At 31.9% G+C, this 72,089-nt stretch overlaps 3 protein-coding genes across 3 annotated transcripts; 1 reads left to right on the top strand and 2 right to left on the bottom strand.

Moving 5' to 3' along the window:
- Window positions 1-34,479: 34,479 nt before the first annotated feature.
- On the bottom strand, window positions 34,480-35,859 carry LOC123670446 (the record flags this gene model as incomplete). Its single annotated transcript, XM_045603940.1, has 2 exons — window positions 35,838-35,859; window positions 34,480-35,615 (listed from the first exon to the last, which is right to left on the bottom strand). Coding segments are annotated over exons 1-2 (1,158 nt in total), but the record flags the coding sequence as incomplete, so codon positions are not given.
- A 4,175-nt stretch (window positions 35,860-40,034) lies between these two features.
- Window positions 40,035-53,962, top strand: LOC123669965 (MORN repeat-containing protein 4 homolog). The gene is made up of 4 exons (XM_045603474.1): window positions 40,035-40,067; window positions 42,793-42,988; window positions 47,898-48,007; window positions 53,747-53,962. Exons 1-4 carry the CDS (start codon window positions 40,058-40,060, stop codon window positions 53,899-53,901), a joined length of 471 nt encoding a protein of 156 aa, XP_045459430.1. The 5' UTR covers window positions 40,035-40,057; the 3' UTR covers window positions 53,902-53,962.
- A 2,221-nt stretch (window positions 53,963-56,183) lies between these two features.
- LOC123670444 (elongation of very long chain fatty acids protein 4-like) lies at window positions 56,184-64,598 on the bottom strand. The gene is made up of 6 exons (XM_045603939.1): window positions 64,520-64,598; window positions 63,142-63,410; window positions 59,439-59,610; window positions 58,844-58,971; window positions 58,310-58,459; window positions 56,184-56,380 (listed from the first exon to the last, which is right to left on the bottom strand). The coding sequence occupies exons 1-6, from the start codon at window positions 64,596-64,598 to the stop codon at window positions 56,297-56,299; spliced, it is 882 nt and encodes a 293-aa protein (XP_045459895.1). The 3' UTR covers window positions 56,184-56,296.
- Window positions 64,599-72,089: the final 7,491 nt, after the last annotated feature.

Below are 72,089 nucleotides of genomic sequence, written 5' to 3'. Positions count from 1 at the left end.
GGTTCCTTTTTATCAAGATTACCGAATAAATGCCGATTTTTGAAACTAAGCCGTAAAGGTTAGCGTCCGCTCACCCTAAATAGTAAAGGTTATTTATCTAGACATTAAAGAAACAAAATATCGTCGCCTATAATTCTTTTAACTAAAATAGGATGTCTAAAGTATTGGCTTATCTTTTATCATGGTGATTCTTTGGCAGTTGTTCACCTTTACCCTTGCATGTCACTCTTTTAAAACTTAAAAGAAAGTAATTGCTTAGTCTGTTTACAGTCAAAGACAAAACAATTTGATTCAAATTGTCATATAAATGTTGTGGAATTTATATTAATTTAAATAATAAATCATTAATTTCTTTCACTCTAATAAAGTGAAAAAAATAATATACTAAATAAAAAAGTTACTTTGAATTTAATTAGATTAAATAATTAAATTTAATTATTACTATTTTTTTCATTTTTATTTTTGCTTTCGATATTTTTTAATAATTATTGTTTAAAATTGTTATTTAATTTTATGTTTGAATCGTTTGACAAAATAGGTCTTTGTAACTAGAAATAAATGTATTTAATATATTTATTAATTTTGTCCAGCTATTTAATAATAATCATTTCAACTTTACAATTTTTATCTCTATAATCGTTTTCTATATTGAAAAGGTATAAAACAAACATTGGAAGTAAAAGAAGAAAAAAATTCTTTTACATGTCATAGAGTATTAGTAATGTTTACTCCAGAATAAGGCAAGGATTTTTACCAAGGATTAGTGTGGCAGAGTGAACATAATACATTACAGCATAGTACACTTTCTCTGGTGCCTTTCATGAGTATGTAATAGTACAGACGATACTAGGTAAAACCAATTAAGTACCTGACACCTGTAAACTGCTTTAATCCTACGTGAAATTTCCAAGCTCTGATTTCCACAGCATTTCAAGATCACATTCCTTTCTCCTTACAGAAAATCACAGCTAAATAATGTTGTTCTCAAGTAGAGTTGTTTTCCTTTGGTAAGTTTGGGAATCAAAACTGCTATGAAGTGTCGGGGATAAGGTTTATAACAAACTTGAAATTCCTTTGATATTGTAGTGATCCATAAGCTATACTATCTGATTATAACGAAGCGGATTACACGCTTGTTTGTTGTCCACTCAAGTTTAATAAAACAATTAAACCTACTTTTTACAGGCTGGCCGACGAAATACATAGATCTTCAAATGTTTAACTAGATGCGGCCGGACAAAATTCTAAATAAGAATCAATATTTATGTATGTAATTTTAAAATTGCATAATAAAGGTTTTTATTTATTAATTAATTAATTTTTTATTGAGATTTTGTAACCTGAAATAAGTTACAAAATCTCAATAAAAAATAAATAGTATTGTACGTTTACTTATTATTTTAACGTTATTACTTTGGTTTATTATTTTATAGGTGTAAATCTTTCAATTATATATTTATAAGTAATATTAAACTGACGTGTTTTTTTATACATATTTTTTGCAGAGTAAGCATTTTATTTTGGTGTTTTGTAGATATATATTTTTAATGTATAAATTTCTTATTTTATTTCTTATTTCCTACTTATTGTTTTGTTTTTACATACATACATGCATACATATAATCACGCCTTTTTCCGACAGGGGTAGACAGAGACCACTTCTTTCCACTTGCTACGATCTTTACATACTTTTTTCCACTTTCATTATTCCCTTCATACATGCTCAGTTTAGGGTAATCTTGATCTGGCCTTTTTTCAAGACGTCCCTTATTTGGTCTCGGAACGTCCGCCTAGGTCTACCCCTTCCAACCCTTCCATTCACACTTGCCTTATATACACTTTTTTAGTCAATCGTTCTTCACTCATTCTCTCGACATGACCAAACCATCTGAGCATACTTTTCTCAATTTTTGTCACTACATCTTCTTTCAGACCACAACGTTTCCTTATCTCACTATTTCTTATCCTGTTACTCAGTTTAACTCCTATCATACTTCTTAACGCTCTCATCTCACCTGCATTTATTCTGCTTTCATGTTTCTTTTGCCATACGCAACTTTCACTTCTGTACATGAGTGTCGGAACCAACACCCCCTCATGCATAGCCAAACGAGCCTTGTTAGACACCTTACGACTGCTCATAAAGGAGTGCAAAGCTCCATTCACCCTGTTTCTGCATTCACTCTTCTTTCAATATCGCTCTCACACTTTCCATCTCTTGTAAACTTTGAACCCAGATACACAAACTCATTCACCTGTTCAATTTGTTCATCTCCAATCACGATATTGCAGTCTGTCACTGCCTCATCTCTTTCAAACACCACCACTTTCGTCTTCTTTACATTCATCTTCATTCCCTTTCTTACAAAACCTCCACTCATATCAGTTACCATCTCCTGTAACTTCTCGGGCGAAGACGCAAGTAATACTTGATCATCAGCATAGAGAAGACTTTTGACGAGTAACTCATTCATTCTCAACCCATTTTCACTTTCTTTTAAATCTGTCAAACAATTGTCGATGAATAGATTAAACAGCCACGGTGACGCTACACATCCCTGTCTTACACCTTTTTCGATATTAAACCATTCAGTGTATGGCCCATTTATCCTAACATAAGCACTAGAATCCCTATAGATTACAATGTTCGTATGAGGACACTACTCACACCATTCACGGACAATGCTGACCACAATTCATTCCTCATCACTCTAGAGAGTTTTGTTTTTATTCATTAAATAAACTAAATATACACATACAATCTTACTGTACATTAATGTTACAACAAAATATTATACGGATATAGAAAATATAGAAAGAAATACGCATTCTATTTTTTAGCTTAGCCATATTTTTCCATAATAAAGTATACAATACATTAAACATTTTTATAAAATTAATTAATAAAACGTTACCATCGAGTAATTAAGTAATTAGTTACAAAGTAATTAAGACAAAATTAAATGTAGATTGTAGATTAAACGTACGATAAATTAAATGACTTACCTATATAATATATAATGATATTATCATGTTATAGTCTAGTTAAAACGCCATTGTCTTTACTTTCGTAGTCCGTTAACTTTTTGACAAGGAATCTCGGAATTTTTTTACTAGTTCTTTCCTTCCTAATCCTTTACAATAGAATTGTTGAGAATTTTTTTCAATATACTAATCTGATTGCTTAAGGGATTGTTATTGTTACATTGTCGCAAACATGACAAAATTGGCTAGAACTCATTATGTTTCCAATAAGGATACATCTTTAAGACCCTTTTCTCTATTTTTCTAATAATTCTGGCTACTATCTATTGAATGGAATTCTTTGAAAGATTTTGTTGTTTATTATTTGTAATTGAGTCCATTCGTTATATATATTATTGGAGTTTTCAGGGAAGTTGGTTATATTTTATTTTGTTGCTCATTTTTGACTTAATTCTCTTCCATTCTAAATCCTATATCTATAAACGTTTAATCAGTTTCCAGTTGTAATTATTTAACATATTTAATATGCAGTGTAATGCTTTTTTCTTCTTTATATTCAATTTTTTGTTTAACATTATTATAGTATTATATTAAAAGTAGCCTAAGTTACTCCTTATTAAATCAGCAACCTGCCAGTAAAAGTGCTGTCAAAATAGGTCTAGCAGTTTCAGAGTTTTGCCGGAACAAACAGACTGACAGACAGACAGACAAAAATTGTAAAAAAATATCATTTTTGACATATGTACCATGTTTACATCTATATGCATTTAGTAAAAGGCGGTTATTTTAATATTACACACAGACACGGCAATTTTATTTATTTGTATCGGTAAAATACCTTTAGATTTATTATAATATTGTCTCTGAAGATAACTTCGTCTTTATTCTATTATTGGTATCATTTATTAATTAATGAAAATTAATTAATAAATTTAGTTGTCACTTGAACTGTATTTATCATAACTACCAAAATTTCTCTATTCAAAAATAAATGCAGAGAATTTTGATAATCCTAAGAACTGTAAATTATATCTAGAACAAGTGTTATGAAAATATCTTTTATTTTTATGAGTCTAAACTAAAAAAAACGTGACAAATATAAAAATAAGCAATAGCTTATAAAAATATGGATCTGAATATGCTAAAGTAAAATAACAACAAATAAATTCAGTTACATAGTATCTAAGAAAAGCTGCTTATATCAAAGTGGCCATGAATCATCTCTTTCAGTTTCAGCGTGATTGTCTTTTCCTTGAAAAATATGTTTTTCATTTTTATATTTTCATAAAATACGAGGTTTTCATCTTTAAAAAGTATATTTTACTTTTTACTAAATAGTATTTGAAACATCGTTTATTTGCAAAATATTTTCCTTAAATATTGTACTTCATTTTTTTTACGAAAACGTAAGTAACCTCTTTGCTTCCATTATCAAAAAAAAAAGTCACAATTTAATTGAAATTTGACGAATATGTTGAAATAAGACGAAATATCGTTAAATTTCAACCAAACTTTTCCGATTGGTTCGATTATTTTTTTTACGTTCGCCGATTCGAATAAAACCTTGTTTTCAAATACTTCTCAAGTCTTTTTTTATTACTATATAAACCAAAACTTTACAAGACTTATTCAAATTTTCTTTATATAAAAAATAAAATAAAAACATACTTTCAATAGAGATAATATGGTGGTGGTCTGATGAAATATCTCAATCCGTTCTTTTTCATTTCCTGTAGCTTTGTTTGATAAAACTTGAAAGGTACTTGTTATCACTCGACATTTATTAACAAGCTACTGTCTTAATTAGCGGAGATCTTATTTGTTTTTTTTTAAACTGAGGCGACTTAGTTTAATATATATATATATATATATATATAAACTTATTTTTCTTTCTTACACGTGCAATATCGCAAGCGCGTTGCCGACCTTACTCACCACAGGGACACAACACTGCTTGAAAACAGTATTGGTTATGTTCTGTAAGATTGAGGTACTCCACCGGTCGGACTACTCCATATTTTGAGCAGGAAAGGGGACTGTCCACTTTGTATGGGGGTTCGGCCCCGAATGGACAGTCACTGAGAATAATAATTATATAATAAGTTGCTAGTACTAACAAGTAGGAATTAGAAAAATAATATAGTTTTGTGTCCAGGAGTTTTATTTTTTGTGGATAGTTACGAGAAGGTTTCTGAAATAAAAATCATCGTTTTTGTTATTTTTGTTTTATTAATTGGATTCGTACGTCAACAGAATGCTATCTTAAAACTGGGCAGGTGGATTTATAATTTTTTTTTATGAAATGGACACAACAACTTACTGTCCGTCGACCAACCATGCAGTTGCAATAATATTTTTTTATGGCTTCTCTACCTGACCTATTGTTTACATATAAAACATACACAAAACATATTTTCCTACTTATGTGCCTACTGTGTATTTTATCTCGCAGTAGTGATGAATTCTCGGTTGACGAAAAACCTTCTAGTTGGTCGCTATTTCACTATGAAAGCAACATGAAAGTCAAATGAATATATGAGACAAAAGTCATGTCATAAAAAATATTTTCAATAAACAAATAAATCGATTCAATCGGTAATCGAATTTAATATAATTAACTCCTTGCTTTTTATTTAGTCCATAACAATGTTTCTAAGATAGTTTTTTTTTCACTAAAAGTTAAATATTTTTTTTTACTAAATACACTTTTATAGATAATTTTTTTCTTATTAATTCGATTTAACAATATTTTTAATCGATATTAACAAATAAGTGATTAAAAATATTTTAAAATCGATTGTTCGTTAATAATTACTGGCAACGTGGTGTAATCAAATCACCAACCGAAAATAAACTAAAAGTATATAATTAATGAATTACTTATTAAATAACTTTTTATCAGTTTATATTGATACAACTGAAAATCACGAATAATCATAATTTAATATATGAACATTTTTGGTATTGTTGTTGTTTTGTATGAATTCTGTTCACGCTGGGCCGAAAATGGACAGTCCCCTTTTCTCCTGTGCCCTACCTCAGTCGAAATAAATCAGTTAAAAATATACATTTAACCTAGCTAAGAACCGAATTTAAAATCATTATAATATCAATTATTTCGACCTAGTGACTACATCGTTCCATAGCTTAATTGGCTAAGGCACCGACATGGTGAAGCGGAGACGCAGGTTTCATTTCCGCTGGAACAGATTTTTGATATGATATTAAAAATGTTTAGAATTTCCTTATGTGTAAGAAACACAAAAATAAATAATACAAATACATGTTTTTATATTATATTTTACATTTTTATTACATTTATTTTTTATTTTTCATCACATCAATGTGTTTTTAAGCACGGTTTAATGGGCTTTAATCTGTTTGTAAAGAATAAATTAAGAATAATGAACGTCTGTTGGGTAGCAAATCCATATACTACATATTATATCATTTGAATACTACAGAAATGTATGTATTTCATTGTCTCAAATAAACGTATTATTATTATTAAGAATTGTGTGGCAAAAAACCATAAGGCGATCATTATTCCTGTATTCTAATATACTATTTAAATCTCATTTTATAAATTATAATTTTATTAGTTTTAGATAAATGAGTTATGGTTATTGTGGAGCGATCACCTACTTGGAATTTAAATTCAGCTGCCAAGAATCAGCTAGAAATTCTTGAGTTACACAACGATGTTTGTTGGAAGATAATGATTGGCACTTTTGAACAACTGCCAATCATTATCTTCAAACCAACATTTGGACGCGCAAGAGCGGGCATTTGTAGGTATGCAAAGTCGGAAACTGAGCAAATTCTTTTTTATTACTGTTTAATTTTGCTTTATTATTGCAAATGTATTGGTGGATCTATTATTGTACACATTCTATCCCTATTATTCCAATTAAATAAAACTTTAATTATTAGGCTTCAAAAGCCCCTTCGAATCATCATCTTACAAATTAAAAATTTCAGTATCGCTATAATCCTACCTATTATAGTATGTACACTTAGTTCTAAGTTATACATAAACAAATTAAATATACAAGCAATAAAAATGTACGTAAGTAACAATGTGTCTAACATATTTAGGATGTAAATATAGTATTAGCGAGCCTTTAGATTATTTCAAAGTTCAAGGCCGAGATATCGTTCCATCTTACAGACGATTACAGTAACTGGCGCTCGTGGGTTAATAAATGACTGACGATCACTATCTAATGTATGCATGGCCGACCTTTAGACGGATACTTATTTACCTATTATGTGTTTTAAGCGATCCCTTGTATCGAGCTCATGATTGCTTTGTTGTTATCGCGAAAATTGATCTGTATGTTTTTTGATAAGAATTTTGTTATTTCAGTAAGTTTTATGTGTTGTTTTACGTAAAATAAAATAGCTAGTCTACTTGTTACGTTATTTATATAAAAAATAAATATATATCTATATACACGTAGTCGTCTGTTCCTAAGGTAAGCACTTAATGCTTGTGTTAAGTCGGCTGATATAGCTATTCACATTTTTTGTTTCAGATTTGTGACAGGAATCGAACCGAGAACCTCCGGAGCAAATGTGGGGTCGCTGCAAACTGCGCCAACGGTCTATTCGCCAATTTTTAAAATTCCAATAACTATTTTGAAGTAAGCACATTTATTATTCAGCCGTTGTGTGTTCCTGACTCGTGTTACGTCATCATTTCATGGTTGGAAAAGATTGAAAAATTTAATAGGAAAATATATATATTCATTACTTAAAAAGCACTATTAAATAAATAATTATATAATTTCTCAACGTGATATATAAGAGTAGGAAACGGGTTGGAGGTTATCTAATACATTGTTCAACTGCGGTTTGAAATTTATAGTTAAATCTCAATATCATTCTTTACATAATATAGATATTTTTAATTCGTTCGACATTGTTTTAAAGTTATAACAGCTTTTGAAGTAAAACTTGTTTACGCACGCTTGACTTGGGGAGTAAGCTGGTGAATACGTGACGAGAGCGTTACGAAAAGTGAGATCGGGCGCGGCGAACGGAAGTTAAGAGGGAGATATAAGTTAATCACAACTAAACACAACAACTAAATAAGTATTACATCAGTCGTGTGGTCTAAGGCACACTCGTTTTTTGTCAATTTTAAACATAAAAATGAAACAAAATACAAACATTTGCTTTTGCATTGGGGTGAAAAATTAGGCGTGTATCATTGTAGTGTATTGTTGGTTCAGGAGAATAAATGAAAAGTTAATTTTGCCAATGAATACAATGGTTTGATAGCAAATACGTGTTACAAATTTAATTTAAAAAATCGATCAAAGTATTAAGTATTGATCCGTACAGGTTGGGTGACATAACCTTGGAAAAAGTAGACAGTATAAAGACTTATACTACTCAATACTCAGTTGCATTTGGATGGACACATAGACAGAGTTATTAACAAAGCATTTAAAATGTTAGGCTTTGTAGTCCATGCAAATGAACATTTTAAATTGGAACAATTTAGAACCTATGTAGTATACAAAATATATAGATGCTTTAGAAAAGGTTCAGACTTCTTTTCGACGTGTTAATAACAGATGTTCTCGTGGTCGCTTAAAATATGATCATCTTTTGCAAAAGTATAAAGTACCGAAGCTTGTTAATAGACGGGAAATATTGGATATGGTTGTATTGTATGATCTTTGTCATAATAAGGATGACCGTCGCGAACTCACAAACAAATTGCAATTCTCGGTACCAACTAAAGCCCGTATCCGTTCCTGCAGGCAGTTTAAAACCTTTGTGCTTATAAATGCAGTACCAATGCGGGTAAACCTTCACCTTTCAATAAGCTATTTAATCATTCAATAAAAAAATGTAATAATATAGATCTTTTCAATATAAAAATACGTAAATTTTAAAGTTAAATAATAATTATGTAACTTTGATGAAATCATTTGAAATCTGTGTCTTTGCCCTCTCTGTTCGGTGGTTTAACTGGATCCCAAGACTTTAGTCACAGGGCTGGCAGAGGCAACACGCGCATACAACAAATACATACACACACACACAGCTTACTTCAAGATAAAATTCATAAAATGAATAAAAAAAACACTATACGTTAACATATAATTATTATACCTGTGCTATAATCACTAGAGGAATCGATGCCTGCCTAAGATACAGGACTTCCTTAGGCGGCAGGGGTTTAAGATAGAGTGTACGGATATATACATTATTGAATAATTAATAGGAGTATTTACACATACATGAACACACATGCAGCATTAAAAAAAATTATAAAAATTAAAACTAATGTACCTATTGTCAGAATCACCAGTTAGTGAAAGTATTCACATATCCGCTTATAGATACAATTATCCGCTTTTTACAAAATTTGTTTATAATGACGATTGCAAAAACTCTGCTTATGAACTGTCTTCTTTGAATCCCTTGAACTGTTATGAGGACGAACAAAAACGACGAAGGACGAAAAAAAGTAAAAATATAATTAGTAATTTACACGTTTTTTTTTTTTCAAAATTAAATCGTAAATGTTTTTTTTTAGAATCATTTAAAGTATTATACTCGCGTATTAATTTCGTATTCTCCAAAAATTACGTAGGAATAATAGCCGTTTTAGGCCTGTCTTTAAAAGCAAATAAACAAAATTGAATTTTTTTGACAGTTAAAGTTCAATAACTTCAGTAAATTTTTTTGACAGTTATTAAAACTTTTTAATTATTAAAAGTAAGCTTACCATATTAAGAAGATAAGCGTTGTCCGCCAGATGGAAGGAATCATTTTCTATGGCGGCAGGCTATGAAACGAAGCGTAGCAGGTCATTCCAACGACGATGGTGTCTCTGTAAATAATTAATACAATTTTTATCGTACTGTATTTTTAGGGTTCTGTACCTCAAAAGGAAAAAACGGAACCCTTATAGTATCACTCTGTTGTTCACCTGTCTGTCTAGACCCTTTTTTCTCGAATGCTTGGAGCTATCGACCTGAAATTCATATCAAATACTCAGGTTTACTATCCCTTGGAACTGTTACAAAATTAAGTTTCTAAGCCAACGAAATCAAAACCTACATGGATTTTGTTATGAAGCAACGTCTTATAATTATATATAATAAAGATAAAGGAAAAATTGCGAAAAGCATACATTTTTAGTTACAACATATAATAACAATATTTTTAACAATTTCGTTTGCACGGAACCCACGGTGCGCGAGTTCGACTCACACTTGGACGGTTTTTTTATAAGATAGGTTATTATTGGCTCCTTTTCTCTTATTGAAGAAGAAGAGTAAGAGAAGAAAAAGCAAGCAATTTATTACGCTATTCCAATACGGGATAAAAGTGTTTCAAGATTTTTAGAAGAAAGATGGAATAATTTGCTGTGAAATCCAACGTATGCCTTAAAATTCCATCTAAAACAAGCATGTTTAGTTATCATATTTGCCTAATAAAACTTTTGGGTGTTAAATTTAGATTTGAAACTTTTCGATTGAGGTCCACGTGCTTATTGAACTTAATAAGATCGGTGTGTAGTGATATAACTATTTGGTAGGGAATCTCTAACACAAAAACATAATAAAATTTATAGAATAAAGTCTTACGGTAAACCTGTAACTCATCTAGTCAATTGTTCTTCTTTGCAGCTTCTACTTCTTACTTTCTAGCAAAAATCATTCAAGAATTATCATACAGATAGACATACGAATATATGCGACAAACACTATATAAAAATTTAGATATGAAATAAAATAAGCCAAATCAAAAAGAGATCAAAAATGAAAAAAGCAAAAAGTATCTACTATTGTAATTAAAAAAGCGTCATGTGTTTATTGTATCGACATTAGAGTAAAACATGTTAGTTTTTAAACACCATTTGACAATGGATATGCAACGTTGTCTAAATATAGGGAGTAAAATGAAAATTATTCATTAACCAAAGAACATGACAAACATTTGTATTGGCCATACAGGTGTTTGCCGTGGTCTGGGTGTTTGTGCAGTCCTTGTGGGCCTTCGAACCGTGCCTCGGAGAGCACGTTAAGCCGTCGGTCCCGGTTGTTATCATGTACACCAGATAGCGATAGTTACTCATAGTAGGAAATATATCCGCTAGCCCGCATTGGAGCAGCGTGGTGGATTAAGGTCTGATCCTTCTCCTACATGGGGAAAGAGGCCTATGCCCAGTAGTGGGATATTACAGGCTGAAACGTAGTAAGAATAGAACTGAAAATGAAAATTATGGTAGTCTCGTCACGCATTCACCAGCTTACTACCCAAGTTAAGCGTGCGTAAAAAGGTTTTACTTTACAATAAATGAAATATTATTATTACTTAATTGCACATTTAAAATTAAATAAGGAAAATACTAATATTCTAATTTAAAAATAGTGCAAACGCGATCTTATCACTAATGATGATCTCTTTACAGAGAACTAAAATAGAGAAAATGTTGAGTATATTGAAATATACGAGGTTATGTTATATGCAAGTGATAGTTCACATCATTATACTCGATACGGTCAGCAGGGCATCGATTTAAACGAATCGATTCTCGTATATATTATTCACTAACACCATATCGTTTCCACGAAGAAAATTGTGCATCGACTATAAATAATGAGTTTATAAAGCTCTATTTTTCTATAATAAAGAAAATATGTTTGATAATGTTGTATCTTTTATCTGCTGTATGGTTACGTTAGCAAAGAATACAGCTATCTTCTCTCTTCCCGTGGGTGTCGTAAGAGGCGACTAATGGATAAAACAGTTCCACTACCACCTTCGAACTTAAAAAGTCAACCAATGACGGGATAACCATCCAACTGCTGGCTTTGAAAAATACAGGCCGAAAACGGGCAGCAGCGTTTTCGGTGCGACAAAGCCAGCCCTGCGGTCACCAAGCCGCCTGCCCAGCGTGGTGACTATGGGCAACATACATGGGTTCACGCCATTTTTGGCGCCTACTTGGGGAGACCTTTGTTCAGCAGTGGACTAAGACAGGTTAAAGTGATGATGTTTAATAATAATAGTAATAAAATATTCAGCTCAAATCTGGAGTAGCTCAATTGAGGAAATACCTCAATGTTGTAGAAATTGATATCAAATCATTACAGCCTATACAGTCCACTGCTGGACATAGGCCTCCACAAGTTCACGCCAAAAATAACGTGAACTCATGTGTGACAAAGCCAGTACTGCGGTCACCAACCCGCCTGCCCAGCGTGGTGACTATGGGCAAAACACATGATATCAAATAATTACTAATTATTTCTCTATTATTAGGTTATAAGCAAAAAAAAAACTTAAAGTATATATATGTAGCTTTCTAGACAATAATGGTATATATATATATATACACATGACACAAGAGAAAGACAAAAGGAAGTGTTATTGCAAATTGCACCAATGCGAACGGACTGGTTAAGTATACAGTCGCATTTACGATGCAACACTTAGAAACTAATTATCTGCGGATAAATGTGATCTCAATCAAATGAATTGGAATAGTATCAAAATTTAATTGACTATTTTACTTAATGTAATTTAACCGACTTGTACATCAGTACAAGTCGGTTAAATACACATACACGCAGCTATAAGACGGTCTCAATTAGACGCGATCAAGCGCTCCACGTCCCCTAAGGACGTCGTTTGATACCGTATCATGTTCACTGTTATGCAATATAGTTCATATTTATGACGTTACTTATGTAAGAAAATTATTATATACTATTATTTATTTATTTGATTTACACACTTTTATAAACCTGTATGCGTTTTTTGTATTTTGATATGAATATTGTATTATATATGTTCTCAAAAAAAAAAAAAAAAAAAAATGCAAACGACTTCATTTATTAGGTCAATTATTAAAATCGGTACACCTAGTAAAAAATTATGAGGAAAGAGAGTTGGGTACATGTAAAAAATAAAAATTGAATTGAGAACCTCGAGAGAAAGGAAAGATGCACAAAGGCGGTCGTACTAAACGGTTAAAACAAATAATGGTACCAGTACTTTTAAAACAAATAACGTTGTTCCGTGTAACATTCTGTATTATACGTTCTTCTAGTTACATAAATAATTAGATCTAAAAGTCTAGTATACATTGTAATACATACATACATATACTCACGCCTCTTTCCCGTAGGGGTAGGCAGAGACCACTTCTTTCCACTTGCTACGATCCTTACATACTTGTTTCGCTTCATCCACTTTCATTATTCCCTTCATACATGCTCGTCGGTTTAGGGTACTCCTGACCTGGCCTTTTTTCAAGACGTCCCCGATTTGGTCTTGAAATGTCCGCCTAGGTCTACCCCTTCCAACACTTCCACTCACACTCGCCTTATACACTTTTTTCGTCAGTCGTTCTTCATTCATTCTCTCGACATGACCAAACCATCTCAGCATACCTTTCTCAATTTTTGTCACTACATCTTCTTTCAGACCACACCGTTTCTTTATCTCAGTATTTCTCATCCTATCACTCAGTTTAACTCCTATCATACTTCTTAACGCTCTCATCTCAACTGCATTTATTCTGCTTTCATGTCTCTTCTGCCATACCCAACTTTCACTTCCGTACATGAGTGTCGGAAGCAACACCCCCTCATGCACAGCCAATCGAGCCTTTTTAGACACCTTCCGACTGCTCATAAAGGAGTTCAAAGCTCCGTTCACCATGTTTCCTGCATTCACTCTTCTTTCAATATCACTCTCACACTTTCCATCTCTTGTAAACTTCGAACCCAGATACACAAACTCATTCACCTGTTCAATTTGTTCATCTCCAATCACGATATTACAGTCTGTCACTACCTCATCTCTTTCAAACACCATCACTTTCGTCTTCTTTACATTCATCTTCATTCCCTTTCTAACAAAAGCTCCACTCATAGCAGTTACCATCTCCTGCAACTCCTCGGCCGAGGGCGCAAGTAATACTTGGTCATCAGCATAGAGAAGACATTTGACGAGTAACTCACCCATTCTCAACCCACTTTCATTCTCTTTTAACTCTGTCAAGCAATTGTCCATGAACAAGTTAAACAGCCACGGTGACGCTACACATCCCTGTCTAACACCTTTTTCGATATTAAACCATTCAGTGTATGCCCCGTTTATCCTCACACAAGCACTAGAATCCCTATAAAGAGATTGTAGTGCTCGCATGAGTGCGCCGCTCACACCGTACACGGACAATGCTGACCACAATTCATTCCTCACCACTCTATCATAGGCCTTTTCCAGATCCACGAACGCGCAATAAACCTTTTTGTTTTTTGCTAAAAACTTTTCGGCTATGCACCGCAAGGAAAAGACCTGATCCGTACATCCCATTCCCTTTCTAAATCCCGCTTGTGCATCCCATACTTTTTCATCTGTTTCATTCATAACCCTTTCAATCAACACTTTCGCATACAATTTACCGACGACGCTGAGAAGGCTTATACCGCGGTAATTTATGCAGTCCTGCCGTGACCCTTTTCCCTTATACAACGGCACGATTACGGCTTTGCACCAGTCTTCCGGTACTTGCCCATTTCGCCAGCACAAATTGAAAAGGCAGTACAGCTGGCTAGCCACTATACCCTGTCCAGCCCTCAGCATCTCGACGGTGATCCTGTCATACCCTGCAGCCTTACCTAATCTCATACTTTTCAGCGCTTTCACTATTTCATCCATGCTTATCTCACTTTCATCGACATTTATACTACTCTCAATGGAAGGTGCCGGATGTTGTACCTGCACTTCCTCTCTTTCAAACACACTTTCAAAATACTCTTTCCATCTCTTTAACACACATGCTTCTCCATTTATAACGCTCCCATCTTGACTCCTGATTGTGCTCAGCTCCGAGGGAGAAATTTTTCCTCTGGCTGTTTTGATGGATCTCCAGAAAAACTTAATGTTTGACTGGAAATCTTCAGTGAGCCTCCTATCAAAATCATCCTTTCGTTCTTCTTTCTTTCTAGACACAACTTCTTTCGCTACTGATTTCAATCTTTTATACTTCGTTCTTGCTTCCTTTACCTCGTCATCCGTTGCCTTTTGAACCTTTTGGTTAGCTTTTGTTGCTAACCAATCCAACCACGCTTTCTTCTTTTCTTGCACAGCCTTTTGTACATCTTTATCCATCCACACATTATAGTTCTTTCTTCCTTTCCTTCTTTTAGCTACCCCGCACACCTCAATAGCACTATTCACGACCCCTTTCTTAAAAGTCTCCCACAAATTCTCAATCACCCCTATCTCTTCTATGCCTTTAAAACTTTCTTTCAGTTTCTCTACATACTCATCTTTCTTTTCTTTTCCTTGTAGATTTTCCACTTTTATTCTGGCTAAAACACTCGTAGGCTCGGCCCCTCGGTGGCGCCATCGTTTAAAGAGGCCACGTATTCGGGCTATGTAATTGTTGTAAATACATTGTAATTGACGTCACAATTTTATTACATTTCATTATAGAACATAGAATAAGCATCGACTTTTTGAATATTGTTCTAATGGTTACTTGATAATTCGTGAGATATTCCGTTTTTTCTATTTTGTTAATTTTATATAGGTATCAATTTGTAATACCTACACAAATGACGTATTGATATTTCTAGATGATGTTGCTTACCAACGGTTAAATAGTTGACCTTTTTAGTTGCTGAGGGGTTTATCGATTTGATTGTCGGACAATAGATAAATGATTTCTTGTTGGATGAATTGTGTCATTTGATTGTAATTTACCGTTTGAGTTTTGAAAAGTCAGATGAGAATGCAAAAACGACGCGTCTTGGCTGATTCGATTGTAGGTTGATAGTTTAAAAAAAAAAGCATTCGAAAATTGAACTCTCTCTATTTTTCTGTAAATTCTCATATTTTTGTAAATATTACGATTACCTCTCACGGTCAAGGCAAAATGACGGATGAGTTTGATCATTCGGTTACATAATCTGCACAATTATTGACCCGAGTTTTGGACCAACAAAATTCTGATGTATTCGAAGGAACAACAATTGTGTAAATAACAAACACATACCAGGTATAATCTGCAAACCTAAAAGCAAATGTCTCATCTTGTGCAAATCTTAGCTATCAAATTAAATAAATAAAAAATATTTGGTAAAATATATGACGTAACTCGTCGAACATCGTTAAAACGACGGCATCTAATTTGTATAATTTTTTGCGCTCGTTATTATCAGGAAAAAGTTGCCATTAAAATCTAAAAATAAAAAATACTGGTAAGAAAATTCGTCAAATCACCTAGTTTAATTAAATAAATAAAAATTAACTACACAATTTCACCCAAATTTATTAAGTGGTATATTTAGCACAGAAGTCAACGATAACTTCTTTTCATAATCCAAATAAAATAGACATCTTTATAGATTTAAAGAATTTTTAGAGTCACAAGATACAGAATGATGGTAGTAATTTGTTTAATACGTCCAGACACCTCAGGCGTCTCCACATCCCACCGCGTGACCGTTGCCCACGCACCAGGAACTACGGACGAAAGAATAACGCCCAATTATGTAATAACTCATGCTTCAGTAATTTACGTGCCTCGTTAGGACGTCCGGAAATTTATTCCTCAGTTTTTCAGATTATACTTATACGTAAATTGTCAATTTGTATGAAAATTATCATGTAGTGATATCTAAATTTTCAGCTAGAAACGCTTTAAAAGTGTTCATATAAAATGAATCGTTTAATCGTAATGCGCTGTTAGCTGCTCATTTTAAATTGAACTCTGAATAATGTTTGAAGTATTGGCTCTAATACATAGTCGGATATAATTGACATGGTGTTGTTATAACAAAATTTTACAATTAACAGTATAGTTGCTTAGCGGTTTAACGAATAATATGTCTTCCATATAATAAAAAAAAAAGAACATGTCCGGAAGCGAGATGCTTAAAATTTGTTAGATAATGAAAAACATATTTTTGAAGTAAAACATCTATACGAACGCTTGACTACGGGAGTAATCAGGTGTATGCGTGACGAGAACGTTACGAAAAGTGTGATCTTGCAAGGCGAACAAAGCAATAGTGAGAGGAACGAAGCAATAGTTAGAGGTGCAAACACACATTTTTTTTCTCTCATTCTCTCATAGCCAGTTACGTTTCATATATCAAATAATTGTGTTTGCTCGCAAACGAAAAAAAAACCGACTTCAATTACATCGACCAGTAATACAACGTAGATCGACGAAAAAATAGTCAAGCAACTACGCCTTATTAAAGATTACTCAAAAAGTAGTTATCAGATCTCAATAAAATTTATATGTGACCACATGATAAACATCAGCTTTCGATTAAATTAAAAATTATCAAAATTGGTACACCCAGTAAAAAGTTATTACGGATTTTCGAGAGTTTCCCTCGATTCCTCTGGGATTCCATCATCAGATCCTAGTTTCCTTATCACGGTACCAAACTAGGGATATCCCCTTTCTAACAAAAAAAGAATTATCAAAATCGGTACATCCAGTAGAAAGTTATGCGGTATAATACAACGTAGGTCGACGAAAAAAGCGTCAAGTAAAAACACATTATTAGATATAACTCGAAAAGTAGTTGTTAGATCTCAAATAAATTTCAATGGGACCAATTGGCACACACCACCTTTCGATTAAAACAAAATTTGTCGAAATCGGTCCACACGGGCAAAAGTTCTGATGTAACATACATTAAAAAAAAAAAAAAAAAAAAAAAAAAAAAAAAAATACAGTCGAATTGAGAACCTCCTCCTTTTTTGGAAGTCGGTTAAAAAGCAGTGCTAGACCATTGTGCAGGCCTATTGCTAAAGAAGTCTTACCACTAGAACCCACGAAATATTTAATATGGATTTTACTTCAAATTAAAAAAGAAAACAGTCAAATAAAATATTACAGAATTATCTTTCTTAATTTTATTTATCACTAATTAACGTGTGGTCTATTTTCCAACTGTATGTATCTATAGTAAAGGTCGGAAAATGTTTTGCTTGAAAAGTATTATATATAGTACATATTTTGCTTATGTATCTGTACTTAAAACTTAAAAATTATATATACTTAAAATACTAGCTATGTAAATTTATGTATGTACACCTCCATGCCGTCTAATTCTTTTGTCATGTACTTTCCATGCTAGAGGTTGTCTGGAAGAGATCGCTCTTTTAGCGATAAGACCGCCTTTTGTAGATGTCTATATTTTCTTTTTCAGTGCAAATTGTTTTTTTCTCTGATAGTGTACAATAAAGAGTATTTGTATTGTATTGTATTGTATTGTAATTTTAGAAAAAGCCCTCCTCCGTAAATGGGCTATCCACCACAAAAATAATTTTTCAATTATAACCAGTATTTCCTGAGTACAAACTTTTCAGCTTTATAATATTAGTATAGATATCTGAAATACTAGCGATCAATATATACCGATATTTACGTAAGGAAACAGTAATTCCTTTTGTATTTATTTTTATCCATAACCATTTATATTATTCAAATCAGTCAGTCAGTCAGTTAGACTATAATATTCAATGGTTAAAATATTCAAATGGTTGAAACAAATAACGAAAAAATAACGATAAAAATCTATCCTCCATATTGGAGACTTCTATATGCTACAATAAATTTTATTAATAAGCGAATCTGTAAGCTACACAAGGTGTCTAGTTATACCATTGCGCCATTAGGTGTTTAAAGTAGCGATAAGTAGATTAATTAATACAGTTTTTTTATTATTATAATACAATAGCTTTTATTTATCTTCTTATATATGACTTTCATATTTAGTCACTATCAAAGTATTTATTTTATACACTAAATCACAGAAAATCAGCCATAAACAATTTTTTTAAACACAACAAAAAAAAAAAACAAAGAAAAAACACAACACATTGTATTGTAATCTACTTCGAATCTATGTATAAACGATGAATGGACTTAGTTAATGTTAGCACATTACAAAATTCACAAAAAATTGTATAAGCATATCAAAATTTATATACAAACTTTTTAATCGCATTAAAAAAATAGAATTTACCATCAAATCATGTCTGTAATCCTAGGACACAACACTGCACTGCCACACACTTTAATAAAAAAGTTTTCTTTCCTCTATAAAAACATTACAGTAAAAAGCGGCCAGGACGGTTCCCGCGGTAGTTTTAACTGTAAAGCCGTTGTAGAAGTCGGTTTGCGTGCTGGCTTGTAGACACCCACCGCCGTTCCAGTTGCGCTAAACAGTTTACCAAATCTTAAACCATAAACTCGTTGTACTAAATGAAACAATTTTTATATTCTATGTTGGATTTTAGGGTTGAACGTTACTTAGATGAAGGATTGTCGATATTAATATAAAGTTTTGATAGCGATATTTGAATTTCTTAAATAGACAGTTTGAACAGTTTATTTAAGCAGCATAACATTGCGAACAAAAAATATGCTAAATAAAACAATTTCGGCTTTTAAAATTTAATTGTCAATTTTCAAAATAGGAACACAACGTAAATAAAACATAAAACTCTAGTTACTATTTATGGATATCAATCTGAAAAAACTGCACGCGTTTAATATAAACCAATTGAACAGCGCTGTTTGCTGAATATGTGAAGTTAATTAATTTAATTTTTTTTTATGATTTTACCCTCTTTTTAATCTGGAGTTTTGTTAATTATTTCTCTCTTATTCACGTCATTTAATAAATGGTATTGACATTTCAATATAAATTTAGTTAATTAATTAATATTGAGAATAGAATTATTGTATGCCCAGTAAATCTGTTTACTAACTAACTGTTAACTAACTAACAGTAAATCTGAATTATTTAATTATTGAGATGCTCTTAAAAGCCAATTAGCTCGTTAGAGCAAAGAAATTTTAAATTCTTTGACAGGCTTGTTATGTTTTCGTATTTATAACTGACTTCAAAACATAAGAGGTTTTTATTTTGTTATTATTATTTTTTATGTATGTTACCTTAGAATTTTTTACTGGGTTTACCGATTTTGATGATTCTTGTTTTAATTGTCGTGACGTCATCTATCGGAATCCAGTAAAACTACTTCGGTTTGGACTATCGATCTAATGATGTTACATGGTCAGATCTACTATAACGTAGTAAGCTATATTATCCATTAGAGGGCAGTAGCAGTTTATACTTTACTAGCTACCCGGACAGATTTCGTTCTGTCAAAAGTTAATAGTAAAAAAATAATTAATTAATAGGTCTTAAATAACATACAAAAAAATAAATTAGCCGGATTAGTCGAGCCATTCTCGACTTATGCGTTTAGGAACATTCATTTTTATTTATATAGATAAATAATTTTGATGATTCTTGTTTTAATCGAAAGCTAATGGATGTTTAGTAGTCCTATACAAATTTGATCGAGATGTGATGACTACTGTTTGAGTGATCTTTAAGAACTTAGATTTACTTGACCATTTTGCGTCTTACTTGTCGATGTAATTAAAGTCGTTTTTTTTTTTCATTTGCGAGCAAACACAATAATGTCGTATATTCACTAATATTTCCTAAGTTGTAAAGTGATTATATATTTTTTAATTTGTTAAAAAGTCTCATTAATTATCTCAAAATCTCCAAATTAATCATTAAATAAATAAATAGGTACATGAACTAGATTATCTAAAAAAGAAACTTGTTATTAACTTGTCTGTTACAATCTTGATTATTATTAACATTTAAGTTTTATTTAAAAAACGATGTTCGATGTCACTATTCTGAAAAAGGATTTACAGTTCTTCTTCTTTAGGGTTAATGGCTTTCAATAGTGCCAAATGAGTACAGATGATTTCGCCAATGTCACGTAGAATGCAGAAAATACGAAGGAGGATTTAAAGTTAAAGTTATTAAATCAAAATGAATATGAAAAAATATTTACAATCAAAAATTATGTTAACAAACACAAAGAATAAAAAAAAAGAAATTAAATAAAGGAAAGTTATAGAATTAAAACTCAGAAAGATTTATATTATGAGACATTTATAACGATTCATAAACTTAACAAAATGTTGACGAACAACGTATAACGTTTTGATACCAATGTGACATACGCTGCGGCACTCGTGGTGCGGTTACGTGACGTTACGGTGACGACATTGACCGCCGACCTTGGGACACGGGCATGGGGTATGGTGTTTATTTATTTTAAATGTTTTCTAAGCTTGACAGTGCATAGACAAAATTCTATGACATGACATTCTGACATCCAATTATTATTATAACATTATTCCGTTTTCGGCAAACAATCTCTACTCAAATAATAGTCAATATTACTGACTAATGCCTAGACTAATTGTCATACAAATTACGGTAGTTTTAAAATGATATTCATAATTAGTTTTGTCAGTTTTATAGATATTTTATTAGTAATATCAGTTTTAGCATTAAATTTAATTGCTTAGTCGGGGATAGATTGGCGAGTTTGAAGGACGTATTTGATCCCTTGAGTTATGCTCTTAGTTAAGATTTAATACGTTACAAGGATACGAAATGGTATTAATATGCAATCTAAGGAGCATCGATCGCTTTTTACTTTTATTCTACTTTGAATTAGGGATCAATTATCACGTATTAAATTATTACACATCCAAGATATTAAACATAATATACAAATAATACATATTTTTTGTAACACTCGTATATTATTCTAATTCTGTAACTAAAATTGTAGTTTTTTAAACATTTACTTCTCTGATGGAAAATGTTTTGTAATATGAAATATAATAGTCGTATTAATCCATTCTTTTAAGAAAATAACAAATACAGTAATTCTACGAAGCGATGAAAAATTGACATCATCATCACATCAGCCTTTCGCAGTCCACTACTGGACATAGGCCTCCAAAAGTTCACGCCAGGGCTGGCTTTGTCGCACCGAAAACGCTGCTGCCCGTCTTCGGTATGTGTATTTCAAAGCCAGCAGTTAAATGATTATCCCATCATCGGTCGGTTTTTTAAGTTCCAAGGTAGTAGTGGAACTGTGTTATCCCTTAGTCGCATCTTACAATACCCACGGGAAGAGAGGGGGTAGCTATATTCTTTAATGCCGTAACCGCACAGCGATGAAAAATTATCTAACAGTAATTACACCTTAGTCTACTCTATATACTAAAGTTCATGTCGGTTGAAGTCTCATTACCATTAAATTGCATCATGTCGCATCATGTATCTAGTATTACCTCTCACAAGAGCAAACCTACGGCGAGGTCATCATCGTCCAGACAAAGACCGAGAGGCTAAAAATCCACGACAGCGTGCCTCATGCGGTAGTAGCCTTAACAAGACACACGAACACCTGTGTCTACTACACTGACGACGGTGATAAAGCAATCGACAGGTTCGTTAGCCGAGCGCAGGGTGCCTCGACGAAGACCATCTTGGAGCACAACCTAAAAAGAACCATTTACAAGCGTGATATTTATGTCGCTGGCAAGGGCTCTGGTCAAGATGCTGGGGGCAGGCGTAGGGTCCGGGTCTATGAATTAGTGACACAGTGCGGCGTTTGATATACAAATAAATTAGATATAGATATAAAATTATAAAGGTCATCATTACAGCCTATACAGTCCACTGCTGGATATAGGCCTCCACAAGTTTACGCCAAAAATAACGTGAACTCGTGTGTTTTGCCCATAGTCACCACGCTGGGCGTGCGGGTTAGTGACCGCAGTACTGGCTTTGTCGCACCGAAAACGCTGCTGCCCGTCTTCGGCCTGTGTATTTCAAAGCCAGCAGTTGGATGGTTATCCCGCCATCGGTCAGCTTTTTAAGTTCCAAGGTGTTAGTGGAACTATGTTATCCCTTAGTCGCCTCTTACGACATCCATGGGAAGAGAGGAGGTGGCTATATTCTTTACTACCGTAGCCACACAGTAAAATTATAAAGGTGTATTTATGTAAATATGCAATGTAGAGAAACGTAAGTAAATAACAGAAATAAATAGATAGGAAATAGATAAATATTAATAATAACTATATATATAAAGAAATATATTAAAAAAACTCCTTACTGACTGTATATTTGTAATTGTCATAAAAATCGCCTGTGATATTATAATAATGCATGCATATTTAACAAAAGGCATGGGCATTTTGAGCCCGTGGATGTTAATTTTTAAATTAAAAAAAAAAAAAACAAAGAATTTAATAAAATTATGTATCTCTGTGTTTCATTACATTTACAATTGATATTTGTGATTTTCGTTCAATATTCTATATTTAACCAAATCTGTCTTATGTAATCAAGGATGAAATAAAACGGTTGTGTAACTGACATCTGGCGCAGTGGAGGGTAGCTAATGTAAGAAAAGGTTTAAGTACGATGATCCCATATCTCATAACTAAGGATATTTTGTATTTTGTTAGAACAGACTCGGTGATTTTTAAGTTATACGGATTAATAAGAGTTCACCAATCTTTACGCTTTTTGATTTTTTATCTTTCCTACTTTTTTATTTTATTTTTAATTTTGTATTATCTTATGTGGTAGCTGATATTTATTTGTGTTTAAGAGTTAATAGGTATTATCTATACAATACACAGACTGGAGATGGGCAGCACCGTCTTCGGTCTGACAAAGCCAACTCTGCGATCACCAAGCCTCTTGTCCAGCGCGGGGACTATGAGCATTACCAGAAGAAGAAGAAGAAGAAGAAATATACTTTATTGTGCATATTACATAACATACACCTTTCGCTTTTCGCTAGGTAAGCGATTTCTTCCAGACAACCTTGGGGTAGAGGAGATTTTAAAATAAAAAGAGTAGGGTTATCAAAAGGCAAAACAGAAAATTAAAAACAAAGTAGATCCTACATTCTAATAATAATACAATAATATATATATATATATACCAGTGATGATTTCGAAACACTTCGGGCATCATTTCTCGGCCTTCCCACTATTTCTGGCTATCGCCGGTGAAGGCTGGATTAGGATTGCGGAGAACCGGGATGTTTGGCGCGAATCTGGGGAGGCTTATGTCAGCAGGCCAGCAGTAGACTGCGATGGGCTAAAATGCTGAGGATGGTGGGGATGACGACTATACAATAACTAACTCTAAGAAATCGTCTGTTCTTTTTATTAAGCTAAATTGTGTTTCAAAAAAATAATATAGGTGGCAAGGGTTACTTCGTAAAAGTAAAATCTGAATTTGAAGTACTTCGATCTTACAGAAGATCACAGTTAAGTAATAATGCTTTCGAGCAGTGTTGTGTTCCTGTGGTGAGTAAGGTGTTCAGAGCTCCTATTGGGATTGGGCTAGGGTCAGCAACGTGCTTGCGATGCTTCTGGTATTGCAAGCATCTATAGGCTACGGTAATCGCTATCAGGTGGGCCGTGTCCTAATGTGTCGGCTTAGTTGTATAAAAAGAATGTTATCAGAATCAAGCGTTAATTAAAACCATTCGAAACTGCAGCACAATGTATAATTGGGTTTGACAGAATCTACGTAACAGCATTCGACCGGGCTTAACTCCATTACTGCTGTTTCAATCAGACAGTTTACTACTGGTAATTATCCATGTTGACTATCGTGGTGATTGGGAAACTAAGTGCCATATAGTTGTTTGAAAAAGTACTGAGTGCTTATTGTCAATTTGAAATCCAACTATGATTTCATTTGGACTTATTTTAGTTAACCAACACTTCTCGTATAATGGCCTCTACACAAATTACACGAATATAATGGAAGTTAATATTGAAATAAGTGCTAGGACATAATATTTAATTCTGTTAACGATTTTGACTGAAGTAAAACTTGCGAAACGTAACTGTCTCACGTCGTGTTGTTACTCATAGTAGGGAATATATCCGCCAACCCGCATTGAAGCAGCGTGGTGGATTAAACTCTGATCCTTCTCCTATATGGGGAAAGAGGCCTATACCCAGTAGTGGGATATTACAAGCTGAAGAGCGTGAAGCGTAACTGTCTCTCTTTCTATCTTCACTAACTTATATCTCCCTATCAACTTCCGTTCGCCTCACTCGATACTTTTTGTAACGCTCTCGTCACGCAGTCACCAGCTTACTCCCTAAGACAAGCGTACGTAAAGAAGTTTTACTTCAGTAATTGCTAAATTTTTACTATCATAAAGATTACACGAAGTCATCTGGACAAATATAAAATGCGTAGCTTAGTTATTTTTTATTCAAAATTTTCAAAAAAGATTCAAAAGTTTCACATTGATAAAGATAACTTGAATATAATATGTTATTTCACAATAATTTCAAAGTTTTATCGTAGCTTTAGTTACACGTATTTTGTTACAAATTGTTTCGCAGATTAAAAGTAAAAGAAAAAGTTTTATAATTTTTTTTTTACGTCTAGAGTTGTTTCGTTGAACTTCTCACACGATAAATAAGCAGAACAAAATACTGAAATGGAGTTTAGCAGAAAATTTAGGCACTTTTACAGAAAAACTTTCCAAGCTTTTTATAGCTCACAATGGCGTATTTCGTGTTACTTAGTTACGCGGCTCGAGTTACGACTTAGTACATTTTTATCATTTTTTCTTTGTATCAAAACTCTTTTCAAATGAAAAGTTACCGTGAAGCTTTTTAAAGAGTAAGTAGAATTTTACTTCAGGTACGTTTTAGGTATAACTTACAGGTTTTCAAGGAAACATTATTTCATTTCATTTTATTTTATTTATTCAGAAAAACTTACAGCTATACATAACAAATAAGAAATCCAATTAAAAACTAAAAGCCATTTAGAAGTTTTTACAATTAATAACTAAAGCGTGCTATATTATTTAACAGTTTGAGAGTAAAACAAAACTAAACTAAGGATGGTTCGAGAACTTAGATGGATCATTAAACTGCTTAGACATTGTAAGCAATCAGAAGAGAAAAATTCCGAAATTATTATATTATTATAATAACCAAATCATTGTTCTTTGTTTAATTCTTTATTTAATCAAATTTTCATTTATATAGGAAGTATATTATGAGAAACGCACAGAAGTCTATGAACTTCTTAGTTAACGATTAGTTTTTAATTTATAACGTAGGTTTATTATTTATCCGGAAACAAGTTAAAGTGATGCATGTTTGAAGCGAAACCTTAGGTCTAATAATATTACAAACGATGAAAAGTTATTTTTGTTTGGCAAATAACAGGAAATTTTACATTTTTTGGAGGAAATTAAACTTGACTTCGCAACGTAAGGCTCGTTAGTAGACCTATATCGCATTTTTGGTATTACAGGGTAAAAGATTATTTTTAAATCCAGTTTAATGAAAACCAAAGTGACGATTATATATTGATAGTTAGCTATAGACGTTCTTATTAATCACCCAAGAAAGCGCAAGTAACTTTTGCTATTCCAGTGGCTTAACGTTATTGTTATTTTTAATTTATACTTTTTAAGTTAATCTTAAACGAAAGTGGTACATTTTAATAAAATTGTTTGTCTATAATAGTCACCGTCGCTTGTAAGTTTGATTGGCTGAAATATTTAATTACGTACTATAAAATTAACAAACGCATTAATCGCCCCTACGTTTTTCGAAGGTTCCCCTCGATTTCTCTGGGATGCCACCACCGAAAAAATAATCATCAAAATCGGTTCATAAATGACAAAGCTACCCGCAAATACATATAAAATAAATATAATAATATATACGGTCGAATTGAGAAACCTACTCTTTTTTCGAAGTCGGTTAAAAGGCAACTTGTTAAAAGATTTTCTGTCTATTTTATTTTTTTCTTTTTTTATTCATTGAATACGTTCAAGATATAAAGTAATATTGATATAATTATATTATTTCTTTCGTGAGGCAGATTTTCCTCATCAATAAGGAATTTCGTTCCGTATTTCTTGGAAAATATTTTTCCAATGTCCGTCAGTCTCATTGGAAGTCGTCGCTTATTTCGTCGGTAAAAACGTAATCGTGATTCTGTGACTTTACATGTGATTCAACATTTCGTTTAATTTGAAAGGTAATAAAAATAATATGCACTAAAACGAAAATTCTTTGAAAATACTTCTTATTCGATTGTATCATTGACCTGAATTAGTTCAGGTAACAAAAATGTAAATGTTTAAGAAAGTTTACCTGTTCGTAACCTATTTTAGTTGAGTTAGTATCTATTCACGACATTAATGTCATCGACCTTTTCATGTCTCAGTCGTATAACAAAACTATTAACAATCAATAAAGTTTATTGAAACGCTATCCTTAGTAGTAACTACAAATGTTACTGGTTTGGGTTATTACACAATAAAAGTATTTTTTTATTGAAATTATGCTTAATGTCAAATGAAAATGAACCTTATGATTACGCATTTAGGTTCAAAATTGATAAGAATAGTATTATGAAAGTCATCACAATGTATTTATTTAGGAAATTACTGGAATCTCGTTCATTTTAGATATATTGGGTGTTGATATAACCATTTATAAAATCTATATTTATAAATAAAATTGAAGTGTCTGGCTGAAATTTCAAAATAACTTATATCAAGCGCTTGTAGTTATTTGCACAATATTGAAACACAAACTAACGATTTTAAATTTTTTGTGTCGGTCGTCTGTTTTATCTGTTTGTCCGGGCTCCACTGGAATAGCTATCACTTGAGCTTGTATTATCACACTGCTGCATAGGCCTCTTCCCTCATTTAGGAGAAGGAGGTCACTGGTAGATAGAGGAGGCTGTGGAGCCATACATAGCCTACTTTTTACATAATTCGCGCGAAATCGGGATTTACGCGGGAAAAACTTTGCTTATCGCGCGAGCACCTACAGCCCCGATAAATATGTAATAACCAAACATACTTTTTATTCCATAATTTCCAAGGGATCAGGATCACGTCGTTAAATAATTGTATTTGATAGCAAACGAAAAAAAACCGACTTCAATTACATCGACAAGTAAAATACAACGAAGGTTGACGAAAAATAGTCAAATCAAGGTTTTCCTCCTTTTTTTGAAACAATAAGTATCCAGATAGAATTTTCTAAGCAAAAGAAGTTGCGGGTACAACTACTTGCTAATTAAAGATGTTTGCCTTGAACTTTTAAAACAAATGAAAATTATTTCAATCTTTAAAGTGCCAATCATTTTAAAGCTTTGTTCAAAACCAAGGTTATAAAAAAGTAGATTATGAAACAGAAGCTACCGTATTTATTTATTTTTTATTTCTTTTCTAATATTTATTGAAGTTAAATTTGTTTAGTACATAATATTTTTATCTTATATACAATTTTCTTTTACCCAAAGCCTTAATAACTAGCTATGTTCTTACTCGGTATGACATGTTGGACTCTGTTCATTAAAATTTATGTGTTTTTTCGTAACGGTCTACTGTAACATTATTTCATAAATGTGGGACAAGTAAATTGGCAAAATTCTTCAATTGGCCTGTTCTTAATTGTTAATATTGTTGATTTTTATTTTCCTTATAAATGTATTTTTTGAAGTATAACTTCTTTACTCGCGCTTGACTTGGGGAGTGAGCTGATGAATGTGTGACGAAAGCCTTACGAAAAGTGTGATCGGGTGGGGCGAACGGAGCAAGAGAGAGAGATGCGAGCACAAATTTTCTTTATCTTCTTCTCACATAGCCAATTACGTTTCGCATATCTAAGACACAGTGCAGGCCTGTTGTGCAGAAGTTTTATTTTAGCCGTGTCGTCTAAACACACTCGTTGTTTTTTTTTGTGATTTTACTGATAAAAATTCATTTATACTGATAAACAGCATGTAATGACTGCATATAAAAAAAGTACAAAAGTACAATTATTGTTTACATAACTTATCATTTCAGCATATTGCAGTCCACTGCTGGACATAGGCCTTCACAAGTTCGCGCCAAAAATGGCGTGAACTCATGTGTTTTGCCCATAGTCACCACGCTGGGCAGGCGGGTTGGTGACCGCATGGCTGGCTTTGTCGCACCGAAAACGCTGCTGGCCGTCGTCTGCCTGTGTATTTCAAAGCCAGCTGTTAAATTGTTAAACCGCCATCGGTCGGCTTTTTAAGTTCCAAGGTGCTAGTGGAACTGTGTTATCCCTTAGTCTCTTACGACACCCACGGCAAGAGAGGGGGTGGCATATTCTTACTGCCGTAACCATACAGCACATAAATAGTATGTATTAAACATTTATATTGTGTCTTAAGTTGGTTGTTCTAATAAAAAAATTAATTAATTCAAATAAATAAAAGAGGGTTTTGGCATCTAATTACTCATCATATAGATAATTAAATATTTATACTTATAACTTGCAAAATGTACATAATACACTACTGAGTCTTTTGTAACGTAATATTTTTTATCTACACTAATGTTGTAACATTCTACTTATGTTTCCAATACTTGACTTATAATTACTACTGTTATAGCGCAGACAACAAAACACTCAATTTAAGCAATTTCACATGATGGTATAATATCCACATCGATATCGTAAAATCTCATTATAACATCGCGCGCATGCGCGTAGCTGCGCTCTCATTGGTTAGATTTTAATGGCGGCAAAATCACTGTGACAATACACGTACGCGTGAATTTAATTTAATAAATTAAAAGTTAAAAATGGATAGCGACGATGATATTTGTACGCCTCCGGATATTCTAGAATTGGCAACAAAATTAACTCACAATCTTTTGCCAGAAAAATCTAGAAAATTATATGAAAAAGAATATGATAACTTATTCCGACTCCGTCTACGAGCTCTACTGCTTGCCCCGCGACCGCTACAGCTGCTGGATCAATAATTAACATTAACTTTCAAAATTGTACCATCCAAAATTTGAACAATTATTATAAATAAACTATTGTCAGCTTTTACTCTTGTTGTTTGATTAATTGCATTAGTGAAGATAAAGTAGTGTATGCAACTGCATATAACACGGGTATTAAAACACTCGTTACTATTATGAAACTCGCTGCGCTCGTTTCATAAACTCACACTCGTGTTTTAATACCCTTCATTATATGACAGTTGCATAAACTACTATTATTCACTTGTAAAAATTAAGGTATCTGAAATTATGACATATAATTAAAATGGCTCACACTTAATAAACATATATAATCTCTTTTTATTTTATAATTGAACTAGCGACCCGCCCTAGCTTCGCACGGGTGCAAAAACTATCAGTGTTCCTCTTATATATTATGCATGTATTATACATATAAACCTTGCTCTGGAATCACGCTATTTATCAAAGGAAACGGCATCAAAATCCGTTGCCTAGTTTTAAAGATCTAAGCATACAGCATCAGAAAGCGACTTTGTTTTATACTATGTAGTGATAAAACAACAAAAAATTATCATCGATCGAATCAAATTGAAGTTATACTATAAATACATACGTTTATATACAATTGCGTTTGTGGAATAACACTTAAAGAGAGATTTAAAATACAGTATCTCAAGTAAATTCTCAAAACAACGGACCCCGTTAATGAGCCCTAAGAATGTTGTTTCAAGCCACAACGCTCGTCAGTTAGTCCATTAAGAGGACAATAAGAGACAAGGACAGACATAGGCTACCTAACAACTGGTGTATTTTACGGCTTAAGGCTATGTGAACAGCCTAATACCACTTCTAAGTAAAGGCATCCTTGTTACCAGACGCGTTTCAAGTAATGCTATGTCATGTTTATTATTTGGGATCAGTAATGATCGTTGCATGTAATGTGTTTAACACAATAATTAAATAATCATAAATACCTTACACTCAACGGCCACCAGTAGGATTTTCTCCTGTGTCGGGGATACAGACAATAAAACAAGACGAAAACAACAAGAAGAAACGCCTAGACTACGACAAACATTTATATGGCCAATGGAAATGTCTATAGTGAGCGGGGATCGAACCCGCGACCAATGATGTCTCTAAACAAATTAAGAATGTATATAGAAAACTAGCTGACCCGGCAAACGTTGTCTTGCCGCTAAACGCTATTTAAAAATAGGGGTTGATGGTAGAGGGTTGAGAATTTAGGGTTGTATGTATTTTTTAATGTTGTATCATAAAAAAATAGAAATTAAAATTTTTGTCTAAAAAATAAAAAAAAAATTTAGGGGTAGACTACCCCTAACATCTAGGGGGGTGAAAAATAGATGTTGGCCGATTCTCATATATACCAGATAAGCACAAAAAATTTCATCAAAATCGGTCAAGCCGTTTCGGAGGAGTATGGCAACGAAAACTGTGACACGAGAATTTTATATATTAGAAATTTAGTTATTTTTATGTGTCCGACAATGCAGGATGACCGAACAATGACGTTAGATATGATTTGCTTTTACTCGACTGTCTTTTTACGGTAAATAAGTTAAATACAAAGTGAGACTGTAAATAAGTTAATAACGAAAAGAGTGATTGCATCTGTTCTAAGTTATTAATTGTAATAACTCCAATGCGGTTCGACCTTCGTGTCGATCGATCGCCACCACCATCTCGAAAACAGTGACCTTGTTTATATAAAACATTCTGTATTTTATTGCTTTTAAATTTTCATTTACCTTGAAAGGCTTCGAATGTTTACAGTATTTTCAATTGAAGCACATTGTAAAATCTGATATTACACTTGTCTGTGATGTAATTGTTGGCTTTATTTTAGTTTTATAATACAATACAAGTTTATTTATTTGTTTGAAAATTTTGTGCAATAAATCTCCTTATTTAAGGGGCATTATAGGATAAATAGAATCAATAATAAATAAGAAGAATGTATCTTTTACTGTTGTAGACTTGTCGTACTTAACAAGGTATTAAATAATATGTACGATTTTATTTTTGTGTTACCCTCACATTATCTTACCTCAATTTTTGATATGATATTCAAAAATGTTTAACACGAATAAGGATTAGCTTAGACATATATCTAATTAAATTATATTACTCAAATATAAGTAGTTGAAATGATAAAATCATTTTTAAATGCCCACTTATAGTTTTCTTATGAATAGCTCAGGCAATACATTTTATATTATATGAAAGATGTGATAAAAACATTCTTATTCCATAAATTTCTCTCTGTGTTTTTCAAAGTTGTAAAGTGCTAAATTGTTATAACTATTTCTTTCTTAATAATTCAATACATGTAATTTTTTTGAATTCAATATATCACGTAATTCTTTTAAAATAGTCGAAACGGATGCATGCGTCAAACATTTGTTACACGTCTGATGTACACGTGATTGTGACATATTGACAAACACACGTTTGCTAAATAATAGTGTTTCTCATTGCGGTAATTGATTACATAACTATCAAATAACTAAACAAAGCAGCAATTTGTTAAAGTCAGCATAAATCGCTTGACAATGCAATGGCCCTGAACTTGTGTTAGTTTTGTCAGTTGCATTTCGTGCTGGAATTGTAGCGACGGGAAGCGTTAGATTGGTCAAACGTCTTTCAAAAGGCGACTCGATTATTATTCTACTTTAGGGTTGATAGACATTCTTAACAGTTTAATGAAACAACTATTTTCGAATTTTATCGCGGTTTATTATTAACTTTTGATTCCCGACGTTTCGGATACTTTACAGCAACCATGGTCACGGGAGGACTGTACTCGAAGTTAATAATAAACCGCGATAAAATCCGAAAAAAGTTGTTTCATTAAATGAGTAAAATTCGCGTAAACATTAGAAAACAATATTTTTAACAGTTTTCCAAAACTACTAATTCTTGTATTATTTTTAATGAAATAAAACTTTTTTTACGCACGCTTGACTTGGGGATTAAGCTGGTGAATGCGTCACGAGAACATTACGGAAAGTGTGATCAAGTGAGACGAAAGTTGAGAGGGAGATATAATTTTATGAAAATAGAAAAAGAGAAAGTTACGTTTCGTAAGTTTTACTTCAGTCGTGTGGTAAAGAGCACTCGTCTTTTCTTTTGTTAATAATGTTTAACCTTCAAAACAATGCTAGTCGTTTGCATGTTGATGAGTATCTTGGTGAAATTGTAGCAAGTAAATAAAACTGGAAAATTATTTAAATAATATATCGGTTGCATAGTATTTTTATTACAAAAGAATTCACGTGAAAGTGTTTTTTATTTATTTATATTTTTTAAGTTAACATTTAAGTTATTTATTGAAAATTAGTAACATATTCAAGAAACAGTAAATCTACGAAAAATATTTGAACGTGACCACAATATCTTTGGATATAGATACGTATTTTTAATTCTCTTCCTGTCCCTTCTGTATTACATTTGACTTTTCTATATACATACTAATTTTTATGTTACTATCATTATATAATGCGTACAGCCCAGCAGGAAATATCCTGCTCAAAATCTGAGCAGCCGGACTAGGGGAAGTACCTCGACCTAACAGAAGATCACAGCTAACTCATCATCTTCCTGCCCTTATCCCACTTATGTAGGGTCGGCACAACATGTTTTCCTCTTCCATTCCTCTCTATTATTCGTCACTTCAGTGCTTACTCCTTTCTTTCTCATATCCCCACTCACACAATCCATCCATCGCTTTTTCGGTCTGCCGATCGCTCTTCGTCCTTCGACATTCATCCCTAACATTCTTTTACCGACATAGCGGTCATCCCTCCTCATTACATGCCCATACCACGCTAACCTATTGCTCCTCATTTTCTCTGTCACGGGTGCTACTTTCAAACTTCCCCTTATATACTCATTTCTAATCCGATCTTTCCTCGTTACTCCACACATCCATCTTAGCATTCTCATCTCGGCTGCGTGCACTCTTCTTTCATCCGTCACTTTTGTTGCCCAACATTCCGATCCATACATTACGACAGGTCTTATGATCGTTTTATAGATTTTCCCCTTAAGTTTAAGGGGCATTCGTGGATCACAAGCTGTTCCAGAGACCTGTCGCCATTTCATCCATCCCGCATTTATTCTATTTTTCACGTCACGGTCTATGTTGCCGTCATTTTGTATTAATGACCCAAGGTAGCGGAAGTCGGAGCAGACTGGTAGGGATACACCATCCAAGGCAATATGGGAAAAACCGGACGAACCGCTGAAATCGCAGAACAGATCACAGCTAACTAATGCTGCTTTCAAACAGTGTTATGTTCCTATAGCGAGTAAGGTGACTAGAGTCCCTGGGGGAATTTAGGATAGGAATTATAGTTAGGGGGACGACCCACTTATAATGCTTCCGGTAAGCTTATTTTCCGTTAAAATAAACGTAATTTACAATTGAAATGAATATTTGAAATCATATTATGTATTATAATATGTTGTAAATAAGTCGACAGGTTTTTACATATTTATCGGTTACACATTCTATAGTATTTTGATGAAAGAGGTTTTGTCAAGGTCTTTAGTATTTTTTTAATAAAACACTTTTTTCGGATTTTATCGCGGTTTATTGTTAACTTTTGATTCCCGACGTTTCGGATACTTTACAGCAACCATGGTCACGGGAGGACTGAGGTGTCAGACGTCCTAACGTTACAAAGTTATTCGAAACTACCCGACATACATCAATATTTATTTAGTCCTATCTACGCAGAATGTGCTAATTGAGTCTTTAATCTGTGGTAAATTATGCTTGGTTTTTGATTTAATTATATTAATAATGGGGTCCCAAGCAGGTGGTAATTGCCAGCCATCTTCTCTATTGAAATTTGGATGTTTTTTAATTTCAATAGCCTCACGGATCATCCTTGGTTGGAATCGGTGTTCTTTTGCGAGGATCTGTGGTTTATCGAATCTAATATAATGGCTAGCTGTGTCTAGACTGTGTTCACAGATTGCAGACTTAGTATAGCGACGATGTTTCAAGTCAGCTATATGTTCTTTAACGCGAGTTTTGATTGATCGTTTTGTTTGTCCTATATAAGAGAGACCACAATCACAATCAAGCTTGTATACTCCTGCATCTTGTAAGGGTATATGACACTTGACAGATGGTAAAAATTGACTTATCGTTTTTGGCGGCTTGAAAAAAGTTTTTATAGAAGCTCGCTTTAAGATGAAGCCAATCTTGTCAGTGACCCCTTTCATAAAAGGTAGCACAGCAGGTACTCGTTCGACGGTGGCTGGTTTCACACGTTCACTGCGATGAGGACGCGGTACCCGAAGCTTGTTGTCTCGCAGTACTTGCTTGACATGTTGAAGTTCGGTCTCCAGGTGTCGCTCATCGCAGATCCCTTGTGCTCTCTGAAACAAAGATTTACCCACGGTAGCTAACTGTGTTGGATGATGGTGTGATTCACCGTTTAAGTACCTATCCGTATGGGTATGCTTTCTATGCACTGTATGGCTTAAGGTATTGTTGGGATTACGGATGACTAATACATCTAAGAAAGATAAAGATTTATTTGCCTCCAACTCCATTGTGAATTTGATTTTGGAACTTATGGAGTTAAGATGGTGTAAGAATATGGATACTTTATCGGATGGTAATATTGTGAAAGTATCATCTACATACCGTTTGTAGAACCTGGGTGTTATGGGCGAGGTACGCAGAGCAGTCTCCTCGAAGTCCTCCATAAATATGTCGGCAACAACGGGGGATACTGGTGAGCCCATCGCTACGCCATCTACTTGCTTGTAGAACTGATTATTCCACAACATGTAGCCAGATGTAAGGCAATGCTTTAGTATTTTATCGAAATGAAAGAAATTAAGAGTAGCAACCCTAGTTACTGTCACAGATTAAGATTTATTAGAAAGGGTATTTCGTGATTTACGTGCTAATATACAATGACGATTGACTTTTCCTTTAGGGTATTTCTGTATCTGACCAAATTATTGTCAAGGCGAATTAATTCGTAGCGGAGGCTTTTGTAGAACAATCAAAACAGCATAATTAATAAAGAGTAAATGAAATATGATGTAATGGGCATTTTTTGTTTTTCAAACGGTACCTCCTTTTAATAATAACTTCATTCTATTTGTTCATGTAGGTGATTTGAGGAAGTGGAGGTTCAGACTCAAATGAAGTATCTGAGCCTGAACCTGTATGGACGATGGAGTTTTGGTCTATACTTCAAGCAGCTCTCTCCGAGGCTCGAGCGCGCCCAATGTGTTGGGAAGACCCACACAACAAACAAGGGTAGAACCCAATGTAGGAGGGCTCGCCGTCTCGACGTTTCTACGCTGGCATCGTGCGTAGTATGGCACTGTACGGGGGCGTGTTTACGGATGCTATCGCAGCTCAGAATAGGAACCTCTTGAGTAGACCACAGCGGTTCATATGCGGAACTATATATGGATATCACACGGTATCATAGACGGCGGCAACACGTTTAGCGAGCGATCCGAGCGAGCGATAATATACGCCAACGCCCTGACCACGACAAACATCTATATAGCCAATACAAATGTTACTCATGTGCTGGGAGTCAATCCAACGACCGCTGCGCCAACGCGTTTTCATCAAACTTATTTCAAATCAAAATTATAATAAAATTTGAGATAAACACAGATAACTTAATTCTATGAGACCAAAACTCTTTTTGTTTTCTTTCAAAATAATTTTTAACTAAACTAATAGCATTATTAAAATTCATGCAGGTATTTCGATTTCTAGTCATTATGCACAAACTAAAAAAATGCATTAATACGAATTAATTAGTAAGACTAACTATATATGTTTATACAACTAGGTCGAAAAAAAAGCGTACGGCTCATCTGATGGCAAGCGATTACAGTAGCCTATACACGCCTGTAGCACTACATGCGCGTTGCCCCCAATCCCCTAGGAGCTCTGGTCACCTTACTCACCACAGGAACATAACACAGCTTGAAAGCAGTATTATCTAGCTGTGGTCGTCTGTAAGGTCAAGGTACTTTCCCAGTCGTGCTGCTCCAGTTAACCATCGATCCATTAAATACACAGAGCGAAGACGGACAGCAGCGTCTTCGGTGCGATAAGGCCAGCACTACGTCACAAATCATGCCTGCCCAACGTGGTGACTATGGGCAAAACTCTTAAGTACGCGCCAAAAATTTCAGTCTTTAGTTCCCAGCAGTCCCATTAATCCAACTATTTTTATTGCCGGTGGAGGCTGCATGGGGATTGCGGGGGAGGATGTTTGGCGTGAACTTGGGTAGGGGTAAGTCCAGCAGAGGACTGCAATAGGCTGATACGTGTACAATTATTATACAAGTGCTATGGAAGAGGAGCAGTAACCAAAAACCCTGAAGCTCTTTCGTCTAGAAAATATTATGGTAGAACTTTAAAAAATTATTGAAACGAAATATAATTCAAATAAATAGTTGAAAAGAAATCATTCTTTTTAACCGACTTCCTAAAAAGGAGGAGGTTCTCAATTCGACTGTTTTTTTTTTTTTTTTTTTTTTTTTTTTTATGTATGTTACATCAGAACTTTTGACCGGGTGGACCGATTTCGACAAATTTTGTTTTAATCGAAAGGTGGTGTGTGCCAATTGGTCCCATTTAAATTTATTTGAGATCTAACAACTACTTTTTGAGTTATATCTAATAATGTGTTTTTACTTGACGCTTTTTTCGTCGACCTACGTTGTATTATACCGCATAACTTTCTACTGGATGTATCGATTTTGATAATTATTTTTTTGTTGGAAAGAGGATATCCCTAGTTTGGTACCGTGATAAGGAAACCAGGGTCTGATGATGGGATCCCAGAGGAATCGAGGAAAACTCTCGAAAATTCGTAATAACTTTTTACTGGGTGTACCGATTTTGATAATTTTTAATTTAATCGAAAGCTGGTGTTTATCATGTGGTCACATATAAATTTTATCGAGATCTGATAACTACTTTTTGAGTAATCTTTGATAAAGCGTAGTTGCTTGACTATTTTTTCGTCGATCTACGTTGTATTACTTGTCGATGTAATTGAAGTCGGTTTTTTTTTCGTTTGCGAGCAAACACAATTATATTCAAATAAAGCGTTAGGTATATGTTGTTCACATCCAATGTTTTTGTAAAGAATACTAAAAATACAGTTTTTATTCCCAAGCTTGATACGCTATTCTAATCAGGATACGTCGTACTCGGACTATTAGTCTGCAATTACTCTAACTGTTAATTGACTCGACTGCGCGGCCGTGCGTCATCATTACTATTGTTTGATTTCTTAAGTTTGTGGACGAAATAATGTGTTTGCTACAAATGAAAAAAAAAACCTTCTAACCTTTTTATTTAATTTACACTAACAAATAATACAAAATATGTAGTCAAAAAACTAATAAATTTAACACGGATTATTAAGTATATCTCAAAAACTACACGTCAAATCTCGACCAAAATGAGATTACATGACAGGCACCAGTTTTTGATTAAAAATAGAAACATCAAAGTCAATATGTCAATAATACTTTATGAGGTACAAACATGAAAAATGAAGCCGAATTAAAAACATCTTCCTTTTTTAATATCGGTTATTAATAAAAGTGTGTGAGTCAACTCCGACGCACGACTGGAGTTTACTCCTTCAAATCGACTGTCTAAACAGGGACAAAAAGGCTTACTATTCTAAGAAAAAGATGAATACCATATCAAATGGTAAATAAACGAATCAAATAACGCTATATATCGGAACAAATGAAAACGTAACGAGGTCATTCGATCAGTAGAATTTACTCTATATGAAAATCGATACTTAAGGAGTTAACTCCAAAAACAAAAATTAAAATGTTCGTTTGTTTAAATGCTTGTTTTTTTTTTGTATTATAAAGCGTATAGAGACATTATTTATATGTACTTATCAATATTGAAAATAATTATTTCAAAAGTAAATCGCAGGATCAATATTATTTAAATTTAATACGAATATTGTTTGATGTCTAAACAAAATATAATATATGAAATATGAAACAAAATATGAATATATGAAACAAAAATACATAGGAACTATTGTGATCTATGTGGTTATAATAAATAAATAGCTGAACACATATAAATAAATATTAATTAACACCAATAAAGAAACAAATAAATAAATACAAAATAAAGTCATCAGTAGTTGGACCACTTCTTTAAGTTATGTAGTGACAGCCATTTTCATTATGTAGTAATTTGAATTATTTTAATGCGCTTGCAGTGGCGTGAATCTGGAATGTGGTCTGGGCGTATGTAATTTGTTGTATGTGTTTCTGGAATCCGGACAATGTATTTTGCATCCTACTGGGGACTATCGACTATGAAATCTTTTTATTTTTTAGTTAAATAAAATAGATTTACTATTAAAATATTTAAATGTTTATAACTGAACGCAGGTGGGAGATCCAGTTACAATGAAATTGTGTGAAATCCGATCGTTTTTATTCATAAGATAATTTTAGTTATTTTCTTTTTTTGTTGTATATAATTAGTGGTCGGTTTTTTATAGTTCTATTTATTCGTCAGAAGTAGCATTACAAAGTAGTAACTTGTTAATTATAAAATGTTTTGGTACAAAAATGATTTATTATTACTTTCGAAAACTTGTATGAATAGTTTAACTTTGCATTTTTATTACATTTCTTATTATACAGTCATGACGCATGTTTAATGAAGTTTTTTAGGTACTTTAATTATAATATTATTAATTTTTAATAAGTCCTCTGTTTTTACAATGTTTTTTTTTGTCATTTTTGGACGAGTGTAATTATAATTTAATTTTATTAATATGTGTTTATATATTTACCTTGTTCAACATGCTATTACATATTTATTTTTATTTTTTTATAATGTTTATAATTCTGTTCTAGAATTAAGAAGTTGTGTAAAATAAAACGTACGAGAAAGAGGTTAAATATCTATTTAATTAAAATTTGTATATGTATATGTTATAATCATCAAAAAATTGAGGAAGTTATATTTTCGGATAGCGCCTCTTCTTGAACCAAGAGAAAGTAACATTGGAAGTACGGCTATTGTCTACATACAAAACAAAAATTTAATTCGCTCGCAGTCTCATTTGCCATTATATTGTTTATACTAAATTAGTTTAGTAGTCATTTTTAATCGAAAATATAACTTTAACTACTACAATATTATTGTAGTGTGTATAAAGTACCTATTGAACTTCTATTCTGTCAATACAATTATAGTAATTAGATTATGTGAGTGTGACGCGAAGCCTTTCAGTATATTTCTGTTGTTAGTTCGATCAACATGACAGACGGTAAGATCTATTTTATAATTATAATAAAAATTAATTATACATTTAGGTGTAAATAATAACGAAAACATATGTTTCAACTTGGTTGTTGTTACCACATCTTATACTTTTAATTTGTCAGATTTTGATTTTAAGCGAAATTCGACTTTTTTCAAGATTACGTAATCGTATTTGGTCAAGTCAATCTAATCAAAAAGTCTAAAGAAATAGTTTCATTTCAATTTTGTTTTTTTTTTGTTTTTTTTTTTTGTAAACTGTGTGCGGTTTACATGATGGTACTTTACTTACGTTAAAATTTCTAGCTATTTACTTTATTTCTATATATACCAATAACAAAACTAACAACTATTAAGTACTAAAATTTGAGACAAAATATAGGAAGTTTTTTCATAGGCCCAATATATATAAAACGTATGATTTTTAGAATTTCGTCTGATTAATTATATGTTTATACGCACACCGCGCAAAATCTCGAAGTAAAAAATATGTTTTTTGCTAACTTAAAAATGATACATGTTTCATCTTAATACCAATATTTACATCATTCATCGTTTTTTTATTTTACCGTTCAGTTTTGGAACGAAGTTCCTTACGACAGGCTTGACATTTGGCTGGGCGACAAAACTGACAAAAAAACGTGATACTAAAACCGTAAGAAAAATATATAACGGAAGTGACTTAATATCAGTCACACGACTGTAGAATATAACGTTTGTAAAACTAAAATATTACTAGTAACCTTTTTTTTAAAATTATTTATGTAATTTTATACGGTCGGATAAAATAAATAAAGACATATGCTTTACATTACGATATTTGTTATTTTCTAAAATATTAAAAACCAATCAACAAAATTAAAAAAATCAAGAACTAGAAAATAATATATTTTTGAATTTGTGTTGCTTCTATACTATGCGGAGGAACTTCGTTCCTACCTGGTGTCCCATGAAACCACATAATTTTTTATGTAAATTAATTAATATACCCAATATTATTGTAATAAAAAATGTATTGATTGTGCTAGAATTTAAATTTGTAATTTTGATAATTATTAAAATGTTGGATTTTGTGTCGATATTACTCTTATTATTTATTCGCTTGATACCGGAACAGTACAAATATGGTGACGCTATCTGCCGAATGGTTAATACCTATTAATTTACGATTCAGTCACTATCTTTGTTATCTGTTTTGCAGGGTAGTTTAACAATAAATACTGTTATCATTTAAATTTTCTTATTCTTATTATTATTTGTTGAAGTACCGGTAGAGCATAAAGATTGAGACACCATGTTCCAAATAGTTAATACTAATTTTATGATTCAGATATGATGTTTAATGGTCAGTCGCCATCTTTGTCATGTATTGGCGGGATTGTTGTCCTATAAATATGATAATTTGTAAGTGAAGAAGCAATTATTGTTTAATATTGTGCGTCTAGCGTTGTTGCTCGATAAGTGGCGTATACGTGATTAGTGTCATATCGTATTAAATGTAGTTAAAAGTGTGTATTGTGAATGAATAACTATAGATTTGAAGTGAGAAATAAATGTTTCGTTGAATGTTATCAGTTGTGTTCCACAATTGTATGCTTTGGTTGTTGAATGTATTTGATTTGTTCAATTTGTTCAATTCGATTCTATAGTCGATAACATGTTACCTGGTGTTGCAGATGTCTATAGGCTACGGCATCAGTAGTGCGGAGTTTTTCATCAAGTTAAAAGTGCTTTGCACCATACTTTCATCTCCACACCAAATTCGTTCTGAGCCGAGGTGCGATCTCGCTAGGAGACATCATTAGGACGAAATGGACATCCCGAGCCCTCTTAAAGAGCTCCCTTTCTTCTTTTACGACTGGGTCTCAATACCCGACCAACCCACTCGGTAACGTTGTCAAGGCCGATAGGGTCAACAGCACTACAATTCAAATAAAGAACATTGAATTGTACTATGTCACGAAGCAGTTCCATATTCTTTTACATCACGGCAACGTACCGCGTAATATTGAAATGTATTCATAAACAACCCTGTAATGAGACTTTATTCTTTGGTTTTTCTTATTTCGACGTTTTTTAATTACACATTCATACTAAATATTGTTTAAATATTATAATCGCAAGGACTTTCAATCCTATTGTCTTTTTAACCGAATTCAAAAAAGAACGAGGTTACTCAATTCGATCGTATATATAAAAATCCGCATAACTTTTTACTGGGTGTACCGATTTTGATGATTTTTAATTTAATCGAAAGCCGATGTTTATCATGTGGTCACATTTACATTTCATCGAGATCTGATTACAAATTTGGAGTAATCTTTGATAATGCGTATTTACTTGACTATTTTTTTTTTGTTTACCTACATCGTATTACTTGTCGATGTAATTGAAGTCGGTTTTTTTTCGTTTGACAGCAAACACAATTATATTTATTGTGATTACCTGGCTTATAGATGTCTGCAATGACAGAAGCATCGCAAGCGTGACCCTTTCCCCGATTCCCTCCAGGAGCTCTGGTCACCTTACTTACCAACAGGAACACAACACTGGGTGAAAACACTATTATTTAGCTGTGATCTTCTCTAAGGTCGAGGCACTTACCCCAGTTGGGCTGCTCCATATTTTGAGCAGAAAATTTCCTGCTGTGCCCTACCTCAGTTAACGTCGTTTGTGCGTGTGTCTGTGATGATTTGATTTTTATACATTTATATTTCTTGTGCCATTTACAGTAATCGACGCTGGTGTTGCAAAAACTGGTGCATACAAATACGAAGATGGAACGCGATATGTGGGGGAGTGGAGCTCTAAAGGTCAAAAACATGGTATGGGTCATCTCGTGCTGCCAGACGGTACGAGGTATGACGGTGCTATGGTTAGTGGCCTCTGCTCTGGACTAGGGGTTATGGCATTTCCAGATGGGGCCAAGTAAGTATTTTGCCTATTTTTTAGAACTGATGGAGACAAAACGGCTTAATGAACAATACGAACAAAACGATTTTTTTGGCTCACAATAGCACGAACGCTGCAATAATTTTAAAGTGCAAGTGTGAAATGTTTTTTCAGGCCACCGAGACGGATTAAAATATCTTACCAATCGTATCGTAACGACGACGTAACGAGTATCGTAATGTTTTAGGAAATTTTCTTTTTCTTTAATACCCAAATTGAACTAAGAATATTTAAAAAGAAAATTGAGTGAAAAGTTTATACGTGCTACGATCTACAACGAAAAATTATTATTTTTTTTAAACATCACGCCTCCATTTTATACTAATCGTTCTCAGTTTTCCAACCGAAAAAATTATTACGCTATATATGCTTTTGTACACAAATATGTAATCTACAAATGTATCAATGTTAGAGTTTATTTTAGGTTTTTAATTTAATTTTACAATAAAAATCAAGATGATAATAACCTTTCGGTTTATAAGTTGACAAAATTATGTTCCATTAACTTGACGCCTAAAGGATAAAATTAGCAATAACTCATAAAAACAAATTACACATTTATTTATTATGAGGATCGTGACTGCAGCGAATGAATATACTCGTATGTATATAACGACAAATATAATATAATAAATATAACATAAACAAATAAATAAATAAATTTGATAAATATTTTATGACATACACACAAGGTCGTATGTGTGTACTTATGCGTAAAATAATACATATATAGATATATAAATATAAATGGAAATATAACTTATACAACTCATGTTAGAATATCAGCTTTTTTTTTAAAAAAAGTCGTCTGGTTTTTTGTTTACTGAGATCTCTACTTTCTGATGGTCTTAAAAATAATTATACATTAAGTACTATGGTAAATGTTTTCAAAAAATTCAAAAAAATAACAGTTAGTAAAGGTCAGACCCTCCCCACTTCTCTATGATTATCACCATCATCTAAATCTCATCGAATTTAACTCGTCCATCCAAAGTTTAATGCATAATATTTCACACACAGTGAATCGTGTTTGCCAAGTTATTCGTGAAATACTCGCTCGGCGTTACTCGCTAGTTGCATTTATTGTATTATTGTGTAACTTATAATTAAATATTACGCAGTTTTTACAATAATTAAAGTAATTTATGTTATTTAAATATGAGATTGCACGGACTTAATTTTTCCGAGCTAAATTGATCTTGGGTATGACGGTTGACGGATCAACTCTCGTCTTTCTACATTGACAGAATCAATTCGTAATGATAAAATGTTGAGTAATTGTTGTTAAATAAGCTGTTTTATCATATTAACTTGATTTTCAACATATTAATAGTACTGACATTGGTAATTGCTAAAATATTAGTAATATGTAACGATTTGTATTTTTAAACACTTACTTTAAAATATTTTTTGTTCACATAATTGTGCAAAGTACAGAGACGTAAAATAATATGTTTTACTACACATAATTATGTTTTAATATTTATTTAATATAAAACAAACAATGTTGCATTCTGTATACTTTATTGATGCGATAAAGTTGTGAAACCGTGTGGGATGTTAAAATTAATTTGATGAAAGCCTTATAAATAGCATTAAGCATCATATAGACAGAAATTGCATCACCGACTTCATGACAATAACGATAATTATTTTAGCTGTAATATGTAAGGTTTACTTGGTTCCCCAGAGGGCCTAAACCTAATTTTGAGCAGGATATTTCCTGCTGAGCCCTATTTGCATATTATTTGACTGTAAAGATAAACGATAACTAAAAGTTGACATTACTAGGAAGATTTACGTCAACATAAATTTTCTCGTATATTTAGTTTATGACAAATTTTTTATGTATAATTTTAATTAATGCCTTTTTGGGTATTTTATCCTCGACGCTTCTCGAACGATATCTTTGTTCTAACGGGAAATAGTTTACTAAAAGTTTTTCCATAGCACTATTTAAATTTAAATTAAAAGATATCGATCTACTTTTTATTAAACTAATCTTATTTTTGATAAATGCTCTTATCATTTGTATAGTCTAACAAAATCGAACTATAATCTTATTCATCAGACTATTTTCTATTAAATTGCGATCAAAACAGTAATCTGTAAAAGAAAAACTGTGAAAAGGGTACTTTTCGGTAACCCCTTACTATACAACAAAAGCCTTTGTTTTGTAGAAAAAGATTCATAGCCTTGTCTATTTCATTTACTTTTTACGTATGTATTTGACGGTGACCTCGGCCTTCAATTTATAACATGTATCCTACATGTTGTTTTTACGATTTTACAATTACAATTGTTCATATAAAAGTTTCATGAAGAAAAAATTATAATATAATAAGTTTAACGAAGCTGTGTGGCTACGACATTAAAGAATATAGCCACCCCCTCTCTTCCCGTGGGTGTCGTAAGAGGCGACTAAGGGATAACCAGGTTCCACTACCACCTTGGAACTCCTGGCTTTGAAACACACAGGCCGACGACGGGCAGCAGCGTCTTCGGTGCGACAAAGCCAGCCCTGCGGTCACCAACCCGCCTGCCCAGCGTGGTGACTATGGGCAAAACACATGAGCTCACGCCATTTTTGACGCAAACTTGTGGAGTCCTATGTCCAGCAGTGAGCTGAAGTGATGAAGTTTAACTAAAACTAATCTACACAAATAATGAAATCAATATCGAGGGCAAATAAGCGAAGTAAGACGACAAAAAAGTATAATATCTAATTATAAATGCATGTATTTTTGTTACTCATTAGACTTGAACAAATGATTGTAGTGCATGAATTGGTGCTCTAAAAACTTAAATTTTTTTGTATTATTGAAGTTATACGTCATCTGGCGCGTTAGGGAAAAATGGTGAAAGTAAATTTTCAGGTTGCGCGCGCAGACCGTAAGAAAAAACCGACACCCTGAAGATAGCTAGATAGTCAACGAAGAAGAATCTTGCAACGTGATGTTAGCTAGTCAATGAAGTATAACTTTTACGCGCGTAAATAAGTACACTTGATACATTGTTATTTATTTATTAGCAAAAAGCACAGCTTTATAAGGACTCGCGAGATTATTCTAACTTACTAATAATAATAATAATAATTTTGAAGCATTTTTTGTGGATTGTTTTTTAGACATTTCAACGCACAATAACAGTCCGATAGCATCGCTGAAACGAATATTTTTGTCTTTCAAACTGTGATAATACGTGTATATTCCGTGTCACTAATATTTCATAATGTTCAAGACTCAAGTGTACTCTCTCGATCAAGTATGTTTCGGAAGTCATTTAGTCCATATGATGTGGCTATAAAGAAATACATATTTATGGATACTTGTTGTAAATAATCTTTCTAAAAGAAATTCAATTCACGTGTAATGTGTATTTAAGTTTATGATACGACGAAAATTCCCATTTTCCTACGCCACCCAACGCATCATACTATTAAACGCAGTTTCAATTTAGGATGTAATGTAAATCTCATCATCATCATTACAGCCTATACAGTCCACTGCTGGACATAGGCCTCCACAAGTTTACGCCAAAAATAACGTGAACTCATGTGTTTTGCCCATAGTCACCACGCTGGGCAGGCGGGTTGGTGACCGCAGTACTGGCTTTGTCGCACCGAAGACGCTGCTGCCCGTCTTCGGCCTGTGTATTTCAAAGCCAGCAGTTGGATGGTTATCCCGCCATCGGTCGGCTTCTTAAGTTCCAAGTAATCAATTAAAATAAATAGTAGTAAGTAATTGTAATGTAAATCTGCCATCGATTAAAAGATGAATATCGATTTGATATAAAGAATAATGTATTCAGTTCCATAATATACTAATAGATGGCGTTGTGCTTCCGAGTCAAAGACTAATGTATTTAGTTCCTTCACTTACTAATAGATAGCGGTTTGCCGTGTGTTAAATCGCGCTGTCAAGATTATTTCACAGACTTCTGATTGTATTATTGTGTTTTTAAATATTAAATATACGAGTTTAAATGCGAGTTTGACTATACGAGTTAAGTAAACACTTTTTAACAGCCATCTAACATCTTCATATACAATAAGGAATTTAAAATATTCAATATACAATAAGGAATTTAAAATATTCAGTATTCTAAATTTTACAAACTCTTCTATCTCTTAGACCACTTTATTCTTTAGAAAATAAAAAAATAATAAAAATAATTTGATATTTAATGAAATAAAATACCAACTCTTTTTAGTTTAATTTCTTCATTAATACGCAAGTAAAATATTTTTTAAATTGTTTACTTTTACGTTATTTATTCACGGTAAAAAATTAATTACTTCCAGAAAAAACATAGCGTTAAACAAAATAGATCAAAAATGTGTTCTAACATCCAAATGTTTACTCACTCTCTCAGTTAGACTTATTTGAATAAATAAAATTTTAATTATGGTGTTTCTAATAACAATTAAGTCAAATATTTAATTTTATAATATTTGAAAGTGAATAATGAAATTTTTACTTATTAAAATAAGTAAATAATGATATATCAAATTTATTAATAACACTTTTTTGAAGTTTTTAAAGCACGTTTTAAGCTATTATACTATTACTTGACTATGTTGTCGTTCATCAACGTTATGTTACTTATTCTTTTAAATCAAAAGTTGGTGATTTTTTTGTGTCCATGTGGTTGCATTTAAATTTGATTTAGATCTGAGGAGTACTTTTGAGTTATATCTAATAATGCGTATTTACTTGACCATTTTTTTTGTCTATTTACGTTGATTTACTTGTCGGTGTATAGAAGTCGTGAAGCAAACACAATTACCTATATAAAAAAGTTTCCTTGTTAGTCTATAAAAAATATCCTTATAAACTATTTAGCTGTACAAAAATGTAATGGTGTTTCCATTTAAATGTTGCAGATACGAGGGTGAGTTCATGCAAGGCTGGTTCCACGGTCATGGTGTGTTCTGGCGAGCTGATGGAATGAAGTTCGAAGGGGAGTTCCGAGGAGGACGTGTTTGGGGTTTAGGTTTGTTTATTTGTATCTTCATTTTAATTAATCCTCGGATATAAAAAAATATTGAATATCAGCTAATGGATTAAATTTTCTTTTATTATGACATATAGAGGTTAAAGTAGTGGATGACTTGGACCACACTTAGCTCGAGAATTTGTGATCCGATTAAAAAAAATTCTAGCTTAATAATGTACTTGAGAATTCATACATTTAGTTAAGTCGTACAAATACTTAACAACGATGATGCTTGTGTTCTATGTTAGAAGTTGGTAGTAAATTATATATATATATATATATTTCGGGGATAACTCCGTCGTTTTTAAACCGATTTTGATAATTCTTTTTTGTTTGAAAGGAGATATCCCTAGTTTACTACCATGATAAAAAACCAGGATCAGATGGGATTCCAGAGAAATCGAGGGAAACTCTCGAAAATCCGCATAACTTTTTACTGGGTGTACCGATTTTGATAATTTTTAATTTAATCGAATGCCGATGTTTATCAATTAGTCAAATTTAAATTTCATCGAGATCAGATTACAACTCTTGGAGTAATCTTTGGTAATGCGTATTTACTTCACTATTTTTTCGTCTACCTACGTTGTATTACTTGTCGATATAATTGAATTCGGTTTTTCTTCGTTTACCTGCTGCTACGTGTTAGAAAATTGCTTGTTGGGTTAGAGAGACACCCACAACTCCTAACACGAGACACAAGAGAGAGAGAGTAAAAAAAATCCTACAGAATCTTAATCTTCTTTTTCAAAAACTCACAAAACCAACTTCACTAAAGCAAAGCTTATACCATAAGAAACTACAATGACTCACCCACAATTAATTGCACTCAGATCTTAAGACGGCGAGAGAAACCAACCCAAAAAAAGAAAAGAGCAAAAAGGGCCCGCAACACACGTCCTGAGCCTTATATACAGCAAACCCAGTGTGTCGCGACACAACTACCCCCTAAGGTGCACCGCAACGTAATACGATACGAGGGTATTCCAAAAAATTAAATCAGTCGCCTAGAAAAAGTAAATAGCAACGCTAGTGCATAACTGTGCTATTATACATCAGCAGGAACGAAACTACGTGCTAATAAAAATATATGCTACACTGCAAACGCAATTTTCATATAAAAATACTTAAATACTCCTTTCATCAGATTTTAAATACATACTTCGGTTTAAATTAAACATTATTAGAAACTTAACTTAGAAATAAAAAAGAATTTGTCATAACCCATCATCAAAGCTTTTCATGCGATAATTAAGACGATTTCGAACGAAATCGCAGAACTACTGCAAACATCGATCGAAATTTTAATTTTAATTTGTACTCTCGATAAATCATTTTAATGATAATTAAATATTAAGAAAGGAGGATAATAAATAGTGCGGATCTGAGATATGTAGCACTTGAAGAGCTTATTTAATAATTCACCTCACACTCGGCATGACGAAACATAATTTATTGAAGTAGAGGATAGGATACATCTTGATAGAAATTTCTGGCGTACTGGGGAATTACCGCAATCATACATAAGATTACTGTTAAATAACACAGTTCTCTTTAGTAGTGTTGTATTTTTGTGGTGCGTAAAATAGCCATAGATTCTGGGGAGGGTCAGGGGTAGAGTCAGTTTCATCCTGTAATATCCCACTGCCGGGCGTAGGCCTCTTTCCCTATGTAGGAGAAGGGTCAGAGCTTAATCAACCACGCTGCTCCAATGCGGGTTAACGGATATATTTCCTACAGTAAGTAGTGATCACTATCAGGTGTAATCGGGACCGAAGGCTTAACGTGCTCGAGGAGTCCGCGATGGCCTTAAAATTCTCCTGGTATTGCAATGTATTTTATGGTATCCGCTAACATTGATTGGCAGATTGGAAGCTTGCCACCCTTGTGGCATACATTTAAAAAATGATAAGTACACTTAATATTTTTAAATATACATCTCATACTTTTCTAGTTAATTTAGTTTAATTATCATGTTGAAGGACTACATTAAGCAGATGTACGTTGCTAATTAAAAAAATACGGCGCAAAATTTAATAGTCTACGCCTCGTCCGACGCCTTAAAGTCAATCCTATTTAAGATTCGATGGGTTTCAGTTTCGTTGATGGAATCGCGGTTGATTTGACAATGTCACGTAGAATAGAGAGGCTACGGAGATTGATCGGAGGCTTTGAGACTTAATTAAATTTCGACCTTCATCTAAATCAATGCGAACATTACAATTAGATATTGTAGCTTTATATTATTATTATTATTTAAATGAAAATGAGGATATGATTAAAAACAAAGTTTGATTCCATAGTTATCTGATGTAAATAAGGACAGTATTAAGCCAAACGAACTTATAATTATGGATGGAATACATTACATCTATCTATTTAGTATGTGTCGATATTATTGTAACAAGATCATGCGTAGACGTATCACGCGTTACGTAATAACAGTATATTATAAAAATTATATGTTAGTATTATATAATTGTTGCTCAAACTCAGATCCTTTTTTTTTCTCGCTGGGAAATGCGTTTACGCACTAGCCTCGCCGCCCTTAAGCGACGGGAGTGTGAGGCTCCCGACGCAGTCAGATCAGAACGCGCCAGAGTACCCACTAAAAACCAGCCGTGCCTTCATCGTCGTAGTGGGACGCCACTGGGTCACGTTAGCATGCAACTGCGACGCCCTGACCTAATCTTAGATCTTAATAAAATAGTACTTAACTTTTCACATTATACAAAATGTGTTTACTCTTGGTTGAAAATAAAATGTTAACTCAAAGTGGGAAAGCGAAAAAAATTTTTTATCGCCTACGTCACGTCTATATTTAAGCGCTCTTTCTCAATGACGGGAAGTTGACACATTTCAGAGAATATAATAGAATCATAATGAATATAATGGGAATTTATTTCCTTTCAATGTTTTTCTGGTCCCACCAGACCGGTGGAGTAGGCAAATGTTTAAAGCCACAGGCTCCACCAAGCAGGAATTATATAAGCTTAAATATTAGAACCAGCTCTTGGTATATTATTCTTGGTATAAATCACTTGCATACATTTGAACAGCGACGAAATACTATGACCATCAAGGTTCATATTTGGCTTTGGCAAATATGACTAGTGACCATATACAAAGATTTTCGTAAGTCTCAAATGGTTACTCATCCGTATTTACCAGATAGTTTTTTTCTTTTTTTTTTTTTTTTAATTCTTTAAATTTTTTTTAGGGACTTTTGTCTACACAGACATGCCAGCCCCATCATACCCTAATTCTCACTATGTCTAAGAAATGGAGAGAGAATCATTGATGATGTAAGATCATATTAACTAGCAAATTTGCTGCATTAGACAAAGGTTCTGTTAACACAGAAAAAAAAGTACCCATATCAAATTTATTTATACTAAATCGTTTCATCAATAATTCTCTCTCCGTTTCGTATTTACAACATTCACTTAATATGTGGTGTACATCGTCTAGCAGGCCGCATGTGTCACAATAAGGGGATTCAGCTTTTTTCATTAAAAAGGCAAACTTTTTGGATGGAAAATGGCCTGAACGTAATTTGAATGCTGTAGTGATGTACTTCCTACTAATCCTTGCTTTTATAAACCAAGGTAAACGAGGGGGCTGATTTTGAATAATTTTGTACCATATACCCTTTTCTTTACTTCTTTGGTCGAAATATTCTTTAAATTTTTGATAACAATCAATTCTAAATTTAGTCAAACTTTCTGAAAAAGTAGGTAAAACGTGAAGTTCCAATCCTTCATTTATAGCTATTTTTGCTAGATAGTCAGCCTTCTCGTTACCACTAAGACCTATATGCGATGGAACCCACTGCAGCTTCACATTTATATTCCTAATCCGGAGTTCGTTTAAAATGTTGACAATTGTGTAGGCTATCGATACACCTCTGCTATATCCAGAGGCGCATCGAGCCAAATGTTGTAAACTACTTTTACTATCCGTGAAAATGACAATATTTTGGTTAGTTTTTTTCTTATCTCTTCCGTTTTGAATGGTATTTATCCTTTAGTAAAAATATATGGCGTAGTTGTAAGCAACTATATATAGCAACGTTTTTTGAGTTTTGTTTAAGTCTAATTAACCATGGTGGTCTACTGCGGGTATTAATTTCCCTTATATGAGTAACAGTCGCTATCGGGTGTCATTGATAAAAAACGGGGCTAAGGGTTTTACGTAAATTTTATGGAACTAAGAAGGATCTACATTCATACCAGACAGAAATATTCGTACAAACACAAATATCTACCTCAAGCGAGAGTCGACACGCCAACCAACGGCGTTACGGCGGCCACTTCCAGGGTAGATTTCGGAAACACGCAGTTTTATTGTTATTCGAAAATATCCAATAGCAAATGAAACCATAATACTAGTAAAAAAAAAATATTTAGATCAATTCTACTTTTAAAAAAAATCGACTTCAATTACATCGACAAGTAATATACAACGTAGGTAGGAGAAAAAATTGTCAGGTAAATACGCGTTATCGGTAATTACACAGAAAGTGGTCACTCGATCAAATTTTAATGAGGCCATAAGACAAGCATCAGCTTCCGATCAAAGCAAGAAGCATCAAAAGCGAAAAGTTCCATACATAACAAACACAGTCGAATTGAGAACCTCCCCTTTTCTGGAAGTCTCCATTAAAATATATAGGTAATAAATTCAATTTTACTTTGGCATCCCAGCAGTTATTTTTTAATTACTGTAACTTGATTTAAATAATTTAATCATAGTTCCTATTTGCCATAAAAAAGAAAAAAAAAAAACTATTTTTAAAGTTACTAAAATATTAAATTATTTATTAGAGTATAAAAATCCTTGTATAATGAATTAACTTACTTGGATTAATTAACTTAAACCAAAAACAAAAAAATAAGCATAAAAAAATAAATACTCGTTTAGTTAGCATATAAACATTAATATAATACACAATACATGTATTTTTAAAATGATTGTTAATTTTAAATCAAATGCGCGATTTTTTATTTTATTTTATGATACGCAAAAATTATTTACAATATTTAATTTACGTTTTAATTCTTTGGATTTTATTCTTTGTTTAACTGATGATACAAATAAATCGGTGTCATTAGGTAAATGTGTGTTCATTTGAAATAACTTTTGTAATTTAACGAGTAACAAATGACTATTGTATATATTTTATTGAACTTTCAGAATTCTTTCACGTGTAGATATATCATTAAAAAAAACAACAGTTTTTACCTAATATCTTCTTGTTTTGTTTCTAGCTCAAAGTCTTAAACATACACTCGTATTTAGTGCAAATTGATTTAGAGCACGCGCTCTATCGATAATACAAAGGATTTATATTATTATTTTAATAATACATTGCTTTTGTTGCAATAATACGCTTGTATGTTAAATATGTCTAAATTATATAGATATCCATAATTAATGAATGCAATGCACTGAACGTTCTTCGGAAAGACAATAGTCAAACACAATTTTGGATTATATAAAAATCAATAAATACGAAAAATACACTTTTGCTGTTATTAAATACGTGAAATCAAGTTAAAATAGTTAACGAGTCTGGTTAATGCAATGTGATTTTAACTCCTAATTTTTTCTTTATAAAAATTAATGAATGAGCTCGCTCAAATAATGCCAAAGGATAAAATTAATTACAGTAATTAGTAAAAGCTAAGTGCGATTGAGATTGTTAAAGTACTAATAATTATTTCATTTATTCAGGACTCGTTACATTCAATGACGGCAGTAACGGCTTTCCAAGAAACGAAGGATACTTCCAAGACTGCAAAATGGTGCGTCGCAAGCGTTGCCCGGAAGTAGTCCAGCGTGCTCAGAAAGTCGCTTATATGGCTCGAGCGCAATGCCAGCAAATGTAGACTAATTACGATTATAAAATAATATAATTTATATTCAGATCAATTATAATTTCAGACTGCATTCATTTTTTAATTTATAATACACTACTATGGTTGAGAAGAGTTTAAATTACTTTTGAAGATTGATATTACTTATCTATTGATGTCTTTAACTGCCACTTTCTGTTATAACTATGTTGGTTCATGTTTTTACTTAGAGATATAATTTTGAAGTTGTTGCAAATTAAGACAATTATGCTACTAGGAACTAGACGTTATCGTACAACTCGTTTTGTAATTACAGCTTCCCATTTAGTTAATTCAAAAAAATGTTTGAATAACTCTATATAAAATTATATCATATAAAATATTAAATTGTTTTGCATCTCTGTACAATCAAGTTTAATTTTCATAATAATCTTATAGTTTTCGTAAAATATATACTTTAAGATGTGTATCATTATAGATCGTGTTATTTCTAACCCCACCTACTAATCTAACCTTAGTCAATCTTAAGTTAAATGTAATAAAAATTGAAATATTTAATATAAATATATATTTTTTTGTAACAAAGAATTTATTCATAATGATGACAATAGAAGCCAAAACATTACTTGAACATTTTTTTGAAATTTCTTTACGCACGTTTGACTTGAGGAGTAAGTTGGTGTGACGAGAGCGTTACGAAAAGTGTGATCGGGCGAGGCGGAAGGAAGTTGAGAGGGAGATATAAGTTAGTGTAGATAGAAAAAGAGAGAGAGTTACGTTTCGTAAGTTTTACTTCAGGTCGTGTGGTCTAAAGTTTTTATCTATCAGTCTCTATGTTCTAGTACCAGTAGTGTTTTATCTTGAAACACAACTTTTTTTGTTAAATTGTAGCTATTCTATAAACAATTGAATTCGTAATGAATTCATTTTATGTACATACGCCATAATGAGCTCGCTTTAGCCTGTAATATCACACTGCTATATAGGTAGGAGAAGGATCAGAGCTTAATCCACAACGCTGCTCCAATGCGGGTTGGCGGATATATTTTCTACTATAAGTAACGATAACTATCAGACGTACGTGATAATAACCAGGACTGACGGCTTAACGTGCTCTCCGAGGCACGGTGGGGAGACCCACAAAGACTGCACAAACACACAGACCACGTCAAACATCTCTATGGCCAATACAAATGTTTGCCATGTGCGGGGATCGAACTCACAACCGCTAGCACAACAGCTACAAACCAGTGCTGTGACCTTTGCGCCAACGCGCCGTTATAGTCAGCAATACAAACTGATTTACGGCTATCAGCTAATTAAAATAAAACTAGAACCTAAAAAAAATTAAGTCGTCAATTTCCAAGATTTCATAGATTAGGAACTTAATTTATATTGTTCTATCATGAGACAGGGGATTATGATACAGACTGAGGATTATTCAGGTAACGTTTATATTATCTATAAAATTATTTAAGATCTTTCACTAATATGATCATATCCAATATATTCTTTGACGTCATTATAAATATTTTAGTTAAAAGACATCGCGGATGGCTCTATTGTGCTTTAAAAAAAATTAAGCGGATAACTTTAGAGGTTATATAAAGTTAGCCTCTTTGTTGAAAATTTTATCATATCACTTTGACCTATTCTTTAACTTGAGGTTAGTATACTTATATTTTTTTTAATGTTGACTCTATAAGAAGTATTGTACATATTTTATTCTCAAATAGTAATAAAAAAATTACATGGATAATAAAGATGTGTGGATTTTGTGACACTTTTTTTCGTGAAAAATATTAACAATAATAATAATTCATATACAGTTTTTTTTCCAAGTAGCTACGGTGATTCTTACCGATACTTTTTCGCTGAATGAACATTCCGAATTAACTTTTTACAATAATTAAAATTTGTAAAATGACAATTCGGAGGTTCTTTTGAAGCTTATTTTGATAAAGTTATTAGTGATTTTGATTTTGAGGACCCAGGAGCAAATGCAAAATAAACTGAAGAAATCATATAAAGTTCCTTATTTTCTAATCAAATAGCCTCTATACAACATATGCAAACATCTGTCCGGACTTGCTCAAACGTTCGAATTCGCCTTCAAATTTCCCAGTAACAAACCGTCACTTGACCACCACAAGTCAGATGACAAAAAAAAAATTATAGCTTTAAAATGTAAAAATCAAATCAAACCCAAAGTTTTAAAAGTTCAAGTGGACTTTAAAACCTATTTTCGTTATTAAATAATTAAAAAAAAAACTGATAAAATAACGTCGAAATATGATAAAAATAAAAGTCGAAAATACAATAACACTAATTTATTAAAAAATAACAATAAAATTTGAACTTAAAGCGATTATTATGAAGATTTGAATAAATTATGAAGGTGATAATTACAACTATTGCTACTTAAATATTAATTGCTTTTCAGCTTTCTCATTTGAATCGTCTCTTCATCGTCCAAGCACTGTCCGTACCTTACCTCCATACATTTACTTCCCTGTAAACAAAAAATAAAAAGTAAAAATTAGAACCGTTGTATTCTTTTCTTTTTGATATTTCATTACACATAAGGCGTGTTTAATGCTAATAATATAAATAAGTGCTTATATAAAAGTCGATTCTTAATGAGTAAACGCCAAAAAAAATTATTTTGTCAAGTGGATCTCGTGCTATTTTACTATTATTTATAAATCCAAAAAGTTGACGTCCAACATAATATTTATTTGATCGATTCTTTTTAATATAATAGTATTCAAAGAAGACTTTCAATTACATTCAATTTATAGTTTTATGTCTATTCTATATAAAAGTATGTATTTAAGCATATCAATGCATTGTTATAAAAATATAGGGGTTTAGGAGTAAGCCTTCCGCAGTAAGAAATCCTCTGATCATATTTCTTACAAACACAACTCGGGAAGTACCTCCACTTTGCAGATGACCTTGCAAGGATAAAACAAAGTAAATTTATATGTAAGTGCTGTTTACTTTTTAAATGACAAATTCACCAGATTTTTTTTATCTGTATGTGTATTCCATTTATTGACACGTCCATCAGAGCAGGTGGTTTTCTTTTTATATCTTACGTGCGTACGTATTAATTCGATAAAAAAAAATAACAATTTTAAATTTATGCAAATAAGTGCATAAATTTAATTCAAGATCATGATGTTAATAAAATCATAAATCGAACAATTTAAGTGTACATTACGCGCTACATAATCTCTGTTATTATACAACAACATAATTAGCCGTGTATCATATACCGATACTATAACGAGATACCACAGAATGCCGCCTCGCCCGTTGTTACTGACCGTGTCATGACAAGATGGGTGTTTTATTACCGGTGCAGATGTTCGGATATGATGTGCGGAGATACGGAAAGTAAGACTCGGTGATGTAACGTAACTTGCTGTACCAGTTACATGGACACTTTCACTCGGAACTCGAGTTACGTAAAATGACCACATACTTATTATAAGTTTCATATCTCTTATTACTCATGGTGACCATTAGCGATAATGAAAAAAAAAAATGTAAATTGGTTTTTGACGTAAGCATCGAAAGTTTTTAGTTCATAATAATTTCGCCTCATTCAAAATTGAAATGAAGATGAATGAATGAATGAAGAACAAGTTGTGCCACTTGAACCCAATTAGATGCTAAACCTCTGCCGCCCGTACGTCTAAAACAGATATATCTGAGTCTAGACATTAAAATATTGTCTGAAAAAAGTACTTATTACAGCTTTTGCAAAAAAAGTTTAAAATAGTGTACGCCGTTACGGAATCCTTCACACCAAACCCAACGCCAACTTGGGTATGTTTTAGTTAATATTACTTAACCTTTATTTGTAGATATATCCCCCATCCGTTTTATGGATGACAATCAATAATTACGAGTAGCGGAACGAATTAGCAAATTGCTTACGATCTTGTTGAACACAGCTGTACCTAAGATTACCCTGGGGTATCATTTCGTATTCCATAACACAAAACAATCTATAAAAACCAATAAAATATTTTTTGTTCATAAATATAATATATTTTTCAATAAGAATTCGAATTTTTTAACAAAAATTCTAAATGATAGATCAGCCAAAATTTTATGATTTCGGTAAGTTAGTATCGTTTTAACGTTTTTTTAATACGCTATTTTTAGATTGCACTTATGATTTTAACGCTGTGTTAATATTGAAATTATGAATAGAAAAAAATAAACGAATATTATTTGTAATTTGAACAATATTGCAAACGTTTTTATCGTTAACGATTCAATCAATCAATTAAAAATTATGAAAAAAAAATTTGGAATGAGCCATGGTAGTGATAAAGATAAGGTAGACATAAAAATAACAATTCGGGCTACAAACATTATCAAGTGTAAATATAACAATGAGAAAGATTTTAAAAAAGTCATTAACCTTAGCTAGGTAAGCCTTCATGTAAAAGTTTCCGAAGAGCACAATAAATGAGATCATGTAGACGATGAGAACGTAATGCATCCACAGTGGAAATTCGCAGCCAGTCCTAATTCCATTGACGCCAAGGATCAAGGCACAAGTGAACTGAATCTAGAAATAGAAAATAATTAATAAAAAGAGGTAATCAAATAAGTAACTATATACATATTTCAACAAAAAAAAAATGTTTATTTTTTAGTCTGTGTAAAATAGAAGAAAATATAAAAAAGTTAAATCAGTAAAATATTACTAACAATTTCGTATGATTATTTTGCATTAAATATTGTACTAAAAACACAGCTACCACAGCTTTAGAATAATGTATAATTATAATGATAAATAAAAACAGAAATAAAAAAGCCAAAATATTTGTTTACATTTGTAGTATTCACTGCTGTAGTTGTTTTTAACGACACCAAACCAAAAAAAAAAAAAATCGAAATAATATTTTATTTCTCGATACAAAGTTAGTGTTATATAAACAGTGAATCTCACCAATTGTAAGATGGTCAAGTATTTCTTCCACCACAGGTACTGGCTGACGGTCGGACCGAAGACTGATAGACCGTAGTAAGTGTACATTAGTACGTGAATACCACTGTTGACCATAGCTGGGAGGAACGCTAGAACATAAACAAATGCTTAGCTTACTACATCTGCTAAATTGAAATAAGTATCAGAATTCAGAACAGCAACAATAACATCTAAATTTTATATTAATGCTACTTGATGTACGCATTTACTAAAATAAATTATTTTATTAGGATAACATCATTAGTTAAGTTACCAGATTCTGATATTTGATTCTACATCATAAATGAATTTTTTATTAAAGCTTATGGGCTTGCAAACAAAGCTGTAAATAGGATTGTCAAACCGTCAATATTCTATATATTTAAATAAAAGATCGAAATGTAAATTTCGCTTGTAACCTTTTTGAACTTACAGAGCGGTACAGAGCGATAAAGATATAGTTGTTGCTATATAATTAGTCAAGTTCGCGATAAAAATTGTTCTATACATTTTGACACTCGTATTTCCATAGAAACTTTCACAACTATATTTAAAAAAAAAGTCAACGAGTACTCACTTGATCCACTTGGTACCCATTTAATTCCGATCCACCAAAATCCGAACATCGTCGAATGATGATACACATGCAAGAATGTTAACTGTTCATCTTTCTTCCTCAATATGAAAAAGAACGTGTCACAAAATTCAAGAAGCTTCGAGAAGTAGTACCACCATACTGCGTTTGCGATCTGTAAGAAATAAAAACTATAAAATACATACATGCTAATCGAATGAGTACCATTTATCAATGTATCTATTTATGTTTACGATTGAAGATAAGGTAAGTTTGTGGAAGAAACATGACCTATTTATATGAGTTAAGTAACATAATAACAGAAAAAAAGTTTCGCGAATAAGTTGCTGCTAATTAACATCAGTTAGAAGAAAACTAGAAATATAATATTACAGATGAAAAGGGTACGTGAATAGAATACTGTATAGTAACTAAAACTTATAATTCAAAAAAAAAATCATTCACTCTCTTGGCGATGTTAGAAAACATTGTCTAAATAGTTTATGTTTTGGTAGAAAATTCTAAAATACTATTAAACTTTTTTAGGTATAGGATCGCCTCCTAGTCGGCTTTTGTCTAGTTGTCGAATAACATAACAAGATCTTACAATATTTCAGACAAATTGTCTTTCATCTAATACAATACACTAAAACTGAATAAAACTTTCTTTTTGAGAGAAAATAGAAAATATATTTAAATTTTAAAAAGGGTCATCACATGTCATCTCGTAATCCTAATCTATTTTAATGTATTGAAATAGAATAATGAATACAGACTAACGCTTTCTAATTTTATTACTGAAAGTTTTTGTTGAAAAATTCAATTTTTCTGGCAATATAGTTGATTGTCTACAACGAACAGTGACGGAAAAATAATAATGAAATCAGTAACAAATTGCGTTTCTTAATACTTGAACACGACTGAAGTAATTGGTCTTAAATTTTTTGTTTAAAACGTTCGTTAACATTAAAGTTTTGAATAAAACCTTTGAATAAAATTTGAAAAACTTTATTTATAGAATTTTGATGACAAGCCTCAGTCGGTAAATATTTAAATAGAAATTATTTTGAGCATATTGAGTTTGGTAAGTTCATTCTAAGCTAGCATCTATGTCATAAATATGAGATCATAAAGTGTATACAAAAGTTGTCATATTAATTTAGAACTTGATAAATTCTAGACTCAACGTGATTTATCTTTAATCGATAGCCTACTTGACACTGATCTATTAGCAGCTTGTCAAGTAAGCGACTGTCCTGGTGACCAGTACCTAACTATTTCGATTAACGTTACAGATCGAATTATAAATGATTCGGCCACGCTTGTGTATTGAGTCATTACTTTAAATAAATACAATTTAAAATAGAAAATAATAATATGAAATTAATTATATGTTTTTATATATTCATATATATCATTAGATAGTATAAAACAAAGTCGACCTTAAAAACTACGCAACGGATTTTGATGTGGTTTTCTTTACTAAATAGAGTGATTTCAGAGCAAGGTTTACATGTATAATACATGCATAATATAGTAGAGGAACACTGATAGTTTTTGCAACCGTGCGAAGCCGGGGCCGGTCGCTAGTATATATATAAATGTATATTTTAGGTATGTCAGTGTAAATATTACTTTTGTGTGTGTGTGTTTGTTTTTAAAAATAATGACAATGTAAGACATTAATTAATTAAATAGAAGAAAATTTTCAATTAATTTGATATTTAACAAATTCTGTACTGTCTCAGTAACTTATGTGTATTTAAGTTTTATTATTTTATATTTCCTTAATAAACTTTTTCTGCTTAGTAATGTTTCTAAATTGATGTAAAAGAGTCATTCATTTCAAATAACAGTTGTCCGGCGCTCAGAGTTAAGTCAATAAATCTGGAATGTCAGAGTACGTTCCGCCTTGTCTAATCTAGATTCCTGAATTTTACTGACTGGCTTTCTATTTCAATATTCACGGAGGAATTCTTAGTTTTGCCCTATTTTCGAACCACTTTCTTGGTTTTTGCATAAAACAAAATATTATTCCTGAGACAATTGTTGTCTTAATATTTAACTTTTACTGAAATTAATTAATCGAACATGTTGAAATACATTTTACATATTTATGCGTTTCTTAACCAACTTCCAAAAAAGAAGGTTCTCAATTAGACTGTATTTTTTATGTATGTTACTTCAGAACTTATGACTGGGTGGACCGATTTCGATTTACAAAAAAAATAATAATCGAAAGGTGGTGCGTGTCAATTGGTCCCATTTAAATTTATTTGAGATCTAACTTTTCAAGTTATATCTAATAATGCGTTTTTACTTGACAATTTTTTCGTCTACCTACGTTGTATTACTTGTCGATGTAATTGAATTCGGTTTTTTTTTTTCGTTTGCTAGCAAACACAATTATTTTTATCACAACTAATTTAAAATCATTCCAGGAGCGTTATACACAATATCAAACCATATATTGTTTTCGTTAAATTTAGACTAAATTTTAAAGAATCGTTATCGAACAATATTTTCTAGATTATATAACGTAAGAAAAGTGTAGAACGCTCAATATTTTGTTGAACATATTCATCATTACAGCCTATACAGTCCACTGCTGGACATAAGCCTCCACAAGTTTACGCCAAAAATAACGTGAACTCATGTGTTTTGCCCATAGTCACCACGCTGGGAAGGCGGGTTGGTGACCGCAGGACTGGCTTTGTCGCACCGAAGACGCTGCTGCCCGTCTTCAGCCTGTGTATTTCAAAGCCAGCAGTTGGATGGTTATCCCGCCACCGGTCGGCTTTTTAAGTTCCAAGGTAGCGGAACCTTGTTATCCCTCAGTCGCCTCTTACGACACCCACGGGAAGAGAGGGGGTGGTCATATTCTTTAGTACCGTAGCCACACAGTACACTACTGTTGAACATATTATGTATCTTAAAATCATTTTTATTATTATATATTACTGTAGATCAGTAAAAAAAAAAGTAAAAAGGCGACCTAATCGTATTGTGCAATTACTTAGAAAAATCGATAACTTCAAATTATTAACTTTCATTGTAATTATTACGTACAAGTGGAAGTTAGTTGGACAAATACTTATGACATAATAACAGATGTCCCGGAAAAAGATATTCTCAGTATCAGTTTTCCGTGATACTATAATCAAACGCGTGTATCTCAATTAAACAAGATAATTTCCACACTGATAGGGTAAGTGATAACAGGTTAATTACAACGAACTAGCATCAAGTATCTACTTGATGGCGGCTCGTTGTAATTACAGCTTTGTTATGTATTACGTTCATTTTCTCTGAGTCGATAAAATACGTAAATATTATCTGTACGGTTGCAAAGCTACGTTATAATTTGTATATGCCTATTTTAAGCTTTAGGAGAAGAACAAGAATGAACTTATTTGTATATTCTCAATTTAAATTATTAAAAAAAAAAAATCCAAACACCTGAGTTGTTAAACCCTGTTAACACCTGTTTAAATATCCGACTTCATTTACGAACTTAACAAATAAATAGTATAATTTGTCAAGTCTATTTTAAGGTACAAATACCGTTTTAATTTTTAGAATACATATAAATGGTTATAAAATTATAAAATTTCAAACAAAATAATGAAAATAAAAACGTAATAGTGTTGCTTAATACTTCTGGTAGGGACTTATATTTATTTTATTTGTCAGTTTAAGTACTTACTTGCAATTCATCAGGATCGTTTCGTTGTCGACATGGTTCACAAATGTAGCTGTATCTCAGCCTAAACGACGCTGTAAGTAGTCTAACAGCGATATACGCGTTCAGCGCTGCCATCGCTAAATTGTAAGGCACTAATAGCCAAGTGAGCTTGAATGGGCGTCTGTTCTTCATGATCTTTGGACCTATCCATACTATGAATAGGTATAAAAGCGTGTATATTAAAGTTGGTATTGGAGAATCTACGAGGGGCCATCCTTCTGTCCTTTTATCTAGAAAGAATAATTTTTAGTCAAAACAACAAATCCACACTGAACTTTCAGACAATTAGAGACATTGCTTGATAGTCTCTGAATATAACTGAGAGTAGATTTATTGGTACGTTTTTTAATTACCTATCATTTTTATTTTAGAACAAAGTTCCTTGCGGAGGGCATTGCGGAGGGGTACCCTAGCCGGAAAAAAACGTCCGTAACGTTAAAAAAGTGTAAGATTTTTATGTATAGTCTATGTATAATGGTTATATAGTGTTTAATGTATAGTCTACGTGATGACTGTTATTATTATTGTTGTTTGCTGTTATTATATCAATTGATAATTATTATATAATTTTATAAATCATTGTAATTAAAATAAAGGTAATTTTGTAAAGTAGTTTTTTTGATTATTATGGATAAAAAATCATAACAAAAAATGTGGTATATTATTTTCTTTACACCTCGAATAGAACTTGAAATTAATATTTTATAATAAGGAACTTCGTTACTATCTGATGTCCCACGACACCACACATTTTTTTATGCATTGAATCTAAATAATGTTCTATGTGATATCTGAAGTGATATCTGATGATGATAAGCTTTTTTCTAGGTTAGTTTTGTAAGACGTACTATCTGATACATTTACTTCCACATTGCAATAGTGTGTAGTTAAATTTTATCGTTACACTTAACAGGCGAAGACACCCAACTTTATTAATCGCTGAAACTTCGTTTAATACCCTCGTCAAGTTAAACAGGCACTATGTATCATACTAAAATGTCACTCTATTCTATTACACCAATAGAAACAACATGACTCTAGAATTTGGTGTCATTATTTCACAATCGTAAAATATACATCGTAAATGACTAGGTATAATTGTAATAAATAAATCGGTCGTTAAAACATCGTAAACCGCTTAATATTATAGCAGCTAAACATAATCATGTAAAAATAGTACTGTAAGTATAGCTAATCTTTATTTAATTTTTTTTAGCTAATAATTTTGTTTTAGTAGTTATTCTTAATAATCTATTTCTTTTGAAGGTTCTTTTTTTTAATAATAAAGAAAACAAAAAAAAAAAAATTGAAATGTCATCATTGACACAGTGACTCTTACCGGAAAGTGACAGCGTCCATAAATAATAGTCGTACGTGTCCTTTAAGACGCTCTGCGTAGAGTTCACTATTGTAGCCATTTTTTCTTCTCGTCGCAAAATCTGAAATAAAATCGGAAATTACAACATAATTACAACAAAATTTGTATTTCCATTTATCTTTTTATAAATGAGACCGTGACTTTATTATTATATTTTAAACTAGCTGTAACCCGCGGTTTCAGTCGCGTTAATACGAGGAAAACATTTATATAATAAAATATTATATATAATGGACTATTGAACACAAAGATAATTTTTCAAATCGAATCAGTAGTTTTTGAGATTAACGCGTTTAAACAAACAAACAAATTTTTCAGCTTTCCAATATTAGTATAGATATGTTTTACATTTTTTAATATTTCGAGCAAAAAAATGTTTTAAAGTTGTCTGTGTCAAATTTTAATTAAAAATTTTGGGTGGCTTTCGTAGGAATTCACAAAAAAGATGTACATGTAATTGATTTCATCGGATGTATTACAGTTTTGGATATTTTGTAGAATTAGGATAGAAAGTTATGACTATATTAAATTGAAATTCAAATTAAAATTAAATTTTTTTAGTGGGTCTGGTCCAATCAACACATAAAAAAGTATACTATTTTTTTTTAAATTCATATTTCTATCGTACAGTTACGAATAAAATACTAAATAGTCACGTTAAACTAGGATCTGCATTTTTATATTTTAATTATTTTGAACTATTTATGTTTTTAATTATTTAATATTGATTTAAAATTTTAAAAATTGTTCAAATTTCAGTATAAACCCTAAGAAAACTCAAAGGACTGCCGTTTTTGGTTGAGTTTGGGCAAAATACAAATATTTTAAGTGTAATCTTTATGTATATCAAAAACGATCTCATAACATATGTTATAAAAGATTATATAATGTATTTATTCCAGTATTTTAGACATAATATTGCCTTTGTACACTTAACTTTCTTCTTTTTTACTTTATATATCTGTATATAAATAAAAATGAATGTTGCTAAGCGTACTCGAGAATGTCTCGACCAATTCCGCTAATTTATTTTTTTTTGTATGTTCCTTAAGGTTTGTATTTCTGGAAGGTTTTAATACTTAAAAAAAATAATAATATTAAATTTTGACAAAACGAAGCATATCCGGGCAGCTAGTAAATAAATAAGTATGTTCTACTATTGTATAATTTAGTTATCTAATAACAACATAATTATCAAATAAACTATCACTATTTATAGATAAGCATGTAGACCATCAGTACCCGTTTAAATTAATATCTGACCAATCAAAATAGGAAAGTTTCTCATTATTTAATGAATTTGCGATCTAGAAATGTTATACAATAGATGCTGATTCATGGTGAAACCTTCGTTATATCAAAGTTATGGACCTTACTTGTACCGATATAAATACAGGCTCTGTTTTGAAACGTTAAGTTTGTGGGAACTTGAAAGCTTTGCCGACACTTCGTTACTTTAGTTAACTGTCAACTTTTTACAAGTTTTTGTTAGAGGGCTTTATGATGCTTAAGTTGTCTTTTTATGTCAGCGAGTTATGTTCTATTATACCATAAATTTAAAAGGGTGTATTTTATTATATTGTATTTATTTATCATATATTATATTATATTTATTTATTAACAGAACACCAACAAAGTATACACCAAATTTCAAGTACATATACAATAACAGTAGTCTGAGTGTAACTTTAATTATAGGTGATAACTACATTAGATTTTTATTTATATTATTATTATTAGATTTTTGGTTTATAATATTACATGGGTCAGGCGGTTTTGCGTTCAATTGAGAAGAAAAATAAAATAAATAATAATTAATATATTTTAAATAATGTATATTTGTATGATAAGGTATAAAATACATGTGAAATTGTAAAATTGAGAAGATAAATAGCCTATACCTTTCCTCGCTAAATGGGTTATCCAACACAAAAAAAAATCAATTTGAACTGGTAATTTTTGAGATTAGCGCGATTAAAAACAAACTAACTTTTCAGCTTTATAATATTATAGTATAGATTAATATAAAAGTCTAACTGTTCGCTAATAAATATATAATGACAAGAAAAATCTTATCGATAACTCAATGATCGATACAAATGATCAGCATTGACTTAATAATTATTTATGTGAAATCCCACTGAACAAACAAATAAAATTTGAAAATATCATTTCCTACAGGCCCTGTGACTTGAAGACGATGATTAATAATCAAAAAGTTTAACACCTTTGAAATTGTAAATATGGTTAAATAGCTACTCAGTAAGGAAACTTGACGAGTTTAAATTCGTTAAATTTAGTATATAATTTTCAAATTTAATGTCGCATTATTTTATATGTGTAATAAGGTTTGATTTAAAAAGGTCTCATTCAGCGTTTGATGTTTATAAATACTCTCAACGTTTACGTACATTAAAGATCGTGAAGGTAAACAAAGATCGTTTTGTAATTGTCCCTTGATAATGACGTGTTATCGAATTCAGCTTCTATAAATAATATTTTGCTTTTCTATCTTTAGTCTAATTTACCATTTGCAGTGACGTGTGAAAAGCTTGTGATTTTTATTTCAAGAGAAAGAGCATCGGGTCACTTAAAATATCGTTAAATATGTAAAACTCATATTGTTAACGATGTCATTTTTAATATTTCTTTCTTTATATTTTATAAATAAGATGTTAAATAACTTTTATTGACAGTGACGCTGCAGTCGTCATTACATTATTGTTTTCACTTGTTTTATTTCGCGAGTTTAAAACGCACAGACACAGAGAAAGAGAGCGAGAAAGAGATAGAGAGAAAATATATACTTACTAATACAAGCTTTACTAACTGAATGTACTACGCTCATAGATAAAATATGTGTAAATAATGTATGAAAACAATTTTTGCTTGAAAATGAACAGTCACGTGCAACGTATTTGCGTTACATATTTAATGAATGAAAAGACACATTACTCTTAAGATAGATAAGTTTCTGACGTTTGAAATAACAGTAGAAAGTTCTTTCTTTTACATTTTCATAAGCAAACCATGGAATGCTGTTTGAATAAAATTACGTAATTTAATATTTAGATTACGCAAATAAAACAAATAGTTATTTTCATAATATTATTGTTTTTTGTTTATTTATATACAACTGGGTCGGCAAACAAGCGGACGGCCAGCGGCACTTAATCGTAAGCGATTACTGTAGATTATAAACGACTGCAACCTCCATTTCCTCCCCAGGAGCTCTGGTCATCTTACTCACCACAGGAACACAACACAGCTTGAACTTCGCTAGTCGGGCTACTCCAGAAAATTAAAAAAAAAAAAGTGAAAATTTTTTAGTCTACGGAATTTATAGAAATCGATATCTTTTGACATTCAAACAAAAAATCGCATAACTATTGTTGTAAACACTCAATAAGTAATTATTCAAAATGTGAAAGTGTCGGTACAATATATTATACAATAAGATAGAAAGAGAAAGCATAAGAGTGGGCATCCGTGCGTATCGTAACTGTCGATAAGGGCCTTACGTTACTTGATCCAAAGAGGTTTAGATTGGTCTCAATATTGATACACTGGTTTAAGATTAAAACTTTAGGTATTTTTTTATACATTAGCTTCTATGAACGACCAAAATAGTCCTGGTCATCTAGATTGTAATGAATAGATATATGCACTGAATTTCTTAAAATTTTTTGGCGTCTGAAATTGAACTATGAAATAAATGTGTTTTCTCGCAAGCGAAATATTATCGATTTTTATTACATCAAAAAGTTATACAATGTAAGTACACGAAAAAATAGTTTAGTAAATGCGCGTTATTAAGATATTACTCAAAAAGTATTCATCAGATCACGACAAGCATCAGCTTTCTATTTTAATAATAATTATCTAAATCTATATAACATTCTATATACCCAGTGAAAAGTTATGCGGTATAATACAACGTAAGTCGACAAATAAATAGTCAAGAAAATACGCATTATTAGATATAACTCGAAAAGTACTCGTTAAAACTCAGTTAAATTTTTTTACCACTTTTCGATTATAAATAATTGTGTTTGCTTGCAAACGAAAAAAAAACCGACTTCAATTACATCGACGAGTAGTACAACGTAGATCGACGAAAAAATAGTCAAGTAACTGCGCGTTATCAAAGATTACTCAAAAAGTAGTTATCAGATCTTAATAAAATTTATATGTGACCACATGACAAACATCAGCTTTCGATTAAATTAAAAATTATTAAAATCAGTACACCCAGTAAAAAGTTATTGCGGATTTTCATGAAGTTCCCTCGATTTCCTTATCATGGTACCAAACTAGAGATATCCCCTTTCCAACAAAAAAAGAATTATCAAAATCGGTACACCCAGTAAAAAGTTATTGCAGATTTTCAAGAAGTTTCCTCGATTTCTCTGGGATCCCATCATCAAATCCTGTTTTCCTTATCATGGTACCAAACTAGGAATATAAAAGAAAATTTGTCGAAATCGCTCCACCCAGTCAAAAGTTCTGAAGTAACATACATAGAAAAAAATACAGTCGAATTGAGAACCTCCTCCTTTTTTGGAAGTCGGTTAAAAAATATCAAATTTGGTAAACCCAGTCAAAAGTTCTAGTTTTGAAAAAAAATTGTAACTGAGAACCGTCTCCTTTTTTGGAAGTCGGTTTATAAAGATGAAAACTGTTATTATGTAACAAAGTTTTTTATTAATTTTGTACACGTTTTATTGGTTACAATGTGTTGTGTTCACACCTACATTTATATTGAATCTAATTTATAAGCAACTATAATAAATAATAATCTCTTAAATGCTTAGAATAATAAGAAAATCTATATATAGATACAAATCTTGCATAATAGCTTTTCATAATTTATTTTAATAAAGAGAATAAATATACATTTTAGCTTAATTAAATTCTTTGCTCCGTAACAGTATATTATATTACCTTAATACCATACATATGTGTATTTAAATTTAGAACAATATAATTAAAACCAGTACAGTTTCTGTTGTTATTATGACAAATTTTATTCTTTACTATTTTTAACCTAAGATGATTCTTTTAATAGACATCTCAAGGGTTCATGTAATTTTCATTCTGAATTTCATAAACTTCGGATCAGCACTGCGGTCGTAAAAATTTAACAATCTATTGATATTCTACTAACACAAAGGTTTCCTTAGTCTTCAAGCAAGATTGAAAGTGTTAAGCCTAGAACATTATTTCTGATTGATGAAATATAATGCACAATATATTTTTAGTTTAGTAATTTTGTTAGTTTTTTCCTTATTTTAACATGTATTTATAAACGTTATTACGGATATTATAGATGTTACCTCGAACAAAATACTATTCTATTTTTAAATTTGTTATTTTTTTTTTTAATAAGTTACTATCGCAAAATAAATTAAAATTATTGTAAAAACAAAAATAACAAATAACAAAAATAACAAATAACCTTTTTTAACCCCTAACATCTACAAGCTATTTCAAATTCGTTTATTTTACGAATGTAAGTCTATTTATGTCTTAAGCTCTTAAACAAGCTGACACTTCGACATTTTCTATATGCTTAGAAAGTCTAGGTCATCTCCAAAGTTTCAACATGCTGTAGTGTTTACGATAGCGTTCAATACTTTATATGTTTATTATATTTTGACTGTCTAAATATTTGAGGAATGTTTCTACAGAATTGAAATCTAGAATATGTAATAGTGTAAGTTTACTAAGTAAATATGTATATTAACGTGATTTGTTTGAAATGAATGTAAATTTAAACTGTAAAAAGTTTTAAATGTATTTCATCAAAAACACATGAAGCCAACATTACAAAATTTAAAAAAAAATATATATCAAAATTTATTTAACTGCCCGCAATAATACTTTCTTATGTATTTTTTCATGTTTCGTAATTGGTTACTTTTTAGGAGTAAGGTCATATTTAGTACATTTTATTTTTTATGTTTCTGTTTAAAGAATATTTGTATTCGAATTTTTCTTATCGAACAAATCGACGTCTCACTCAGGTCACCTTTTCAATAGTAGGGATTCTTAATTACTGTGATTGCTTTTAGGAGTATATATATATATATATATATATATATATATATATTTTAAGGTAATATAACTAAATTATACTACAACTTTACTTAGCCGTCTATTGTTAGACGTTTAATAATAATAATATTCTTTATTGTACACTATTTAAAGATACGAACAAAAGTAGTACAAGTAGAGGAGAAATTGAGATATACAAAGGCGGTCTTATCGCTATAAGAGCGATTTCTTCCAGACAACCAACCTTTGGGTATAGGACAGGGCATAGAAAAGCGGTTAGGATGTGAACAAATAATTGTTATAGAAATTAGAATAAATTACAATCGAAATTAAAATTATACATACATAATACATACATATACATACATAATTACACATATACACACACATATATACACATAAATATTAATTTTGCGCATTACACAAATGTTTTCATTTGAATGCTCGTCTATAGTCAAAAGGAAATACCATATTTAAATTTGTTTTGTATAAAGCTTGCTTTCACTCAACAGCTTTCAGTAAAAAAATTTTTTAAGCGATCTTGGAAATATTATTATATGTACTTATTATAATTAAAATATTTTTGACACTTTAATACGGTATATTAATACATGTGTACAGGTGTCAGTATTTAAAATGTCTGAGACGAATCGAGTGAACACTAGTTTAGGACACTTTGCTATATGCTTGTGATCCTTTTTACGAATTATCTTCCTTTTAGGTTTCGCTTTAGTCGATGAGATGTTTGTTATTGATAAACTTTATGATATCATTACATAAAAAATATCACAATATCATTACGTAATATAAAACAAAGTCGCTTCCCGCTGTCTGTATGCTTAGATCTTTACGCAACTACGCAACGGATTTTGATGCAGTTTTCTTAAGTAAATAAAGTGATTCTAAAGAAAGGTTTATATGTATAATACATGTATAATATAGTATAGGAACACTGATAGTTTTTGCAAGCGTGCGAAACCGGGGCGGGCCGCTAGTAGTATATAATTGAAGTAAAATATGATTTTAATTATGATAAAAAACAAAAAATAATCAATTTAATTTATTGTTTGTGTATTTCTGTCAACTAAACTGACAGACCACTCGTGGGTGACCACTGGTGGATGATCACTCGCGGATAGACCACTTGTGAATAGATCACTGGTAGCCTAATACATCACCCTAAATACCCAAACCAGACTCAAATACTTTTTTTACACAATACACATACGGTCGTCTGTTCCTAAAGTAACTTAATGCTTGTGTTATAGGTAATAACCGACTGGTATAGCGACATTTTTTTTTCGATAAACATACTTATAAATAATACATATATAAATATATAAATAAATATTTATATTACATTATTTACCGACTCGGGGTGGGAATCGAACCCTCAATACTCGGAGCAGAAAGCAGGGTTACTAAAAACTACGCCAACGGGACAGTCAAAAACTTCCATTAATACAAGTATTTT

The sequence above is a fragment of the Melitaea cinxia genome, chromosome 4 (genome assembly GCF_905220565.1).
Source record: "Melitaea cinxia chromosome 4, ilMelCinx1.1, whole genome shotgun sequence".
Lineage (NCBI taxonomy): Eukaryota > Metazoa > Arthropoda > Insecta > Lepidoptera > Nymphalidae > Melitaea > Melitaea cinxia.
This window is presented reverse-complemented; position numbering and strand designations above follow the sequence as displayed.

Excerpts from the sequence above, each read along its gene's own strand:
- LOC123670444 (XM_045603939.1), bottom strand. The coding sequence starts at position 64,598 with ATGGCTACAATAGTGAACTCTACGCAGAGCGTCTTAAAGGACACGTAC. Across the intron at positions 58,460-58,843 it reads ACTTGACCATCTTACAATTG|ATTCAGTTCACTTGTGCCTT; the intron begins GTGAGATTCACT and ends TTCTATTTCTAG. Across the intron at positions 56,381-58,309 it reads TGAAGGCTTACCTAGCTAAG|GGAAGTAAATGTATGGAGGT; the intron begins GTTAATGACTTT and ends TTTTGTTTACAG.
- LOC123669965 (XM_045603474.1), top strand. Across the intron at positions 42,989-47,897 it reads GCATTTCCAGATGGGGCCAA|ATACGAGGGTGAGTTCATGC; the intron begins GTAAGTATTTTG and ends TAAATGTTGCAG. Across the intron at positions 48,008-53,746 it reads AGGACGTGTTTGGGGTTTAG|GACTCGTTACATTCAATGAC; the intron begins GTTTGTTTATTT and ends TCATTTATTCAG.